General features: G+C 30.7%; 6 protein-coding genes across 6 annotated transcripts; 4 read left to right on the top strand and 2 right to left on the bottom strand.

The window, feature by feature from the left end:
- The first annotated feature begins 10,745 nt into the window (after positions 1 to 10,745).
- Positions 10,746 to 11,800, top strand: LOC122608369 (flavonol sulfotransferase-like). The gene has a single exon (XM_043781464.1). The coding sequence runs from the start codon at positions 10,755 to 10,757 to the stop codon at positions 11,682 to 11,684; it is 930 nt and encodes a 309-aa protein (XP_043637399.1). The 5' UTR covers positions 10,746 to 10,754; the 3' UTR covers positions 11,685 to 11,800.
- Positions 11,801 to 12,137: 337 nt separating this feature from the next.
- Positions 12,138 to 18,144, bottom strand: LOC122606911 (protein DETOXIFICATION 42-like). The gene is made up of 14 exons (XM_043779799.1): positions 18,115 to 18,144; positions 17,492 to 17,558; positions 16,778 to 16,899; positions 16,498 to 16,698; positions 15,979 to 16,145; positions 15,505 to 15,640; positions 15,133 to 15,229; positions 14,949 to 15,049; positions 14,387 to 14,550; positions 14,068 to 14,139; positions 13,865 to 13,981; positions 12,960 to 13,055; positions 12,770 to 12,891; positions 12,138 to 12,623 (listed from the first exon to the last, which is right to left on the bottom strand). Exons 1-14 carry the CDS (start codon positions 18,119 to 18,121, stop codon positions 12,578 to 12,580), a joined length of 1,515 nt encoding a protein of 504 aa, XP_043635734.1. The 5' UTR covers positions 18,122 to 18,144; the 3' UTR covers positions 12,138 to 12,577.
- LOC122606910 (putative pentatricopeptide repeat-containing protein At5g52630) lies at positions 17,540 to 19,915 on the bottom strand. Its single transcript, XM_043779798.1, has 2 exons — positions 18,115 to 19,915; positions 17,540 to 17,558 (listed from the first exon to the last, which is right to left on the bottom strand). Exon 1 carries the CDS (start codon positions 19,906 to 19,908, stop codon positions 18,127 to 18,129), a length of 1,782 nt encoding a protein of 593 aa, XP_043635733.1. The 5' UTR covers positions 19,909 to 19,915; the 3' UTR covers positions 17,540 to 17,558; positions 18,115 to 18,126.
- A 3,242-nt stretch (positions 19,916 to 23,157) lies between these two features.
- On the top strand, positions 23,158 to 33,379 carry LOC122606913 (WAT1-related protein At5g40240-like). Its single transcript, XM_043779801.1, has 7 exons — positions 23,158 to 23,522; positions 27,906 to 27,971; positions 29,669 to 29,782; positions 29,867 to 30,065; positions 30,145 to 30,303; positions 30,613 to 30,764; positions 33,078 to 33,379. The coding sequence occupies exons 1-7, from the start codon at positions 23,320 to 23,322 to the stop codon at positions 33,223 to 33,225; spliced, it is 1,041 nt and encodes a 346-aa protein (XP_043635736.1). The 5' UTR covers positions 23,158 to 23,319; the 3' UTR covers positions 33,226 to 33,379.
- A 1,885-nt stretch (positions 33,380 to 35,264) lies between these two features.
- On the top strand, positions 35,265 to 36,560 carry LOC122609204. The gene is made up of 2 exons (XM_043782260.1): positions 35,265 to 35,757; positions 35,911 to 36,560. Exons 1-2 carry the CDS (start codon positions 35,265 to 35,267, stop codon positions 36,558 to 36,560), a joined length of 1,143 nt encoding a protein of 380 aa, XP_043638195.1.
- Positions 36,561 to 44,844: 8,284 nt separating this feature from the next.
- Positions 44,845 to 54,129, top strand: LOC122606912 (WAT1-related protein At5g40240-like). The gene is made up of 7 exons (XM_043779800.1): positions 44,845 to 45,101; positions 47,056 to 47,121; positions 49,272 to 49,385; positions 49,472 to 49,670; positions 49,760 to 49,918; positions 50,158 to 50,309; positions 53,800 to 54,129. The coding sequence occupies exons 1-7, from the start codon at positions 44,899 to 44,901 to the stop codon at positions 53,945 to 53,947; spliced, it is 1,041 nt and encodes a 346-aa protein (XP_043635735.1). The 5' UTR covers positions 44,845 to 44,898; the 3' UTR covers positions 53,948 to 54,129.
- Positions 54,130 to 61,015: the final 6,886 nt, after the last annotated feature.

The raw sequence follows: 61,015 nt of genomic DNA on the forward strand, positions 1-61,015 counted from the left end.
TCTGACCATTTTTAACCATTTATTTATATTTTTTTATGCCACATCAGCATCATCTTCTCATCACTATCACCTTCTCTTTTTCCTTAACCTTTCACCTTCAAGTTTAATACGAGTATCTCACTATACCCCAATATATCTTACAATACAACCAATAAAACTAGAACAAATAATAAAACAAAAGAAACCAAGGCCACCAATTTTCTTTTCACCTAGGTGAACCATTTCACCTAAATATTTCACCAATCTACCTTAATAGTTCACCTACCTATCTAGTCATTTCACCTTCTACTTCACCTAAGCTTTACGAATGGTCTAATAACATAATGGAATTGCAATGTATGATATATAGTTATGAGATTGGTACCCATAAAATGCAACGCTGGTGGTAGTGATGGGCGGTAGTGACAGAGGAGGTGATAGCAGTGTGGTTATTAATGTAAAAGAAATTGATATAAAAGAATTATTGTAGTTATTTTATAAATTAAGGGATGTATGTTAGTCGTATAAATAACTTCATTAACAGTATTTGATGAAAATATTTAAATTAGTGGATAAAGGAGAGCATATAGTTTGAATAGATAAGGTTGAAAAGAAATTTAAAGATATTTTGGGTATATGTGGTGTGTGAATTGAGAAAGTCTTGAAAACTATGGGTATTTTAGGTTTTTTAAAGATAGAACGTTGAAAAGGGAGAGGTGATTTATTTTAGGGTTAAGTGTGCCAAAATGTAATTAACTATGATCAAATGTCTATAGTGGGAACCAACTATCAGATTGCATATTGTGTGTTAAGAACTTAGTAAAAATGTTTTAATCATGAGTCGACCAATCAAAAATTTGCACGTGACGGCTCAAATGAGTTTCCACGTATGTCATATTACATAATTTGGACAATTTTATCAAGTTGTTAACATACAATGTTCAAAACCTTAATTCGTTCCTACTATAGACATTTGGTTATAATTAGTTACATTTCAAGCTACTTAACCCTTTATTTTATAAAGGGGTAGAGATATATAGTAGACCTGCGATTAGACCTATGATATGACTATCTGTAGAGCTAAACTTACAGGAGAGGAATATGATAGGGTAGGATTTCGGGTGTCTTAGATCTATATCTTTTCCCATATTGTCTTGCCCAAAGATGTTAGTGATGGTTAGACCATGAGAAAAACTAGGCCAGACTAAGGTGACTCGATGCTGGAGAGGTTTTTGACCTGCCAGAAGAAGAGGTAGGTCGACTGAGGTGGGAGGACAGAATACCAAATGCTCCAAAGAAGTTTACTGGAGGAAGACGTGGACAAGGAGTGAAAGACATAACTAACGGATATGTAGACTTTTACTTAGACTTTGGTTTGTTTAACCTTTGTAGTTGGTTTGGCCATGAGAAAAAATATGTCAAACCGAAGGGGATGTTACTCTAGCGTTTGTTTTTGACCCCAAAATGTTTTGCCTGTCGGAAGATATGACCAATAAGAGGATACTTATAGGACTAGGAATGGTTTAGAGGATTATAGTAGATTAGTGGGAGGATACCTAGAGGGCTTTAGGGGTAGTGCTCTTGCGAGCTAAGCGGCCTAAGCTACTTCGTTTCATAGGTTGATTAGCACCTATTATTTTTCTTGGGCCTATCGGGACTCAGGACTTTCTAGTTAATTCCTACTTATACGTATGTATATGTCTGGTTGCTTTCACCCCCACACGCTTGGTTTTATGTAGGCGTTTCTATTTGTTATGTTTTTATGTTGTTGTTTAATATGTTCACGAGTTTCTACTTACTATGTATTGTTGGATATGGGCAAAAGTATGTTAGGTTGCATGTTTGCTATTCTTTCATACTCTTAATGTATCAGCTCATATTCAACAAACAATTATGATTACTAAACATTTTACACTCCCCTGCTATATTCTTGTTTGGCCGGAGATTCTTATGGAATCAGTCTTGTCTCCATGAGTAGAGACAAGAATGTCTATGTCTCATCCTTCACATATCTCGATATATAAAGATTTGATGATGTTGTTGTTGTTTCTTATACAGTACACCTAGGATAGAACACAATATACGAATGTGTGAAACATGTGATTGTTGTAGATCACAAAGTAGTGTTGTTTACATATCATCTCCAATTCTCCATTTAATTATCCAAGTGTATTACAACTTTTCTTTCCAAATGGCTGAGGATGCACTAATTAATGGTTTGATCTTTACTTAAAATAGCTTGATGTGGTGAGTATTAAAATCGTATACTTAAGTTGGCTAGTGATATCGAGAGCCTAATATTCGTTAAGAAAACTCCATGTTCCGCTTGCAGCTCCAATTCTGCAAATGGCAAAGGTAAAATAATAACCAAAAGGTCATAGCAAGTCTTCAATAACTGATGAAGATAGATAATTGTGACCCAAATTCCCAGAAACCCGTAATGTGATGATAAGAGCAATAAGGACACCACACTTGTTAACGCTACTAAAACCTATTACCTATAAAAGAGACTTTAGACTGATGTACACACTTGGAAGTGAGAAAATCAACTTTGCCATTGATATGCTCCATAGTTAATCATATGATTCAACAAATGCCAAAGAATTTATGGGTTGGGTTGCTGCAACAAACTAATGCACCAAGTATGTAGAATGCATTAGCACCTTAATTAATTTTCCCTCATTGGGGTGAACATGGTTTAGTGTTTGGTTAAAACTAAATCGAAAATTCAGTCTTCGAAAGCCAAAAGCCGTTCAATTCGTTAGGTCAGTTCAATTTTCCGGTATATGATTTGGTTCGGCTTTTTTCAGTGTTTCGTTTGCCTTTTAAACCTATTTTCAGAAACAAATCATCAAGTTTAAAAAATAGAACATCCAAAATTGTTAATTAGATAATATGAAAAAAAAACCCTCAAATTTAAAACATACGATTAGTTTTACTTAGCTAATTCTTTTTTTTATGTGATGGGTTTGGTATTTTTTTTGTATACTGAATTGAATGGTTCAAAATTTTCACCAAAAAATATGCAATTGACGTTGATTTGTACACTCAACAAGCAATTAACAAATTTACTAAACATAAGAATAGATGTAATAATAAAATGATACTGAGATAAATATGAATTAAACTAAACAACATATACTTTCTATACCGGATTCATGGATTTGTTTTCAGTTGAAACTGAAAAGAAAACCGGAACCGAACTTAAAAGTTCAGTTTTTCATAAAACCAAAACCATTGTTATTCGGTTGTCGTTTTTCTAGGTTCGATTTTAATCTTCTTTTGGCTTTAAATCAAAGATGATATTCATCAAAGGGTTCCTATTTGTTTATAAATGAATTTAGGTGTTATATATAGATTGGTAGATGGTAGATTATAATTATAACAAATTATTTAGATATCAAAATAACTTTACAAATATATATTACTTATTTTGATATATATTTACCATCTATTTAATAATAATCTTATATATAAATCCTAATCCTATACGTAGAACAATTCATAGTATATTTAATAAACGATATCTATCTAAAGGTATATATTAATATTATCTTTGGTGGTAACATGGGTGACTCAATAGTAATAAGGGACTAAGCAATCGCTTGAGGCCTCCCAAAATTTAAGGCCTTCATTTTTCGTATAACAGACTTAGTGTTTGGACTTTTTGTTAGATTTTATTAAAAAATTTGCAATGCAGCAATATTCTTATTGGTTTTTGTATCAACCTCTACACATTTTTACCAGTAGTTTAACAACATATGTTAAAACTACTTTTTTTTGTTTACTTAAATAATATACTAACGAAATGGGCCCCTAAATTTGATTTCGTTTAAGGCCCCAAAATACTTTAAACCGGCACTGCCGTGGTAACATATAGCTATAGTCGAATTCTTCAAAAAAATGTATGTCCCAAAGAGATTGAAATTTAATAAAACAAGAATTGATTTTGATTCTATATAAGGTTCCACCAATCAGAAAATTGAGCCTATATATTACGAGTAATAGGTTTTTGTAAGGGCTTATAAAGTGTAAGCACCAAGCACCATGCTTACAAAGGATTATGTTATGAGAAAAGATGTTCTAAAAAGGGTCAAGTTACATCCAATGTCTTTGTTAAGGTTGTATAATAAGGTATTGTCACATGTTGATTTTTTCTTATCTATGTTCATGATTTTTATATGATTCTTATAATCTTCTGATAATTGACTTGATTTTATATCTCAACGGTTTGTACGATAAGAAAATTCTAAATGACTTTTGGGTATGTAATTTTTTATTTAATATCAAAAGTAGAACCATTAGTATACAAATTATCATGTTTTAAAGGTGAGTTTTTTTACATGTGAAGTATATATTCTACTGTCATAAACTTAACATAAAATACTACGTACGTAATTTAGAATGATTCAAGGATTTGCATGGGAAACGCCACACAATGAGCCAAAGATTAAGCTTGTTGAGAGTCATGATAATCTTCACCTAGCTAAGCCACTTGTAGTTGTTGCTAAGGCTCGGCTTCCACATGAAATCTATCATGCATCCTCATAAAGTCAATATTGGTGTTTATGCATTATGTTATCTAGAATAAAGGGTCCTTCTTTTTATTTATGATTAAGAAATGGTTATGCTTTGAATATCCTACTAGGTTCTTGTCGATAATTAAGTATCTAAAGGTAGGTTCTTTATTTCTTTCACGATTGATCTGCTAGCTAGGTTCTTTTCAATAATTAAGTATCTAAAGCTAACTGATCAAATTGAAAAAAGCTGGTCGCAAACAATGCAATTCTCGAGCGAATCTTGACAGGGGTTCAAGCTCTCTTCACTGCCGTAGATGACCAATACAGAGGATATACCATAGATGACCTTAATAATATCCGTAATGAATATTAAGGTCATCTATGGTATATCCTCTGTATTGGTCATCTACGGCAGTGAAGAGAGCTTGAACCCCTGTCAAGATTCGCTCGAGAATTGCATTGTTTGTGACCAGCTTTTTTCAATTTGATCAGTTAGCTTTAGATACTTAATTATTGAAAAGAACCTAGCTAGCAGATCAATCGTGAAAGAAATAAAGAACCTACCTTTAGATACTTAATTATCGACAAGAACCTAGTAGGATATTCAAAGCATAACCATTTCTTAATCATAAATAAAAAGGACCCTTTATTCTAGATAACATAATGCATAAACACCAATATTGACTTTATGAGAATGCAGGATAGATTTCATATGGAAGCCAAGCCTTAACAACTATAAGTGGCTTAGCCAGGTGAAGATTATCATGACTCTCAACAAGCTTAATCTTTGGCTCATTGTGTGGCGTTTCCCATGCAAATCCTTGAATCATTCGATCTAGTAATGTTTTTGTTAGGTCCTTGCTCAATTCTACATGAATAATTGAATACTTTTGTTATCAAAAGCTACATAACAGTCTTTAGATACAGGTGAACCAAATACAGTTTTATAGAGGGGAACCACAGTCTACGGTTTTCATTTTTCAGATAATATTGTCAAAAAGAAACAAACTGGGGAGGAATGGATACCGAAATGCCTAAACTCAACACTTGTAAAACTTTTGACATCTCTTTTGAAAATGGAGGTTCTATACCTGTCTAAATTAGCAGAAAATACTAATATAAGACGTTACCTGTCTAAAAATTAGCAGAAAATACTAATATAAGACGTTACCTGTCTAAACTGGTGGTTTCCCATTATTTTGATTACTGTGAAAAGTGAAAACGATTCCATGATCAATATTTGAGTTTGATTTTCTAAGATAAAGAATCATAGAAAATCAAAAGTCCGGTTGCTTCCAAAAACGTATAACCCAAAGTTTGACTTTATCATGATTCTTTACAGAATGCAAATTCAACTATTGATCCAAAGAACCATTGCCATATTAATCAAATAAAGGGATATGCCTTTTATAAAGAATATACATCGGCTATTAACAATAAAAAATAGGGGCTTGGTAATGAACCACCCAAAAAAAATAAATATGTTTATTTTTCTATTAAATGGATTCAACCTCAATTTACTCTCGCTTTATTGGTCATTAAGATTTGTTCACACCAACAAATATGGAATTGACTTGTCAAATCATGAGCTAAAAGTCCTATAAAGATCACTAGTGGAACCATAGTTTCTTTCTTGTTATTATTTTTAATCAAATCATTTTAGTGAAATCTCTTTAACTTACTGTTAATATCTTTAATATTTTTTTAAATTAGGAGAATTATATGTCAACTTATATTCCTTGTATAGATTGGAAATAATCATCAGATATGAAACTTAAAACATGGGTTAGCAAATTCACTACGGTCACCAAAATTAAGCCTGCCAAACATGTAAGTCACCGTTGAAGAGATGTGATCAATTTACAAGAAAACAAAAAAACTAACACAAAAATATACAGATCTGTCAAACTTATGCTTCAAAACAAAAATATTTCAAGATCAGAATATACAAAATTACAAACAGATTCCAAAAAACAAATATATTTCTAAAACTGAGTTGAGAAAGATGAGTTACCGAATTCTTAAATAAAGCCATAATTAAGACTAAACTAAACTACCTATACTTCAAATATCAAACCAAAACTGATGGACTATTAACGAACAGCATAGCCTCGAAACTTAAAAACACGTCATCATGTAACAAACAAACCGACTCAAATAAAAAAGAGATCGATCCATAGTCGACTACGAAGACATGTTTTTAAGTTTCAGAGGCGATGGTGTTGCGTTAGAAATGTATAAAGTGATGAATCATCAAAGCAAATCAGCAATGAATTGTTAACGAACAGCATGACCTCCAAACTCAAAAACACGTCCTCATGTAACAAACAAATCGACTCAAAAAAAAGGAGAGATCGATCGATAGTCAGACTATGAAGACGTGTTTTCGAAGTTCAGAGGCAAAGATGTTTCGTTATAAATTTTTATGAATTTTTAAGATCGAAAATGGTTTTATGTTTGGTATATATAGAGGAGCGGCTCATTGGTTTAGAAACCCTAATCTCTTTTCAATTGAGTTTTTGGTCTTTCAAACTGTTTGTTGAAGCCTTGCTTCTTTTGACCCAATGGGCCTGTACTCAAAGTTGGTTCTGTTTTTTACGAGTATCTTTTAAATCCGTGAAATCCTTGCAGGCTTGCACCAATGCACCATAGACATTACTTTTTAAAAAACCTTTCTGTTCAAAACATTACTATAACTAAATTTATATTAGTATAAAATTTTATAATGACCCGTAGGCCACCATCATTCCATATATTAAAACCTTGTATGTTTGAGAAATTCTAAGTTCAATATTCATTGAAAGATGACAAGTTTTTGGGTTTTTCTTTTCGAATATTTGTAACGGTTAATTGTCAACATTTTTTTCATCTACCGTACGTGCAAAGTTTCACCGTTATACACTGGTATCCTTGACGTCGTATTTGACTAAATTTTCGTAAAAAAAAAAAGACAGATAGTGAATTTTGTTTCATCTATGTTTATATTTAAGGGGCGTTTGGTATTGTATTCACAAAACAAATTTTGCATTTTCAAAATACGTTATGCGTTCTTAAAACTGTATTTCAAAAAACATGCATGTACATGTTTTTTCAAAACTGCATTTTCATTATAAATAATCATTTTTTCTTACAAACACTTTTTAAAATTATTTACGTCTTACAAACACAAAAATCAAATAATCACTTTCGAGTGCAATCCTAAACACCCTTTTAGAGATTAAGGGGGTGTTAAGAAGGCCGTAGGAGATGGCCTACAACCTTTATGAGCGTATCTTACTAAATATTTTATCATTTATATTTTAAATGTCATAGTTTAATTTGTATGAGTCTTATTTTTTTTTTTTTTAACTTTGATTATAAATTTTTTGTTTATGTTATGTAACACTTGATATAAAATAGAATTAAATTTTTAATATATTTTTTATTTCTATAACTTTCAAAAGTATTATGTAACAAAATATGAATGTACGAAGGTAGTAATCTAGAAACAAACTAACATTTGCAATTTTTATGGCGGATGGAGATTCTCTCAAGTTGAAAACAACTTGAGGGGTCAAGTTAGAGAGATCATGGCCTTTGATTTATTATCAAGGGCTAAGATTCAAAGATGATCATTGAATCATGGCCCTTAATTTTAATCAAATGGTCAATAATTTCCTAACTTAACTCAAGTTAGGGCTTAACTCAAGGGAATCCCACTCCGTTGGTCACACTTCTAGTAAACCGACAAACATTTCACGCAACTAATAATAGAGTATTAAAAAAACCAAGACCCCAACAAAATTTGTTGTCAAACTATCATCACATGGAAATATTCGATTATTCGATGCCACCGTTAATCATCATCATTTAATAAGTATATTTTCTTATCTTAAATTTTAGAGGTTTATCATCCATTATTAGTGTTCCTATTGAATATTACTATACGAATACCCGTGCAATGCGGCGGTGTAGGCGGCGACGTGTCGGTGGTGGTGGTGGTGGCGACTTGTAATAGTAACGGCGGCTAGTGAGATAGATAATTGATGTAAAATAATTCATATGATTTAAGAAGTTAATCAATGTAATTTAGTAGATAAAATATATATTTTATAAATGTTTTAAGAGATTAAGAGATTCCAAAAATAAAATACCAGTTTGTATTATAAAAGAGTATAGACTAGTGGTACACTGAAACTATAGTTATAATACCTATCATATTTAAAATAACACTTAGATGTAACTTAAATTTATATCTAATATTTAAATTAATTTAGACAAAGATTCTAGAAATTTCAATACACCAGCTACACCACCACCAATATAGCTTCTTAATAACTATTAATATGATAAGTTTATTACTAATATAATACAACATAAAGTAAAAACTGTTATATACGAAAATATATAGTTATATACATTAACCATTAGTATTTCTGATTATATCTTAATTTCTTAATGGTTGAGCATCAGTTTTACATGTTAAAGTCTCAAGTTCAAGACACGAGAATGACATCTGAAGGAATTTCACAATAAAGTCTTTCAATGAAGTAGGTTTGAGTCCTGCAGAGGGGACAGAGTTTTATCCAAATTAAATGACGTGCCTTCGGGCGGTTAAGTTTGAAGTTTCTCCTCTTACTAGATATTGAGGGTGAGGGGGCTCTTCACCACGGACCCAATTACGAGAACGTAAGTTAGGACTGTTGTGAACAAATGATCCACACCTTTCAAACAAAAATATACATTCACCATTATACTCTTATATTAAGTCTATTTATAAGGTCTTAACTCTAATCCTTGTAACCTAGATTATTGTTATAGCCTCCAATATCTCTTCTCTTAATCTATCTATCTATCTATTGTATGTCGATGTTGATTATAGCAATGGCTAATGATCCACAATTAAGATTTATAACAAAAACACAATATTTGTATTGAATATTTGAATTTGAAGTTAAAAATATCTCTTAAACAAAAATCCAAACACAAAAATATGTAAAAAGTTTCAAAATTAAAGTTAACAAATTAAATATCTAGAAATATGTTAGTTACATCACTATGAATTGATATTCGTACCTCAATTTTTTTTTTTAACGACTTCTAAAATTTTTATTAAAAAATGCTAAGAATTTAGCAATTACAAGGCACACGCGAGTCTATCCAACAAGCAAACGAAAGTACAATTATCAAAATATACTGTACAAGTCAGTAAAATATGAACTAATTGATTTATCAATAATTTAAAATTGTATTTAAAGAAATATCATCTATAATATTAATGTCCTGTATTTCATATTAACTGAGAATATGAAATCATATTAAATTTTAGACTGTTATGTATCGTATTAAATTTACATTATCTGTATATACGCTAGATTAAATTGGTGTAACTTACATTTTTGATAAGTATATAAGTTGGGAATATCATTTTGTACATATATAAAAGTATTTGAAACATTCGATACGTTGTTCTAACTTAACCGTATATGTATATAGAAGATTAGAATCTAAATGTGAATGATATACTCATATAAATTAGGTTTAATTATGCACAAGTTGGAGATATAGATCTTAATCGAGCACAAGTTGGAAAAGGATATACATATTCAAAATGGCCAACTTGGGATTAGTTTTGTATTGTTATTAACAGAAACAGTTTTCTTATATTTATTTTCGTTTTAAATATAGGGGAAATGTTAGGTAAAACATGCAGTATTTATCTTAGGTAAATCAGGGGGATTATGTAAAATTCAGAGAGAGGTTATGTAAAATTCTAGGGGGGCTATGTATGTTTATCAAATTCAAAGATTTAATTTGTAACATTTTATAAAATGACAGCACCTAAGTTTAGGTAAAGTCTGCAGTACGGTATATGTTATCTATACTCCTTAATAAAATAAAGTGAACCCGTCTCTCTTAAATTTGAGAATTGATATGTCTAATTTACCCTCCATCTTATTACATCTTTATTTCTATTTTATAGACGGTGACTAAAATGCCCTTAAAAAAATTCAAGCTCTATTACTCCCTAACGCAGAAACAAATAAAAAAAAATGCTAATTCACAATTCGTCCCCCTCCTTCCCCCTTTCACATCCCACCGCAAAAGTTAATCACATCGCCGATCACAATGAAATTACTTTTACATTAACAACCACACTGTCATTGCCTCACTGCCACTGCATTGCGTGGCACAAATTTAGTCTATATCTATATATTGAAGGTTTACCAAATTCAAGCTAGCCAAACATTTAAGTTACATATTAACTCATTCACCATGGAAGACATGTTTAAAACATTTCCAAAACACAACTGCAGCTGGCTGAAAGGCAAAATAACATGGTACAAGAATCAGGACTTTTGGTTCCCACATTTGTTCCATTTAGGAGGATTTTCGGTTCACCAAAACTACAAGGCCGAGCCTAGTGATGTATTACTATGCAGTTGCCCCAAAACCGGCACAACTTGGCTAAAGGGCTTGGCATTTTCCATTGTAACCCGAGAAAAGTTTGATCCATCAACTAGTCCTTTGCTCACAACCTTGACTCATGAATGTGTTCCTTTCTTAGAGTTAGATCTTGATAAGATTGAACACAACCACAAAAACTCAACATTTCCACTTGTAGCCACACACCTTCCTTACCCCTCATTGCCAGAGTCCGTCCTAGATGCAAACTGCAAGATAGTTTACATCTATCGGAACACAAAAGATGTTGTAGTTTCTCATTATCATTACCTAAGAGAAGCTTTAAAGGTACCTGTGGAAGATTCGCCATTTGTGGAGGCGTTTGAAGAGTTTTGTGAGGGTATTTCGTATTATGGGCCGTATTGGGATCATATATTGGGATATTGGAAAGCAAGCTTGGAAAGGCCAGATAGAGTTTTATTCTTGAAATATGAAGATTTGAAAACTGACCCTACAACTAATGTGAAAAAGTTAGCAGAGTTCATCGGGTATCCTTTTTCAATCGAAGAAGAGAATGCAGGTGTGGTCGAAAACATTGTAAAGTTGTGTAGTTTTGAGCATCTGAGCAGCTTAGAAGTTAACAAAAGCGCAGGAAAACTACGTAAGATAGTAGAAAATCGACTTTATTACAGGAAGGCTAAGGTTGGAGATTGGGAGAACTACTTCACGGATGAGATGAAAGAAAAGATAGACAGACTCATGGATGAGAAACTGAGTGTCACTGGTTTAGTTCTGAAATGAGAGCCTCAAGTTCAGACCATGTTTTAATTTGTATTCACTACATAATAAGCATTATTTCAGGGTCTCTGAAATGTTACATTGTATTGTAATGGTTATAAATAATTGCGTGTTGGTTCTTCCTTTCCGGTCTATCATTATTGATATTCTCCCTTTAGGCTTTAGATATTAGTTCATTGCTTCAAACAAGCTTTTGTTAATTTTACACATAGCATACACAAGTATACATACAAGTATATATATTTACAGTATATGCATGTGTATATATGTCTCGATGTCTACAACTTAGTATGTAAATATGCTTCATGTGTAAGACACATCCGTGTACAGTCTATTTAGCTTGTTAAGGTGAATTACCCCCAGTTTTCTTAACATTCATAAAATCTAAGCTTAGATCTCTCAAAATAGTTTGACTCCCACATTTTATCCGCTCACATGTTCTACGGAATCTAGTAAAAACAGATAACCAATCAAGTCTGCCATTGATCACAAAATGCAACCAGAATTTACTTGTTAAACTACAAGAACTATACATACAACCTGATATAATAGTTGCCATTCAAAATCTATGTAATAGAAACATGATTTTTGTTCCCAGAAATATAACAATTTAACGATATATTGTTGTATACATCTAACATAGTGCATGTGTGAAACATAAGATTGTTGTATATCACAAAGTAGTGTTGTTTTCACATATCATCTTCCTTTAAATATCCAAGTGTATTACAACTTCTCTTTCCATGTGGCTGAGGATGCACTAATGGTTAGATCTTTACACAGAATAGCTTGAAGTTGTGAACATAAAAATTGTACACTTAAGTAATTAACTTGGCTAGTGATGCAACTTCAGGGTAAATAATGAGCACAAAAGAGGAGACCGTGACATCCAGAGCCTAATATTTGTCGAGAAAACTCCATGGTCCACTTGCGGTTCCAATTCTGCAAATCGGAAAGGTAACATTAGACATGCTTAAACCAGAAGGTTATAGCAAGTCATGAATATAATAAATTTGCAAGTAGAAGATAAAAGAGACTTTTCTTAATTCTTTTTATCTCCTTAGTTTCATTTTAGACCAAAATGTTACCTCCAAACACCTGCCATTGCTCGTAAACTCATGAAGATCGATAACGCAACCCATATGCCCACAAACCCGAAATGTGATGATAAGAGCAATAAACACACCACACTTGCTAACACTATTAAAACCTATAAAAGAGAAACTTTAGATTGATGTGCACACTTGGAAGTGAGAAAAAGAAAGAAAATGGACTTGCCATTGAGAAGGTAGAGTAGCGAAAATCAGATGCTCCATAGTGAATCCCGTCAACAACAAATGCCAAAGAATTTATGGGTTGGGTTGCTGCAACAAACTAATGCACCAAATATGTAGGATGCATTAGCAACTTAAATTATTCCCCCCTTCTCTCCCCTCATAGGGATGAACATGGTTCGGTTTTTGCAGGTCAGTTTTTGAAATCCAAAAACCATTTGGCTCGGCTTTTTTCGGTTTTTCCGTTTTCTTTTTTAACTTAGTTTCAAAAACAAATCATCAAGGTTGAAATAGAACGAAAAAACCTCAAAAGTCAAAACATACAATTAGTTTTACTTAGCTAATTCTATCTTATAGTTTTACTTGGCTAATTTTATCATTTTAGGTGATGAATTTGGTACGCATTTTTTGTATACCAGATTGATATGATTGTAAATTTTTACCTAAAACATGCAATTGATTTTGATTTATACACTCAAAAAGCAAAAAAAGTTCAAATATATTAATATATTTTACGAAGCATAAGTAATAGATGTAAGAATAAAATGATATAATTATGAATTAAACTAAACAACATATACTTTTAGTTCGGGTTTTATGGATCTGTTTTTAGATGAAATCAAATCAAAACCTGAACCGAACATAAAAGTTCAGTTTTTCAGAAAACTAATTGTTGGGTTTTCGGTTGTCGTTTTGGGTTCGATTTTTATCTGTTTTTTGGTTTTTGTTAGGTTTTTACTCACCCCAACATGAATACCTTTGTTATCAAAAGGTACGAAAAGTACTATGCCTATAGTCTTTAGATAGGAGTGAACCAAATGCAGTTTTAGAGAGCTGAACCACAATGTTTGATTTTCATTTTGCAGATCATATATGTCAAAAAGAAAGAAAGTAGGGAAGAATGGATACCGGGATGCCTAAACTCAACACTTGCAGAACTTTGTCGTCTACCGTGAACAATCCTGATGAAAAACTTAATCCAATGCCAACAATGAATGAGAGAATGAGTCCCAAAGCCAAACCTAACTGCAGAAATTGAAAACAGTTTACATTTATTCCAAAACTGGTAAAAACCTCAGATTGGCTGGTGAGTCTTCAAAGGTCAAACTCACTTGAAGTACACGACCAGCTGTTGCTTTGGCTCTTTCGAAATCTTGTCTTGCAAACGCTCCTGCAAGAATTGCCTGAATAAATGACACAAAACCATAAGCTAGAGCTTCTAGAGTCAAATTCCAAAAAAAAAATCAATTTTGACCTTTACTATTTAGTTTCTAAAGAACAATTTAGTCAATATGATAAAGTCCAAACACATAACTTCTATGGACACATTAATCATGTTAAAGTTACCCTAAAACACTTCAACTTGAAAATACAGCCTTTGAGTTTAAAAGTGAAAGTCTTACTTCAACCGAGCTGTAATGTATTCTTTACCTGGCAGGCCACAGCCAAACCATCGGTGAGCAAAGAGGCTGCCAACCAAACTTGCAAGCAGACCTGAAAGGCAGCCATTTCGGTTGCTCCAAGCCTGGCTGACAAAGATGCTGCCAAGGTCACACAAAACGTCGCAGAAATTACTCTCACTAATAAAAGAAAACCTGAATTGAGCAGCACCAAATCATCTGGTTATACAAGTGTTTCATCAATTATAAAGCTAATCAGGTTTGATCTTACAATAAACTTGTGTGGTCATAAAACTACTTTCCCGTGTCATCTTAATATTATCTTAATATTCATGAATTTTAATGTAACCTTTTACCCAATTGATATTAATTAATATGACTAATAAATCTTGATAAAAAAAAACATCAATAATAAAGTGGAAACTTGTCTTGCCATACAGTTAAATTCTGTGTGCATATTTCAAATTACTTGAAGATTGCTTGTTGTCAAAAGTAGAAAAAAGAAAAAAATATACTTTCTTTTTGACCACAGATGTCAAAATGTACTTTCTTTTTGAAAAGCACATGATTTTACTAGAAACAATATTGCTTACCATTTCTCAAGAACCGACCAAGTTGTAAATCCTTAATATTCGGAGGTAAAAGGTTAACTTGTTCTATCAATTTCCATAAGAGTATCACTGCGATCAAGTACCTTCACAAATAGTATGTAAACAAAAGCAGTATGGAACCATAATATCAAGAAATTTGAATATTAACTAAAAGTGTAGAGCTTACTGAGAGAAAACATGAGCAATGGCAGCACCTGTAACCCTCATCTTGAATACAAATATCAATATCGGGTCCAAGATGATATTTACTACGTCTCCTACCACTAAATGCAAAACAGTGTTACTACATTTACAATATATATCATAATTGAGGCCTCATCCATCACATGAATATTGCAACGTTTTTTGTTTCTTGGTAAGTTCAATTACTAACATGCCCCTTGTTGTCCTTAGACACTATTGGGCATTGCATGATTTAACACCAGATTAATTCTCCCTTTTTAGAAGGGTATTTTATAGATAACTGGCCAACAGTATAGATATTTTCATAAACGATGTGTCCTTTTGGTTAAATAGCCCATAAGGTAGCAATACTTACCAATTGCATACAATGGTGTTCTGGTGTCCCTAAAACCTCTATAAATACCCTGCATGGCCAAAGACAGAAGAACAGCCGGTGCACCGAGAGATCTTAGCGTTAAATATTTGTACGCAGGGCTTAGCATCGGAGAATCCTGAACGGTAATAAAAGTTGGCTGCAGGACTTCAGTTTCATCAAACAAACTAAAACAATACACATTTCACATTTGCTTCATAGTAGAAAAATGGACGTCAAAAGTTGATATTTTTCCATCCCATGAGCGTTAATCTTTGATATTTGTCAGATATCATATATAACATTTGAAAAGGCCAAATAAAGGGATACTTTGGACGTAAATGTATTGTGCCGATCTCAATGGGTAAACGTAAATTTACCTTGGAATTTATTTAAGAGTTGCATTTTTCCCACGGCAGGGAAATAATATAAGAATTTTGTAAAAATTTGCATCAAATGACTAACCCTAAGACTTACAGAATTTATACCCATATAAATTAATAATGGTTTTGCAGAGACGATGAGCAAAAAAGCTTGGATGAGACCAAGCGTGGCACCTATCAACAACGCCGATGAAGCTGATGAGATATGCCTTCTCTTATGGTGCACTTGGTCCATATTAGTCAACATCTTGTTCATAGTATCTGGTCAAGTACCGAAACAATGTTAACCTATAAGCCATAATACACACACACACATGTGTGTGTGTGTGTGACCCATGTGAAGAAACGATATCTTGTGATCCATGTGTGAAGATGGTGAGTCACCGGGCATGAGTTCTAAGCGGTGTGCACTCTTTATATATATAATATACACAGAAAAACGTGATATATTTACTGAAATAAAATTGGATTCTGTATTTCACCTTCTGAACAATTTTGGGTCCAAACTATAATTTGAAGAAGCAAATAAAAGGTTATTATAAAGAAAGCAAAATAAGATGGTCAAAAGTCAAATTCTCAAAGAGTCAAGTGTGGGTTGTTAAGTTAATCATACGAGGTTTTGGAAGCAACAAAACTTTCTCAATATTTGAAGATGATCCCTCTTCCAACTCGATGTCATTGAGTGCTGAACTTGTAGAACTATCTTCTTCAGCTACAAAAGAAGTCGTGACACTCACAAGTGGGAATATAGCAATCTTTGAAGCTTGATTGAAAATAGCTATAGCGACCCCAACAGCAGCAAGCTCCACAGACCCTATATTTTAAAACCTTATTTTCATGAGCCAAAACAACATACAAATTATAAGTTATTCATAGTACTTACAATAACTAACCTAAATGCCCAATGAAGGCTGTGTCTATCAAAGAAGCAATGGGGTCTGCCATTAAAGCTAGAGCTGCAGGGACTGCAATCTGCGCTATTTCCATATTCAACTCATCTTTACTAAAAGCACTCCTACAGTATAGAAAAGTCCACCACTTCAATTTCAGTTTTGGGGGCGGGACAACTTATTTCACAATAAAATTTGTGAATTAACTTATAATCGAGTCCACCAAGTAGTTAGATCGAAGCAAGCAATCTCAAACTACTAAGCAAAAATATACCATATCACCCTAACTATAACTAAGTTGATAAGCATAAACACCTTTCTCCATTAACGACCAAAGTTTCTTATTTAATTACTTGCAAAAAACAAGTAGTTTAACAAGCAATGACAAACAACCATAAAACCATCATCATAAACAAACACTTAATGCTTCAGTATGGTTATGCTTTCGATGACAAGTGTTTTCAGTCTCACTGTGGTCCGTTTGACAACACCGAGTACTCTATAATGACCTGATGGCTGATAACCATTTAGTTAGTGGCTTACCTAAATCAGTATGTTGGTAGAAACACACATCACAAAAATTAACAAAATATTGTTTAAGGATTCAATACTTTATCATCAAATCAAGACAATCAAACCTTAACAAAGGCAAAATTAACCCAAAATTCACAAAATCCATATGAAATTTTTTTAACATTTTTATACAAGACTAATTACCTGGTATCCTCAAACACGACCCACAAGGGAATTCTTTGAATTTTCTCCCTTAGATACACAATACCATCTGTCACCATCATTTCAAAATAAACACATACGGAGTAATATTCAACACAAAAAGGTGGCAACAAACAACAATATATAAAGAGTCTTGGAAAAAAAAGTATGTCTTAATTAAATATCAATAACGAAACTGTTAGGTTAATAGATAAACAAATAATAAAATGAAGAATAACTAGCCCAAAATCACATAGAATAGAAAGAAGATATATACATAAAACCCTCCCTTGGTTGATCACACCCCTGAAACCTTCTGGTTTTTATATTTATTTAATATAAAATATAATTTTTTTTGTCCTGGTGACACGTCATCCTTAAAGTGTTTGCTGTTTCTTCTTGTTTTAAGCATTTGCGTTCTTTTTTAGTTGTATCATCTTTTGGTAATCAAGATGATACAACTATGAAAGTTTATAAAATCAAAGTTCAAGCAAGAGCTTGATTCACACATCGTGCGTTTAAAAGGCCGAAGAACGTTAAGCTTCAAAATGAATCATTTGAGTGCTGTGATACACTTTGAATTTTACTAATGTAGCAATAAATTTCCAGTTCTTAAGGGTCCAGACCTAACATTTCAATCACCAATAATCACTGCAGGAGCAGTTGCCATCCTCAAATGTATGAAACCGATTATTATCTCTCACAATGATCACTCTTCCTGTGCATTTCGACATAAACTTTACTGCCGTGTGACAATCACCACAAATACGCAAGTTCTTCATAACTCTTATCGGTCTATTGTCCTCAAAGGTAATTAAAGCAAACGCAATAGCTAATCTTTCACTGTGATATCTAATCGCCATATTTTTCTCTTCCCCACCCACTTTTCTTAAAACATAACTAGTATCAGCAACATAACCAGCTTTCTCCATCTCATCTTCCAAATCCTCCAGTTTTTTATAAATCTCGTTGGATTTAAAATGGCGTCTGTCCCCTGCAGAAAATGTATGAACTCTACTACCCTCCTCAACCCAGCTTAAACCTGTTTCCTTTTTTACCCCTATATCTCGTAACATCTTTCTGGCTCTAGCTGCATCTTCATATCTCCCAGCAGCAGCATACGCGTTTGATAACAAGACATACATACCCGTGCTCACGTGGCCTAACTCAAACACTTTGTCAGCAGCATAAGCCGCTAATTCTGTATCTCCATGAAGCCTACATCCAGTTAGTAACGCTCCCCATACACATTCTGTAGGTTGAATTGGCATTTCTTTTATAATCGAGAATGCTTCTTGTAGTTTATTAGCTCGTCCCAATATGTCCACCATTGACGCATAATGTTGATCACCTGGTTCAATGCCATATCTCTTCATTAGGTCAAAATAACACTTGCCTTTCTCAACTAGTCCTGAATGGCTACACGCATAGAGCATGCATAAAAACGTAATAAAATTTGGTTTCACGCCACTACTTTCCATTTCTTGAAACAAATCAAATGCTTTACTAGTATGCCCATGTTGAGCACAAGCTATAAGCATTGCGTTCCACATACCTAAATTCCTATCACGTATCTCATCAAAAACGCGATAAGCCGCTTCAATCATTCCACATTTTGAATACATTGAAACTAAAGAACTCCCGACAAAGCTCGACGAATCAAAACTCAACTTCCAACATAACCCATGTAATTGTTTCCCTAACCCAAGCAACGTCGTACTCCCACAAACACGAACAACACTAGTAAACGTAAAATCATTAACTTCCACTTCCTCAAATAACGCTCGCTTAAAAAGCATCAACGCCTCTTCATTTTCACAAAACTGAACATACCCACAAATCATCCCACTCCAAGTAACAACAGTTCTAACAGGCATTTCATCAAACACCTTACGTGCATCCAAAATCTCACCACATTTCGCATACATATCCACAACAGAACTAGCAACAAAGACATCAAACCCATACCCAATTTTCAACCCAAAACAATGCACAGCCCGACCCATATTACAATTCGAAAGAAAGCCACAAGCTTTCGTTGCACTAGGGAATATATGATCATCTGGCCGAAACCCGATATTCACCATTTTCTTGAAATATTGAAGGGCAAGTAATGGGAGTTCATTTTGGGCAAAACAAGAGATAATTGAACTCCAAGTTGTTGATGTTTTAATATGGGTTTCTTGGAAAACAAGTTTGGAATGAAATGGGAGTTGGGTTTTGGAATATAAGTTGATTAAGTAGTGTGAAATGATTGGGATTGCTTGATACCCTGATTTTAGGATATGGGTATGAAGTTGTAAACCTGTACGGATGTTTCTTGATTTGGTTGCAGAAAGAAGAAGGTTGCATATGTTTCTTTGGTTTTGTTCTTGTAATTGGGTCGTATCAAACATGTTTGAACATATGTTTGCCGCCATTCAGATCCTTCTTTTGAATACGTACGGGCTGATAAAGACCAAATAGGCAAATAGTTTATGACAGATTTACATAAAAATTTTGTTAATTCTGAGCTTGGTGATTTAAGAATGAAAATGAAACTGAGTATATTTTTTTAAATATTAACCTAAAAATCTTCTATGATGATATGTGTGTATGAACTGATTTTCTTTTTTAATCTTGCCTCCTAATATTTTAACATGTCATCATCTAATAGCTAAATGATTTTTAGGATATTTTGTTAAAAGGATTAAATATTTCCCACAATATATATATATAGTTTTCTTATTTTGAGAATATTTTTTTTAAGAACCATGAGAACTCTTAAAATGTGTATGTGTTCGCATATTTTTTTTTTCATTCACATGTGAAATAATATAAACATGTATGTTGTAGAAGAAATTTCTTTAAGAAACCTTCAAAATAGCCTTTTGTGAACTTGTGAATGAATTTGTATACATTTTTTGTTCACATATGATAACCGGCTATATATAAGGTTTTGAAAAAAAAAAATCTACAACATATGTTTTTATGATTTTTCACATGTGAATGAACAAAAAAAATATGTGATCCAATATGAAATTTAAGAGTTCTTACATAAAAATGGGTTCTCAAAATAAGAGTCTATATATATATATGGAAAAAATGAGTATGGGGTTGTTCCCCATCTAAGCTTAGATGGGGAACCCCTAACATATTGTTTTTTTAATCCATAAAAATCATGGGGCTCATGCATTTATTCATTAAACAAGAAATAATAAAATATTAGTATGTGAGGGGTTCCACACCTAAGCTTAGGTGTCGGACAACCTTATATTCCCTTTTCCCATTTATATTATATATATAGGGGTTAGTTATTGTAAAACAAATATTAAAGTAAAACAAATAAGATAAGATCTGGACCCTTAGATCATGATAAAACTGATGCACGGAGATTCACATATACATTGGTGCATGATGATTTTCATGATGCACAGTGATTTCTGGTGAAGAAAAACCTATTGTTTTATATGTTTTACTTTAATACTTGTTTTATTTTACCTAAAACCTATATATATATATAGATATAGATATAGATATAGATATATAGTGTAACACTCCGGTGAGAACACTTTTAAAATAAGAATGGTGAGAACACTTAAAAACATCATTTTGATGCATTAAAAGTCCATAAAACTAACATAGTATTATTTAAGTGTTTAACAACACATTGATCCGTCAAAATCGAAAAAATCACGTTTTTTGTTTTGTGCATCCATCTTGAATGCATATTCATCAAAATGATGCATCCAACAAAAAACGTGATTTTTTTGATTTTGACGGATCAATGTGTTGTTAAACACTTAAATAATGATAATTAGTATGCACTATGTCAGTTTTATGGACCTTTAATGCATCAAAATGTAGCTTTTAAGTGTTCTCACTTACTGTCCCCATATATATATATATATATAATATAGCGCCTTACCAATGACCTGTTCGGAAGAGCTTTGACACTATTCGGTCCACTTTTTTAGTTAGCCCTCAACACTTGTTTTCTTCGCATAAAACTATAAGTGTCTCATTTGTCATTCGTCAATAATAATTCGAAGTGTCTCATTTATCATTCATCAATAACTAATCTATGTTAAGCAGGGAAAGTGAGTTGTAGACAAGTTTGAGGAGGAACGCAATCATCTTTTGGATGATCCGTCACAAGTAAAGACTCACAACCTACATTGCATTGTGATTATCCAATTGAAGTAAAGGTGGCAAAATGTTATACTCGAAATATGTATGAGATCTTTAAAAAGGAATGGAAGGCTTGTGTTGAGTGTGGTCGTGTAAACGTAAGCAAAGATGCCGAGGTGGTCAAGTATCGAGTTGGTTATTTGGCATGTAATAAAGATGGTTAGAAAACGGTAGAATATAGAATTGGTTCCCTTTTTCTTGCTTCTTGTTTGTGTGCAAAATTTGAGACTTTTGAAATTTTATGCAAACATGTCCTTTATATGTGAAGAAAAAGTTGTTAACTTCCATTCCTGATCACTACATATCACCGAGATGGACTATGAAAGCATCATACAGTAAACTTGGAAGTATTGAAACGAGAAGGAAGGTGTTAACTGTGATATTAGTAATGATGTTAGTTTGATTACTTTATGGTCTATTAGAGCAAAGTTTAACAAAGTAATTGAAAATGGTCGAGATTCCATGTCCGAAATTGAAAAGCGTAATGCAATCTTTGATGATTTTCTTGAAGAGCAATATAGAAGAAAGAACAATCAAGCTACCGGAGATGCATTCTGAAACAGTACCAATTGCCAAAGATATGAACATGTCACAACCCCTTGTTTCAGATCCAATAAATCGCGTCAAGACAAAAGGGCGTCCGAAGGTAGCAACAAGACAAAAGTCTAGCATAGGAATGTCTATGAATGAGAAGAAAAAAAAAAGATGTGGCTATTGTAAAGGAAAATGTCATAACAACACGGGATGTCAACAAAGAAAGGTACACATCGCTTATATCAAATGGTTAAATCATATGTACTATTTTGTTACAATTGCTCCTTTTTTTTCCTTCATATGGATGAATTACATGGTGGTAACAACGCTTTTAACGGTCAAGTTTGGAGACCAATAGAGAGTTTTAGAAGCATGTCTTTACAATGGAGTATATGGTGATGAAAGTACTTGTATGCTGCATCTTTTTGTTGTTTTTGGGTTAGCATTTGGTTACTTTATTTTGGGGGTTAGCATTTTTTTTAACGACATTTTATTCTACTTCTACTCAGTATGCCTGGAAACCAGGATTTTCTCGAAAAACCCTTATTAATCTACCCTCACAAATGTGAGAAGTGTGACTCAAACCCAAGTAGATCCTTTTAAAGTCAAAGACCTTAACAACCTCATTGTCTTGGAGGTTAGCATTTTGTCACTGTATTTTGTATAACTATGTATTTATGGATTTATGGTGATGAATTGAAGTATTTAAGTCTTTACGAGTAGATACAAAAAAAAGCAATAGTTAACTTTTGGAGATTTTGTTTTGTTGTCTTCGGATGAAAAAAGTGTCTTGTTTTGTTGGAAAATTTGTTTTGTCGTGTAGAATACAGATGAAGGAAACAAACGGGCTCAAAGTAAAAATTGGGCTTAATAAAGGGTTAGCAGCATAAATACATTTTTTTTGTATTCCCAATTTTAAATGTCAAGTTGAGGGATTCTTTTGTGACTTCAGCAATAATTAGTGGCGGAGCCACCTTGAAAGCTGGATGGGCCAAGTGGCCAACGACAGTGAAGTTGGTAAGCCATTAGTATAAAATTCATTTCAAACACCCTCATTACTAATAAATAAAAACAAACAAAGAAACATAGGTAAAGTTTAGATAATAGAGATATAACATAAATCATAAATGGGTGTTGAAGAGAGAGTTGATTTCTTGTACAAAGATGTATTGCCATTTGGTGCAATGGTGATGGTGGAGATTATGCTTGTTGGTGGTAACACACTCTTCAAATCAGCAAGTGCCCTACAAATTAACTCATTTGTTTTCACTTTCTATGCCTTCCTTGTTGGTTTCATTTTCTTCTTGCCTTACTTTTTCATCCACTACAGGTAACATATATGTATCTCATTTACACTATATATATTGAACTTTTTATATGTTTGTGAGTTTGCATGTCATATAAATTTGTTTATTGTTTATGAGTTATAGCTAGGCATATATGAATTGGGATTTTAGTTATATATGCTTGTTTATGAGATTCAAGATTTCAAAGCCATCAAACCCACCTTTTTAACATAAATACTTGTATGCCTTCTTGGATGCAAATGAAATCCCCCAGACTTTTGACTATCAGAGTGATAGATATTTTATACCATTTTCATTTGACCCCCTTAACTATTATTTATTCTTTTTCTAAACCTTATACTTGTAAAGTATATTTCATTTTAACTTGTATAAATTAAGTTTATTATAACTATAAAACTTTTAAGTAATATGTTTTTAGTTAAAAAAAGCCACCTATTAATATTATAATTTGAGACAGATATAAATTAAAAAGGAAATACTCCCTCCGTCCCATTAGAAGTGTCCTAATTTGAATATTCAAAGTTTTAATCTTTAAAATATTCAAAGTTTTAATCTTTAAACTTTGACCTTGAATATATTTTTTGTGTTATATACAACTTGATAAAAACTACATAATTAAAAACACTTCTAAAACACAATCAATTCATATAACATTCATCAAGTATTATCAAACACAAAGAAAGTTATTTAAGGTCAAAGTTGCAAAAATTAGACTTTAAAAAATTCAAAACATGACACTTCTAATAGACGGAGGGGAGTATTAATTAGTTACTTACCAATAATTCAATGAAATCGAGATTCTAACATAACGAATTAATGTTTAAGCATAACCTACTACTCAATATATATGTGATCGTAAATAAATACACGTGCGCTATATTCGCTTTTGGAAACTCGAGCCCCTCGCATTGTTAAATCCTGACTCTGCCTCTGATTAGAGATAATGTTAATTTTCCAATTAAGCTGTGGAGACAAGACTCTTTATATATCAACTATCCATACCCCGTGTACAGAGATTGGGTCGCGTAGTTGTTGTGTTAATTTTCCAATCAAACTTTTACTTTTACATCTAGATTTTTATGTTTAACAAGCAATTATAAGTTTTTACAGTTTATTCAGGCATAATAACTTGAGTGTACTGTTTAACTTGTATGTAAGGGTACGTTTTCTGGTATTTTGTTGGCTTTAGTAATATGATAACGGATGTAGGTTTGAACGAAAAACATACGTATTATCTAAAGAACTTTTTTTGTTTGACACGATAGGTTTGACTTCTGGATAACTATAAATATGTAGCGACATTGCTGTATATATCAATAACAGGAAGATTTATATACACTCAACATATTCTGTATTTCTTCTATCTTATTTTAGTTGTCTTATTTCGATTTTTAAGATATTATTTTTTAAACTTTAATCTTAATTTTTTTTTATATTATATGGTAGTTAATGAAAACTATATTAGTGAGAAATAGATTTAAAGCCGAGTCCATTCATATATTATTATCAAGTGTTATACACACAAACTAAAATATTTATGGTCAAAGTCGGAAAAATGACTTAAAAATTCAAAATGAGATGTAGAACATATCTATATCATTTTTTATAACAGATATTTATTGGAAAATCTTTATATATAATAAAGAAGAATTGTTTTTTACAATTATTTTTAGAAACATTATGAGGTGTCAAGATCATATATTTTTTAAAAATTTTATCTTTCATTTATGATGTCATATTTAAAATAACTCACTTAATGCTTATTTAAAATTATTAATCTTTTAATTTTTTCTATAAAATATTTTGAAATTTTGTTAATGTAATAGGTACTCTTCATATCAAGTTATAATATGTCGATAACAAAAATTAGATACATTCTTTTTTGTTTTAAAATTTTAATTACAACACCTGGGTTGAACCCGGGTCGATTAGCTTGTGTGTATAAAATTGTATTTTTATTTCAAAAATTCATCCCGTAAAGTTTATAACAAAAATATAACTACTTTATTTACGCTAATGATAAAACTATTATTGGCAGAACAGATATATTTCTTATATTCTTATTATTTTAATTGTCGATTATTTTAGATGCAACTATGTATTAAATGATAAATACTCGTATTAAACTAATTATGCAACGAAGAATAATAAAACAAAAATTGAAAATAGTGAGGAGGACAAGGACTTGTGATCGAGAAAGAAATTTGTAAAAAATCCCAGTAATCTTTCGTCCCCATCTTCCTGATACACCCCTATCACTAATCAATTTGTGTTAGTCAATTAGGCCTTTCCAATAGCCTCTTCGTGAGATCTCATCGACGTTTACCTAACGCCAGCAAATTCATCAAGGTTTTCGCAAATCGTGACCCATCGACCAGGCGAAAAGAGACGAGGAAAGAGGAGAGATATGTTCTAAACATTACATACTTAATAAATTAAAACATTATCCTAAAACATAAATCATTACATACTTAATAAATTAAAACATTATCGTAAAACTAAAGTTACAAATTAGGCCCAACCAAACAGTGAATCGTTAGACTTTATGTTACTGTCAACGTCATTGCGGTGGATGTATTCATAGTGTTCAGGGGAGTTCGTCTTCTCGCCAAGGGGAGTCGCGTTATAACCGCTATCACCGTCGTTGCTGTCACCCGTCACTGTATTATGCGGTTACCCGCCTAATATACTAATTAAGTAGGTAGGAATTTGCATAAGATGGAGATTAATGATAACAATAATAAAATGTTACTCATTGTGTGATAGAAAAATGATTGTAATGAGGATCTATCAATTTAACTAAAACATGATTAAGATGTTCTTTAAATAACATCTGGCGTAATCCTTGATCGACAAGCGTCATTTTAAAATATTTTATTTTATTAAATTAACTTTATTAGTTGTATATAGATTCAATATCCTTATTGGACTTAGAATTAAACTTTAACTACTATCATACAAATACAAAACACATTATAACCTTATTTGAATGTCTCTTTTTAAAATGTCTTATTAATAAAAATGTCTCTTTTTCTTAATCAGTTTTTCAACTCTTATTATTTATATTACTTATAACAATTTATTAACATGAAGATTTCAAAATTTTGAGTTTATGATCCTAAATCACAAGGCTATTTACTTTCATCCGCTATGTTTACAAGTTCCGAATTTCATGTGATTGTAAAAACTTAAGGTATATCTAAAATTATAACTAAACATATATATATATATATTAGAACAGCAAGGGCCGGATCACGAGTATCCGGACTGGATACCGTGGACCTACCCGATCCCCTCCCCCCCCCCCCTCTCCACCCAGCCACCCCCCGGCCCGCCTCACCCGGTAAAAGCTCCACGAAAGCCAGGACAAAATCCTGGCGGGCAATCGCAGGCCGAGAGTATCGAACCTGTGACCTCTTGGACAAAAGTCCGAGTTATATTTATCATTACTGTTTACTTTAATTTGGCTTCGATCATGGGTTTACTTTAACCACAATTTATTTCATACTCATAAATTATGTATATGACATATTAGAATTTCTTTGTGATACAATCTATATAGTTACCGTATATCGGGTACATAGTCACAGGAAACGGGTACGAAGCCGAGTTTTTCGTATGGTACACCTCGTACCGAAACGCGGTACGAAATCGTCCCAGACGAAGGCGAAACGCGATCCAGAACGTAAATATAAGCGAACCTGATTTGACGTATCAAAGGCTGAAATTTGCGTTCCAGGAGCTTCGGTTCGCCGTACCGAGTTGTTAGAAATCGCGATCCAGAAAATATTTGTTCTTTTTTCCGGTCAAAACAAAGAGGAGAGAGAGAAAAAGAATATGTTGCGGCTGTAGTGTTGTACGCGTTTGTCAACTGTCAACTAGTGTTTTAGGTTTGAAGTTATAGGGCCATAAAATTTATATATGGGCTCTTTTAATTTTAGGTTTTTAAAGTTACTTATGTATATATATTCACGTAACCCTCTTATATGGCTGCATAAAATATAATTCCTTTACAAATCCCTATTAACGCATTCCGTGAATTATTCAATAATTAACAATGGCTTTTGGTCAACATGGAGGGTCGTCGAGCAACTCTGTTCATAATATATGTTAGTTATTTATATGTTTTGTACCAAATTTACGTACCGAAAATGGTACGTCGTTTCGCGTACCGAATTGGCGTACCGAATGAACCTACCCCCTTCGTACCGGATTTTGGAGGCCTACGAACCCCGTACCCGTTTTCGTTCTGCGTACTATATCGTACCACGTTCCATGTGACTATAATCGGGTATTAAGACTAGTATAAGTATATAACATCTATAATTGTTTCCAGATGTGTTGATGACAAGCTATTGTTTCTCTTATCTACCCAATACATTATATTTGGTCCAATTTTATTGCAGGGGCATAAGTATTCCTCCTATCAAATTCGACATTGTCTGCAAGATATTTATACTCAGCGTGCTCATGTAAGTTACTTCTACTTTCTTTCAGGCCTTCAACCACTGTAAAATATTAAAATTAATTAATAATTAATTTATGTGGAATTTTTAATTATGTGGAAAACACTTACAAAATGAAATAAATATGACTAATATTCAACCACTTAATACTTACAAAATGAAATAAATATGACTAATATTCAACCACTTAATACATTCAGCACTTGATGACTAAAAAAAATAAAATGGGCCCTAATTGGTTAAAAGGTTCTGAATTCATCTTCAACTAACGTCATGGTCTATTTTATTTTTAGTTAGCGGGGTTCTTAATATATAAATAATAAAAGAATCTTTGTAGTATTACGAACGTAGTTTTTTATCTTTATTTATATGAATTATGGTTTTCCACTTAAAACAATCAAAGAAGTTAGCTTATGAAAATTTTTAGTCCTTTTACTTAGTTATATTGTTAAAGTTTGTTAATTTTTTTTATTTTTATTTAAAATGGCGTGTTAGTTGTTTAGTGGTTTGATCGGTAGCAGTCACTTAGGATGTGATAACACGGTCCGAACGCGTCTGAAGAGGTAAATGTCCGAAATCATGGAGAATTGAGATTGGATACCTGGTCTCCAAGCCAACATCCCCTCCCAGATCCCCAAAGAGTGTCGTAGGTGGCCACTTGATCTAAGACCAAATGGTTAAAAATTATTTTTAGATATTTGTAAAACTTTACCTATACTACCCTCCGTCATATTTTAAGCGTCTTCGTTTGATTTCCAAAGTCTTATTTTTTGATCTTTGACCATAAATTTTTTTCGTTCTGTTATATAATACTTGATATAATTTATATGAATGGAATGAGCTTTTAATCTACTTTCAATGATAAAAAACATATACCAAAATATTTACGATCAAACTTAAAAGAAAAATATTTTAAAAATTAAATTAAAACATTTAAAATAGAACCGAAGAAGTATTAATTAGCATGGATTACTTTCATAACGTTGTTATCATGTAAATGTGGGTAAATATCAAGTTTTAATCCAAAATTGGTTGACATGAATCAATATTGGAAAATGATTGATATGTCTAAAACATATGCTTAAAAATATGTTTATTGGATTAGATGTTTGACACATGTATCATGTGTTTTCTCTCTTAATCTTTACCTTAATCTTTACCACAATCATGTAATGTGTCATGATCTTATCCTTAGACATACTTTTAGACATACCAATTAGATCTATATATTATTATCCATCAATATTTATATGTGAATTTCCAATTCACTATGAAAAAATCTGTTTTATTATTATGGGTTAACCTTTTTGATAAAAGTTGTTGCCTTATTGAGTATAAGTCTAAGGGGGTGTTTGGTATTGCGATTACAAAACAAAATCTGCGTTTTTAAAATATGTTATTCGTTTTCAAAACTGCGTTTTGAAAAAGCATGTAGGTCTCCAAAACTGCGTTTTCATAGCCAAAAATCACTTTTTCATACAAACACTTATTTAGATTATTTGCGTTTTACAACCGTAATAATCAGGTAATCGCTTTATAACGCAATCCCAAACACCCTCTAATTATCAATTCCTAACACAGATGTATTTAGATGTATTTAGCAGTTATTAGTGATGTAAGTGTCGTAAGAGATTTGCCGTTAAGAAAACAACGATTAGTTTTAATGATGGTGTTATTCATATATCTCATCATATCTTGAACAGATATCTAGCACAAGTATTTGGATACATCGGTCTCAAGTATAGTTCTCCAACCCTATCATCGATTATGGGCAACCTTTCCCCTGCTTTTACTTTCATGCTTGCCTTTTTCTTTAGGTAATCTTCCTACACATTGTTTTTTCACTATAATAAGTTGTTATAAGAATGTTATGATAAGTCATTTCATTTGCCTTTTTGTAGGATGGAAAAAGTACATTTGCGAAGTTATACTAGTCAAGCCAAAATAGCAGGAACAATAGTCTCAATATCAGGAGCGGTTATTGCGACCGTTTATAGTGGTCCATTGGTGTTATCGGAATCAGTGAGCTTGGACTGGATTCTTGGAGGACTTTTGCTTGCATCTCAATATTTTATACTTGCCTTCTCTCTAGTTGCTCAGGTACCAAATGTTCAAATCATTCATCATTCACAAGTTAATTGAGTCTTTAGAAATGTGAGTATCTTTAAAGTATTTGTAGGCGAAAATATTGATGGTTTATTCAGTGGACCTCATGGTAATATTCGTGTTCAGTGTAAGTGGATTATTTGTAGCTGGAATTGGAGGGTTAGTCTTGGCAAGAGATATGGACGCTTGGAAGTTGGAACCTAATCTTATATTGGTCACTATATTATACGTGGTAACAAGATCTCATTTCCATAAGGCATTAGATGTTTAAGTATTCAAAAAATTTCATTATATTTATTATGTCTTTATTTGAGTTGAGTTATATCCGGATTAAGATCATGTAAAGTTGAAAGCAACTTTATAGGTGAAGTTGATGATCTTGACCCTTGAATTTAATCTAAAGGTCAATAATCTCTCAACTTTACCTATAAGTTACTTTCAACTTTAGAGGATCTAAATCCGTTATATTCATAATATATAATTCAAATATAGATTAAGAACAGTGTTATTCTTAATCTTACATTGGGATCTAAATGCACAGGGGTTTACTTCTGGATTTTTCAATGGATTGATACAAATTTGGATCTTGCGCGTCAAAGGGCCTGTTTATGTAGCTATGTTTAAGCCGTTAACAATTGTGATAGCACTCATTATGGGTGTCATGTTTCTCGGTGACACACTGCATATTGGAAGGTAATCGCTGTCTGTCAATCTCACGCTTTCATTATCTTCTACCTATACAAGTAAAAAAATATATATATATATAGGGGAAGGAAATATGAGGCTGTTAGGCATCCAAGTTGGGTGAAAAACCCCTCACATATCTATTTTTAAAAGGTAAAAATCATTGGGGGCCATGTATTTATTTAAAATATTAAAATATTAGTATGTGAGGGGTTTTTCACCCAAGTTGGATGCATAACAGCCTCATATTCACTTTTTCCATATATATATATATATATATAGGGTTATTTTAGGACCACCTCTTATTTTAGGACCAATTAAGATTACATCATAATTATCATCACCGACCACCACTACCATGATCATCTCTGACCAAAAACATGGTCCTCCAGCTCCGGAGACCACCGCCGTCGCCGGAAAATCATGTTTCAATTAACTTATTACACATGTGTAACTTAACTTAAAAATGATTTTCCGGTGGTCCCCATCGCCGGAAAATCATGGTGGGACCACCGGAAAATCATGGTGGTGGTCGGAGATGATGATGCTGGTATGTAAGTTACAAAAAACACATGTCCTAATTGGTCCTAAAATAAAGAGTAGTCCTAAAATAACTTTCACCTATATATATATATATATCTAATCTATATATCTAATAAAACAATAGTTATCCTAGCATTCTAAAGCCATCTAACTCAACTTAAAACTATCTTTATACTTTGCCACATAAGATTTTTTCTATGTGTCATCTCCATAAATTTTTCCATTTAATATATACTACATTCCTTTTTCGTTACAATATCAATAAAATAAAATAACAATATATTAAATAAAATAGTCTAACTTTTTATTTGTTTCCAAATAAATAATTGCTAGCACCTTTTTTCAATATATAAGTTTGTTAATTACTAACCTATAAATACGTTTATATCAATATGTGTTTTGTACGAAGTGTCTAAGTCAGTATATCAAGTTTATTTCACAAAATTGTTATTGCTAAATGTATGTATGTATTCTAATATTTTGTTTTTCCACTCATTAATGTAGTGGATCTAATATTAAGAAAATTTTGAATATTAGATTTTTAAATACTTTCAATTAATTTTATATAATGTTTTATTTAAATATTGTTTATTAAAAATTTTATTGATTAAATACTAAAAGTTTTGAAAATATAATTCAAGAACCATGCATCGTACGGGGCAAAAATCCTAGTATTATATATATAGGGAGGTGGTAAACTCACAATTATTTTTATCTATTCACAAAAATAACATACATCATATAATTGTGTTGTATAATTATAAGTATTGTCATGGATGGATGAAAAGAGCCCATATAATATATGCATGTATTACATTATATACTATGTAGTGCTAAGTTTCTTTGATATTTAGAAATACTCGTAGTGTTTTCATTAATTTAAAATGTAATGGGACATATAATTTAAAAGATGGGTTAAATATGATAGTATCGTATATCAACTTCCTAAACTCAGTAAGTTTCATATATACTTGTATATGTTTCAATACAGCATGCTCAATGAGTCAATGGCTTGAAACATGTTTCATGTATATATGCTATTTAGAGTGTTATAAAAAGGGGATGGTTATATAAAGCTGGTAACTACGTAAGCTTAGGTGTGGAACACTCATACACTAATTTTTTAAATCATAAAATTCATGGGGGCCCAAACATTTATTCATTAATCAAGAAATACTAAAATATTAGTATGTGAGGGGTTGCACAACGAAGGTTAAATGTCGGACAGTCTTATATTCATTTTTCCCTCATAAAAATGTATATACGAAATTCACTTTAAAATGAAATATCTAAACTTTCTTCCAAGTTCTGACTATAACATTTTATTAATCATATAAAATGTATTAAAGAAAACCCAAATATATTTACCTCATTACCTATCTAATAGTATACAGATTATAATGTTTAGTGAAGTAGATTATATTATACAATTACCTCATTACCTATCTAATAGTATGTTATGATATATAAATAAAGAAATTGCTCAGTGCCGTTTTTCGTGGATATTGAGTCCCAGTACCTCGACGGTGTATGAGGGAGGTTAAGATGTAGGCAGACCTTACCCCTACCTAAGTAGAGAAACTGCTTTCAGTTTTTACCTAAATGGTAAAAAATGCCCTACAACTTTTACATGAGATGAGGATCGAACCATGACCTCTGTTTTCAAATGGCAGAGTGTGATAAACCCCTTATCCAACCATGTTTGCTTTTATGTTATGATCTATATGCCCACTAATTAAAGATCTTTTCTATTAATTGTTTAAATTGTATATGGTGTAGTGTATTAGGAGGAAGCATAATAACAATAGGATTTTATGGGGTGGTATGGGGTAAAGCCAGAGAGTCAAAAGATGCACAACCAAATCAGATCACTGCTCCTTTGCTCGAGACACATGATGTTCTAGAACAAGGTTCATTAATTTCCTAACCCACTGAGAGTCGCAAGCAATGTATTTATATATATTAGCGGGTATTATCGGTATTACTGGTATTTGAGAGTTCTTCGATATTTTAATCTCGATATTATTTCGGTATTTTCACTATTTCATATCGGCCGGTATTACCATTCCGGTATTTTTTTTTTATGGGCTTATGGATCTTTTAATATTATTTTATTTTTGTTGCTAGCAAATATCTGAGGTTCAATCCGGATTACTTTAGTAGAAACTTTGAAACCAAAAAATATGTATGTAAATTTTGTTTGATATATTATAAAGTTATAGCTTGAAATGGAAAATAAGAGTTTTTATTACATTGACTTAATAAAAAGGCTTTTCATATAGTAAGAAGGAATTTTTTTTATTTTTTTTTTTTTCAATAAAAGATTAGGGATTTCATATTAACATTTGTGGCCTATTTTTTCTTTGAAAAAATTAAGAATGTATATGACTTCATTATTAGATATAAGTTATTTTTATAAAATGATGATTTTATAACAATTGTTTTATTATTTAATATACACGGGCTCATTGATAATCTTAAGACGAAAAGATATGGTGATACAATTTTTGAAAATTGACATATAGTTGTTTAAAAAAAATTAGATAAGTACATTTTAATTTATATTGGACTTAGGTTAAAAATAAAATAAATCATAAATCAATTAGAAAATGTTTTAAACTTATTATAGGATGATGTCATAAATATAAATATAGAAAATAAAGAAATAATTGATATAAATAAATCAAATAATAACAAGTAAGCATTAATTAAAAATTAATGATTTCATGGGAATCTTGTTTTATTTATATACTAGTTAATCAACCTGAGCATTTTTAAAGAAATTTTAAAAGCAATAAAAATCTAAAAAAATGTATATAACTTTTGTTATTGATATATTATAACTCAGCTTGAAGATATTAAATTGATTAACACAATAATTATATATATTAGTACCTATTGCATTAATAAAACATAAAAAGACATTTATGATATTATATAAAAAAGTATTTATTTTGTTTTCTAATAAAAGAATAATTTTTGTAAACATCATAAATAAAATAAACCATTTTGAAAATATTTAATGGGATATTTATCTTTAAAATTTTATTAATTAGATATGACATCATAAATAACTTTAAAATATTTTTAAAAAAATTGTAGACATGTCACGTCATAATTGTTTTTAAAAATAGTTTAAAAAACAATTATTCTTTATTATATATAGAGATAGAGATAAAGATTTATTATAAAGCTAAAGATTAATTTTTTGTGGAACTACATGTTCTAAATTACACTGAACTCTTTATATAAAGCCATAAATTAAGATCAATCCTCATCCATGACTTAAAGGTCGTTGATGTCCATAACATCCGTGAGTTAATTCAAAAGGTGAAGGTTAAATGGAGAATAGAAGGCGATGAGAATACAAAATACTTTCATTCCATAGTCAATCAAAGTAGAAGAACATCGTCGATTCAGGGCGTCAAAGTGGAGGGTAGGTGGGTAGAGGAACCTGACGATGTTAAAGCTGCATTCTTTAACTTCTTTTCAAATAAATTTAAGCCTTTCTAACCTGCTCTATTAGGGTGGACGAAGTCGAGTAGGCAGGAGACCGGTACCGGTCTGGTACCGGTGTGCACACCGCCCCGACCTACTGGTGGGGAGGGGAGCACTTTGGGCACCACGGTGCCGGTTTGGATGCCGATGAATTCGAACGTTACAGCCAATAAAAAAACAAGCAAAGGGACCCACTAGGCAACGACTCTTTTCCTCTTCTCTTTTTCTTTCTTCTTTTTCTTCTCTTCTTCTTTGTAACTCACTGTTTTTTTTTTCTTTCAAACACACAAAGCGCACACACACAAATAACACACACATATATCATATATCCACATAATCATCTAAACAATCATGAACCATTTCTTCAACAATCCTTTATTTCTTGACAATCATGGCCCAACACCCCCAAATTTTCAATCGGATTCGAGTTCATTCGACGAGACAGAACGGTATATTAATCTATTCACAATGGCGCATTATGCGATTCAACAAGATGTCCGTGATACTGCCTCCTCTTCAAGAACGTATACAAGACGGGACGATCGTGGTGAGTCTCACGACCGTCTTTTTCGAGATTACTTTGCCGAGGAACCGAAATTTAATGAGACTTTTTTTAGACAATGGTTTCGTATGAGTAGACGGTTGTTTGTGAAGATAGCTTCAGATTTGGAAAACAATTTTAGTTTTTTTCAGAGGAAGATCGACGCGCGTGGTAAATGGGGGTTTTCGGCTTTACAGAGATGCACATCTGCAGTTCGCCAGTTAGGATACGGTAGTAATCCTGACAGTTTAGATGATTACCTAAATATGTCGGAAAGATCGTCACGTGACACCCTTAATGCTTTTTGTGATGGAGTCATTAAGTTATATCGGCATGAATACTTGCGTAGGCCAACGCGTACTGATACGCAACGCATTCTTGATCATCATGCATCTTATCATGGTTTCCCCGGCATGTTAGGTATATCTTTACTTAATATATATATATATATAGTTTAGTTAATAATGTATATATGTATATATATATTACGTAGTTTAGTTAATAATGTATATATGTATATATATATATTACGTAGTTTAGCTAATATTTTCGGTTTAATAAATGTGTTTATAGGGAGTCTTGATTGTACACACTGGACTTGGGATAATTGTCCAGTAGCTTGGCGTGGCCAGTACACGCGAGGTGACCATCACGGGCCGACGATATCGCTTGAAGCAGTTGCATCACAGGATTGTTGGATTTGGCACGCATACTTTGGTGTTGCCGGTTCAAACAACGACATTAATGTGTTGAACCAATCTCCTTTGTTCAATCCTTTTGAAGACGGCACAACACCGTTGGTTCCTTTCACTTTAGATGGAACCGAATATCGGTACCCGTATTATCTCATGGATGGGATCTACCCAAGATATGCGATATTTGTGAAAACGATTTCCCATCCAACCGGTGAGAAAAGGATTCGATATGCTAAGGCACGGGAAGCTGCAAGGAAGGATGTGGAGCGAGCTTTTGGTATTATTAAAAAAAATGGAAAATACTTAGAGAACCGGCACGACAAATGGAAGAAACCCCCATCCGTAAGATCATGTATGCGTGATGAGGATCACGCTATAAGTCCTGATTACATTCTGGAACACTCGGTTGCGCCACAGCCATCTGATGAACGACTGTTTGAGATATATGACTCAAACGTTCACGAAGATCTTAAGATGGATCTCATTGACCATATTCATCGCACATTCATCCCGGGAATCGATCGCTAGTTTAATCATGTATTGTGTTGTCGTTGCGTTTAATATTGTAGTTTGATGTTTTATTTGGTTGTTTTATTTTGTTGTTTGTTTTATTTTTAATACTATATTAGTTTTAATTTATGAAATAAAAAGTTTTTATTTGAATAAAAATTAAATGGAAATGAAATTAAATAGAAAAGAGTGGGGAGGGGTGGCGAGGTGCTCTTAGCAAAAGGGGAGGGGAGGGGAGGAGAAGAAAAATCGGGGAGGGGGAGGGAAGGAGTGGGCAAGCTCTCCCCCCACCCTTATAGTTTTCAAATGGCCAGTTCAAACAACTCATTGAAATAAATATAAGGGTAAAACGAAATTCATACATGAGGTTTGTTCGAAACTACACTGGTTATGCCTACAATTTAAAAATTACGCGATTCATACCCACTGTTGTCAAAAACTTACACTAACCATACCTATCGCTGACAGTCGTCTATTTGACCGTTAAGTCAAGTCACATGTCATGCATGTGAGATATCAAAACTGTAATTTCATACATACTTCAGGTTCTATCCTTGTAATTCACTATAAAAATAAGTATTAAGAATTTTAGAGTTTTATTTATACTTCATTTATTAAGTTGGGTAGATATGATATTTATTATGAAACAATAATTTTTATAATGACAAGTATATCGAGAAAAATAGTTGATACAAGAATGCATTTATTATTAAACATGTCATTATTATTTTGTTATATGTGTATATTGAATATATCAAGGATGAGAACTATCAAAACCACTAAAATTTCCACTTTTATATATTATTATTAATTTATTCTTTTTAATAAAACCTATTTAAAAAAATATATAATTTTAAAAAGCAATATAATTTTTTCGTATGGTTTGTTAACATCCCCCTTAGATTAGAGGAGTAAAGCAATATCGAATACTCGTTACGGTTTTAGAATATATCTCAAAGTTAGCAATTTGTAATATTTTGTGTTTAAAGTTCCAGGGTTAATCGTTAGTCTAATCTTAGATTTTCTAAGCCTAAACTTGTATCATATAATGACATCCTTTTATAGATTTTTTAATTTTTATTTTGAAATTGATTATATATATATATATGTGTGTGTGTGTGTGTGTGTGAATTTTAATATAGAATATTTACCCACTTTAATAAATGAAATATAAATATAAATATCTTAATAATTTTTATTAGGGTGAATTACACAAATGATACTTGAAGTATACACAAAATTACGGTTTTGATACCTCACATGCACAACACGTGACTTGACTTAACGATCAAATTGATGGCCGTCAGTGATAGGTATGGTCAGTGTAAGTTTTTGACAACGATGGGTATGACTCGCGTAATTTTTAAATTGTAGGTATGACCAATGTAGTTTTGAACAAACGTCAGGTGTAATTTTTGTAATTTACCCTAAATATAATGACCTGGTTAGTGTATTTTCGTTGAAAGAAGACGGTATGGCATTGTGGTGGTGAAAAATCACCAGACCCAGACGGATTTACTTTTGCTTTCTTAAATACTTTCTGGGATATTATGAAACAAAATGTGGTTCTCTTTGTCAATGATTTTTGGGCTATGGGCAATATTTCCAAAAGGGTGCAACGCCTCTCTTATTAACCTTATCCCAAAGGTTTTTGCCAAAGCGTATGACTCGCTCTCTTGGAATTTTTGTCTTCCATCGTGTCACACATGGGATTGAATGGCTTCGATGGATGAGATCTTGCATGGCCTCCTCTCGATCATCAGTTTTGATAAATGGGAGTCTAACTCCAGAATTTGAAATTGGTCATGGACTAAAGCAGGGAGATGCTATGGCCCCTTTTCTGTTTATAATTGCAATGGAAGGCCTTCCCATTAATTTAGACAATTTGGAAGTGATTCGGATAGCTCTAAATTCTTCTTTCTTGCATCAAGCTTGAAAATTAACATTCAGAAATCATCTATACTAAGGTGTGAATTAGTCATGAAGTAACCAGAGTAGCTTCTATATTTGGTTGCAAACCGGAATCTTTACCTTTCAAATACCTTGGGATCCCGATTGGAGCAAATATGTCGCGTACCAAGAATTGGAACTATTATTGAGAAATTCTCCAAGAGATGGTCAAGATGGAACGCTAATTTACTTTCCATAGGGGGCGAATGACCCTTACCATTTCGGTCCAAGGTGCGCTTGGAACTTACAATTTTTCTTTATATCGAGCTCCTGTTTCTGTTTTGAATAAAACTGAATCTATGAGGTCCAAATTTTTCTGGGGAGGAGATGAGGAGAAAAAGAAAATGGTATGGATTAAATGACCACCTGTGTTAGCATCGAAAGGTGTTGGCAAATTGGGTGTTGGTAGCCTTAAAGCCTTGAATCTTGCATTATTATATAAATGGCGTTGGTGTGTTCTTACTGATTCTTCATCAATTTGGGCTAAAGTTATTAGTACGGTACATGGAACTGATAGCCTCTTGTCATTTCAAACTAAAGGATCAGGTACATGGTCTTGCATTTGTAGTTGTTTTGCCTTGATACACTCGGCCCATCTTCTACCAGACACAATTATATCTAGACATATCTACAACAGAACTACCACAAACACATCAAACCCATAGCCAATTTTCAACCCAAAACAATGCACAGCCCGACCCATATCAAAATTTGAAAGACTAGGGAATATATGATCATCGGGTCGAAACCCGATATTGATCATTTTCTTGAAATATTGAAGGGCAAGAAATGGGAGCTCATTTTGGGCAAAACAATAGATAATTGAGCTCCAAGTTGTTGATATTTTGATATGGGTTTCCTGGAAAACAAGTTGGGAATGAAATGGGAGTTGGGTTTTGGAATACAAGTTGATTAAGTAGTGTGAGATGATTGGGATTGCTTGGTACCCAGAATTTTAGGATATGCGTGTGAAGTTGTAAACCTGTACGGATGTTTCTTGATTTAGTTGCAGAGAGAAGAAGGTTGCTTATATTTCTTTGGTTTTGTTCTTGTAATTGGGTCGTATCAAACATGTTTGAACATATGTTTGCCGCCATTCAGATCCTTCTTTTTCGTGTTTTTGAGTTATTTTCTAAACGAAAAGAAAGACGCTCTGAGGATTGAGATTAAACTGAAATATTATTTTAAATTATCTAAAGATAATTTTTAGATTAAAAATAATTAAACAATTCTTTCAAATTATATTAATTCATTTACTTTCTATTGTTAAAGAAAATCAAAAACACAGATTTATTTAAAAAAATTTCTTTTCTCTTAATAAAACTCTAGAACACGATAACCATATCCAACTTGAGGAAATCCTCATCCTAATTTATGAGCTTGTTGATTTAGCATAGACCTAATGGCCTATCAAAATAGGGGATGATATTTGTACCATTTTTTAATATACTTACCACAATGTACAACTATTATTACGGACTATACAAGTATTAAACGTATAAATGTGATAAAATAATAAATTATTATGGTACTAATATCAATTCTCATTCCGAATAACCCCTCACTTTGTGACACTATTCACGTTACCTTTTTAGTTTTACTTTTATACTTACACACTTGTTTTACCTTAGACAATTACTCGTATTAATTAATGAGATTTTTTTCCGAATAAATCAAAGGCTATGAATCACAATGTTTATATTTATTTCATGTATATTCTTTAACGAGCTCTTTGTATATAAAAGATTAAAGTTGTAGTTAACAGTGAAGAAAAAAAAGTTTAAATAAGTTACGCAAAAGTTAAAATTTGCACTGATAGAAAACATTTTTTTAAAAAATTTGTAGCACTGCGTATCAAAATATAGAAGTTAAACGAGGAAACTTCCGAGGTAGGAAGATTCTCTTTATGTTGAATTGTCACACCTCACAAATGTAGAGTACAAATGCATTAATCGGTTATAGCATTAGAGGTAAGAGTGCAATCGGCAAAAGACATCGGCAACTTCTATTGCCAAGCATTGGCTCTGTAGCTTCCTTGTACACTATCAATTGGCAAGCATCGACACTTCTATTGGCTCTATCTATCGGCTATATTTGATTAATTGTGGCAACATTTGACAACAACAATTAACAAGCAAGATTCCCTCCTTGTTTTTTCTTGTTTTGTCTCTTTTTATGGCACTACACCATACATTTTTGCTAGAAGTAGGCAAGATTTGGTTAGAAATTGATATATCCATGTGACAAGCTTTGGTTTAAAAAGAGCCAAAATAAGGGGGCTTATTTGAGTACACCCCCTTAAGACATGATATAGGCTTTGGACCACGGGTATTTTAGTTGTCAGCATGAGACCATTATAAAGTATGCAGTTTTATATGAGACTACTAACCTATCACGGGTATTTTAGTTGTCACCATCATTTCATCTATCATCATCATCCATATATCTATGGGACTGTATACATTTATATTACACTTACAGTTGATTTCACCAAAACCCATTTTTGGCTTCTTTATTCTCTTTCACCCTACCAAGATCTCTGACTTCTATGCCACCCCCGCCATGCATGACCTTTTTCCGATTAAGAAGTTTTCCCATCTTAAAGTTTCTAAATCTTGAAGAAACCCATGATGTAGGTTATTAATTTTGTTAAGAAAAAAAGGTATTAGTAAAAGGTTATTAATCTTGAAGGTATTAATTTTGTTAAGAAAAAAAGTGCACCAACTCCGATCACCATCACTGCCAAGGCCGACTCTAAGGAAACTTGGGTCTAAGACAAGTTTGAAGAAAGGTCCCTAAGTTAAGAACAACAAATTTGACCTAGGGACCTAAAAACCAAAATATGTTTGTACCTAACGTCTTAACCATCAATCCAAATGCTAATAATTTATTTATAAATGTATAGACAATACATAGAATATAATTTTTACAAGTATATGTATATATGAAAATTGAAAATATGGGCCCCTGAAAAATCGGACCTCGGACGGTCGTCCATTTTGTCCTATGCCTAAGCCCCCCATGATCACTGCCGTTGGCCACCACTCAACCGCCTCTCTTCGCACCACCCTAAAGCACCACAGTGCCACCACCACTCCATATCTCTATTAGTAAAAGTGGATCATCAGCATTGTTTGTATCTACATCTTTGGTCGACAAATTTCGAGATATGGAATTTTTGTGTGTATATGGGGTATATATGTGTATCTTTATTTCCTTTTTGAAGATTTCAATTATCAGCTTATATTATTTCTTTGTTTGTAATTTGTAATTTTAAGTTTCAAATTCAAGTTTTAGATTTATTGTTGGTTTCAAAATGGAAACATATATATACAGTGTATACGAGGATGTGGGTATAAAAGAAACAAAACTACAAAAGAGAAAAGGACCACACTACTTTCAACTTAAAGGGATGTGCGCAAATATCACGCCCAAAATAAAGGCAAAGAGCCAATGATTAACTCTGTACCCCTTGTCCCTTATATCAAAACAAGGTAAAATAACCATCCAATAGTTATAAAATCGAGTAATAACAAAGACATGAAGACATAAGTAAATATGTACGTAATAATATATGAATATCAAGTCTTTCTTAGAATGATATTCTCCGTTCCATCAATGATAAATGAGAAAATGGAGTATGTAGTTGTTATACAACTCAAACTTGAGTGTGGAACCTCTCACATACTAATTTTTTAATATATATGTAAATGCTTGGCCTCATGAATTTTATGAAATAAAAAAAAGATGTGAGGGTTCTACACCCAAACTTGGATATATAACAACAACATAAACCTTACCCTCATGACAAATATATCAATTTTGCCTTTAGTAAGTAAACTCAACTACGAATATTATAATATATATATATTAAAAACAAAGTATCGAAAAGCGTGTAAAGAATAATATATTTTTTTATTTTTTTTATTTTCACCACATAAGTTTCAATATTTACATTTTTAGAATACTATAATACTTTTTAGTAAACTTTTTGTTCTATTTATTTTCATCACAAAACTTTCAATCTTTACACTTTTAGCACTAAACTATAATATCTTTTAGTAATAGTATACTTTTTATTCTTTTACTTTCACCACAGAAGTTTCAATCTTTACACTTTTAGCATTAAACTATAATACCTTTTAGTAAACTTTTTAACGTGTAAAGAATAGTATATTTTTTATTTTTATTTTTATTTTCACCATATAAGTTTCAATCTTTACATTTTTAGCATTAAATTATAATACTTTTTAGTAAACTTTTTGTTTTATTTATTTTCACCACAAAACTTTCAATCTTTACACTTTTAACACTAAACTATAATATTTTGTAGTAATAGTATACTTTTTATTCTTTTTACTTTAACCACATAAGTTTCAATCTTTACACTTTTAGCACTAAACTATAATACTTTTTAGTAAACTTTTTATTCTTTTTATTTTCAACACAAAGCTTTCAATCTTTACACTTTTAGCACTAAACTATAATATATTTTAGTAAACTTTGTATTCTTTTTATTTTCACCACAATATTTTGAATTTTTACACTTTTAGCACTAAACTTTCATTGTTTTTAATTTTCTTTTATTTTAAGGTACGGAAAAGCGTGTATAGAATAGTATACTTTTATTTTATTTTCTATTTTCAACACAATAGTTTCACTCTTTACACTTTTAGAACAAAACTTTTATAATTCTTAGTAAACTTTTTAATCTTTTTATGTTCACCATAATATCTTAACTCCTTACACTTTTAACACTAAATTTTTCTACTTTTTGATAATCTTTTATTTTAACTACAACATTTTAACCTCTTACAACATTTTATTTTTACTTTAGCAGCAAACTATTTAACACACATATTAAAAAGAAATGTACGGAAAAACTTGTAAAGAATAATAAACTTCCTATTCATTTTTTTTTCACCACAACATTTTAACCCCTTATACTTTTAGTACTAAATTTTTATATTTTTTGATTTTCTTTTATTTTCACCTCAACATTTAAGTCTCTTACACTTTTAACACTAAACTTTTATGCAAACGACTATCACTTTCACACAAAACTTTTACAATTCAATTTTAAATGACAAATGTCAGTTTTTCATAATTTGAATAATACATGTTTTCTTCAAAAAGTTTATGACACATTATCTCTTGAATAATATTTTTTATTAAATCGTTAACAAATGTAATGTCTTCCGGGGCACTGCCCAGGTGACATATCCATATAACAATTTAAGTCAGCTTAGCTACAGTAACCTGCTGACGTCAGCTATTTTGTCCCTTTATTTATTTTTATTTTTTTTACGATTGTGTACGTTTAGAGTTCCTTATTTTTAACACTTAACTTTTGGATTTTTAACTTTAGTCTAACTTTTTCTAACCTACTTAACTTTTGGATTCGTAAGTCTAACTTTTTGTATACACACTTAAGTATAATTTACTTTTAACGATTTAATTTGTATCATTCAACTTTGGGTTTTAACTTTAATCATCAAGTTTTATTTTATTTTCCTTTTGATCTTTTACCTTAAGATATCTAACTTTTACCATTTTTGAGTTTTTTATTTTTACCACTTAACTTTTGAGTTTTTTAACTTTAGTCTAACTATAGTAAACTTTAAGGGTTCAAACTTTTAAGTAATGTGGTATGTATATTTGCATAATGCAACAATGATCTCGGGGCAACGCCTGGATTCAAAAAACTAGTTTTACTACAAAAACAAACACTCGTGTCTTTCAATTTATTTATTGTTCATTGACCAACTATTTTCAATGGGTTTGGTAAATTATGCCCTCTTAATTAACTAAATCATCTCTTTGTTTGCATCAAGTCTATGGATCTTCATGATTCTAAATATTATATAAAAAAAAAAAATTAATTTGGTCGTCGATTGTGAGCAGCCTACTCTTTTAGACACAAACTATTATAAGTAAACAAACGAGATGAAATTAATGTTTTTACTCAGCTACTTAAGTAAAAAACAGTTATACACGAACATCATATCATTGGAAATATTCCAAACAATGTCACAAATTTAAACTATCTGTAAGAATATCATTAGTTTACAACTTACTCATAACACAATCACATATGTCCACAACCTTAAATCATGCATATTGGGAAGTGGAACTTTGGATAATATTAATATATTAATTTAATTATAAAACTAAAATCTATAATGCCAAGTTGAGGGATTCCTTTATAACTTCACCAACAATAACAAAAGTACGTTGGTGAGTGGTGAGTCATTATACAATCCAATATGCGACTTAAACACTTAAACGTGTACAATTTTAAAGTTGGTGAGCCATTATATAAAATTCATTTCAAAGACGTACCCTCATTATTCAAGAAAAAATAAAAAAACAAAGTTAAAGTTTAGAGAGAGACATAACATAAAAAATGGGTGTTGAAGAGAGAGTTAATTTCTTGTACAAAGATGTATTGCCATTTGGTGCAATGGTGATGGTGGAGATTATGCTTGTTGGTGGTAACACACTCTTTAAATCAGCAAGTGCCCAACAAATTAATTCTTATGTTTTCACTTTCTATGTCTTCCTTATTGGCTTCATCATCTTCTTGCCTTACTTTTTCATCCACTACAGGTAACATATATAATTATAAGATTTTACTGTTTGTTCAAAGCAGTAATTGATGTAAAACAATAGTTATATAATTATAGTTTATTTATGTGTGCAAGGCCGCAAGGGCGTGTTTGGTTTGTAGTTGAGTTTAGTTGAGGTATGAAAGAAAAATATATGAAAAAAAAGGTATGATTTAATTTGTTTCTTTGATCGATACGATAGGTTTAAATCTTAGATGAAACTGTTAAATGAAGAATAAAAAGCAAAAGCAAAAAGATAGAATAATACTGTGTAATAAACAGAGAAATAGACGATATAAACTAGATATAAGGTGAGAAAGTGGTCAAGAAAGTTAAGTTGTTGGAAACCAAGACTCCTAGCCTTAGCCTAACAAACGACCCCTAAATTAATATAAACCACAGGTTAGAAAATATAAAATTTTGAAAGCTATCTCTTGAACCTGCTTAATCAATCATAATGTTATATTTTAAAAGCTTTTTTAAGATATACATTCTAAGTGTTATATTTTGCAAGTTGTAACTGAGACATATTAATAGAATTGTTTATCGTAGTCATTCCACAAATAATTTCTCTATTATAAAATATTTTGAAATCAGTTGTACTCATAATGTGATATTATTATGAAAGATAATTAATAATTAAAATATAAACATACTTGTAATCTTGTATTTAACATTCAAGTATATGAATTTTATTATGATGCATGCCCAAATTGTAATTAATTACAAGATTGTAAATTTTTAAAAGTTCTCTTAAGTTGATGGCTAAAAATAAATAAAAATTAAGTATTCATGGTTAAAAAGTGTAAATTATTGATGGAAAACAAAAAAGTATAAATTAATGAGACTTTTCGACAAATTTATATAAATACTAATATAATAATATATTTGGATAATGATTATTAGTATTTTTAATTTGTAATTAATCTAAATAATGACATAAGCAAGAATTAATTGGATGCAATTGAGCGATTTGATTGGTTAATAAGTCATTAGTTCAACTGTTTTAAAGTATATATTAAGATTAAGGTTAAGATTTATCAAATAAACATATTGGGTTATTTAATTTGTTACGTATAAAAAAAAGTCAATATTGTCAATTCTGAATCTTTGAAAAATTCTTCTAACGATAACATTTATAAAATCGTATTTGTGTAACCGAACCAAATATGAAAGTGACCAATAATATGCCAAAAGTTCTTTTTAACTAAGAACTTTAACAATTTATTAAAACTTTTGACATCATAACAAATAATGTCAAACAATAACAAATAATGTCATTATTTGTTATTGTTTTTAAAATATTTCTTTTTCAAATAAATATTTCATTTACATATTTTAATGCCATTATATTTGTTATTCTTTTTGAAATATTTCTTTTTTATTTATGTTATTTTATGTTATTGTTTTTGAAATATTTTATTTTTATTTATTTTATTTTTGGACTTTTATAAAAGACAAGTTTTTTTTTTATTAATAATATCACTAACACAACTATATATAAAAAGATTAACATATCTATAAACTATTAAGAAAAATAAATTTATAATAAGATATATTGTGTTAATGAAATAAATTACAAAAAAATATTTTATGTAATGATTAGAGAGAGAAAAAGTTAATAGATGATTGTTTTTAAAGAGATATTTAATGATTAAGAAGAATATAAAGGTATTTAATGACATTATTAATGATTATATAGGTATTTAAATAGTATATTGAGGTACATATAGCACGTCCCTATGGTAATTAGAAAGTTTTATGTAGATATATGTTATTAAATTTTTTGTTATGGTAATTAATTAGAAGGTTGTTTAATAACTTTTATTATGGTAATTAGCACAAACTTTTATGTATGTAATTAGAAAGTTTGTGTTACATGTAACTTTCAACTAATGGTTATTATGGCATCTTTAAGGTTTAAAGTTATTATAGCTGGTCCGATTGTATTGCAGGAGCATAAGCATTCCTCCTATCAAATTGGATATTGTTGGCAAGATATTTATACTAAGCGTGCTTATGTAAGTATTTTCACTTAATTTGTAGTTTCACCTACCATGGAATATTACTATACGAGTATTAAAATTAACAATTAATTTATGCATAATTTTGTTTTCTTTGAAAGGATTAGTGACATAAATTTGACTAACATATACGAGTATAACCTAAAAAATAAAAAGACACATCTACCCTTAAGTTTAAATTAATTTCTAATCTTCCTAAGTTGTCACACAACAAAGATTTTCGTAAATGTCCCTCTAGTGTTTACAGATCTTCCCACCAATTTTTTCCTTTATAGTATACTAAATTAATGGACAATAAAAGTTAATGGACAATAAAAATTTTCGTTGATTTTTCCCTCTAATTTTTACACACTTTCCCACCATTTTTTTTATTAACATTTTATATCATTCCAACATATCAAGTATTTTTTTTTTAAATTAGAGAGCACGAAACATCGTTTACTATTTATTGTTTCTTGATTATGTCAATGGGTGAACAAGATTCATATAGAAGTTTTGCTACTAGTAGTTCATTTACGTGAGCTCTATTAAGCAACAATGAATATCTACAGTTAACCATATTTCTTTTACTTCTATAATTATTTGTTATACGAAGTTATATATTTAATTTGATGATATTAGCCTAGAGTTTTATGTGATTTATTTTAATTTCATCATGTTTTTAAATGTAACATTCTGGTCATTGGTCATTGATTTTTTTAGTCAACGTAATATTTTTTGTTAGTTAGGTTAAATATAATTCATCAAATTTGAAAAATTGAAAAAATGGGAATGTAGTAATTAGGAGGAGAATTTTTCTTTAAACATCCGTTTAATATGGAAGAGTTTGGTAAAATAAACATTATTTATTTTTGAGATACTTATAGTAGATAGTAAAACTTAAGGGTAGATGTGTCTTTTACCTAATTTGTTGGAGTTAATTGGCTACATTGTCATGTACCTAATATATATATCCCCCCTCCTAAAAAAAAATACAAGTATCACATATGTCTCTTCTCTTATATAAATAAAATAAGATTTTTATGATATCATTATTTTTTAAATAATACTTACTTATCATTATTACACTTATTTAAATCAAGTTTATCTTTTTTACCTTTTTGATTTATGACATCACTATATTTAAAGTTTAAATTATTTTCTAATTGATTTATTATTTATGTCTTTTTCTAACGTAAGCCCAATGTAAATTAAAATGTAATTATTTAATTTATTTTTTTCAGATTTTTTTTGTTTAATTTACTTATGATACTAAACTTTCCTTCTTTAAGTTTATTTCATTTTTATTTTTGTTATTTATGATGTCATTTTCTATATAAAAAAAATTAAGTTCTTATGTTCTTTTGAAAACTCTAACAATTTATACATGGTTTTTTAAATTTTCATCATTTAAATAATTTAATCATGATAGATTTTTAAATTATATACATATTATGCAGGTTAATAAGTTAATTATATATATACTTATTTATAAATATTATCACACCCTCCATTTTTAGAGATAGTTACACAATAGTTACATACGGAATTACTAAAGTACCCTTAATAAACCTACTAAGGAAAAAGTTTTTATAAAATACCAAATTTGCTCTTAATGAATTAATTTATGCTATAAATCTTTATTTTAATAATTAACACTGTAAGTCTTTATCTTTTAAAAAATTTTCACTATCACAATTACATCAACCTACACCACTTGACACCGCCATCAATAGTACCATCACCGACACCACTAGACCGTCTTCCCCACCACCGCCGCCGCATTGCTCAGGTACCATACTCGTATATTCGAAATTTAAGGTATACTATTTCGAGATTATGAGTATGGTTGAATTATCTCATAGTTCTTAGACATCAACGTAATTTAATATTACAAAACTTTTATTAATAAGTTTGGGTTGAACCCGGGTTATTAGCTAGTAACATATAACATAAAAATTGGATTTCATGTTGGGTTAGGGAATTTTCATTCACTTATGGTGGGTTTCCTCCTATAAATAGTGGAGATGATCGCATACGTTAGTGACCTATCAGTAATTTGAATTGTCATAAAAAGAAAATTATATGTGATTTATACTCCCAATCTCTAATGACACGAATTCTTTTTAATGGTGTAATTTATATCTCATCGATCATATCATGGACAGGTACTTGTCACAAGTATTTGGATACATCGGTCTTAAGTATAGTTCTCCGACTCTATCATCGATTATGGGCAACCTTTCCCCTGCTTTTACTTTCATGCTTGCATTTCTCTTTAGGTAATCTTCCTACACATTTTTTTTTTCACTATAGTAAGTTGAAAATGGTTATAATACTAGCTTCATTGATCATTTGCCGTTTTAAGGATGGAAAAAGTACATTTGAGAAGTTATACTAGTCAAGCCAAAGTAATAGGAACAATAGTCTCAATATCAGGAGCGATTATTGCGACACTTTATAGTGGTCCATCGGTGTTATCCGGGTCGGTGGGCTTGGACTGGATTCTTGGAGGACTTTTGCTTGCACTTCAATATTTTCTACTTGCCTTGTCTCTAGTTGCTCAGGTACCAAATGTTCAAATCATTCATCATTCACAATTTAAATATTAATTGAGTAGTCTTTAGAAATGTGAGTATCTTTAAAGTGTTTGTAGGCGAAAATATTGATGGTTTATTCAGTGGACCTCATGGTAATATTCGTGTTCAGTGTAAGTGGATTACTTGTAGCTGGAATTGGAGGGTTAGTCTTGGCAAGAGATATGGATGCTTGGAAGTTGGAACCTAATCTTATATTGGTCACTATATTATACATGGTAACAAGGATCTCATTTCCATAGTAATTCTATAAGTATGATACATAAAGGCATTAGATGTTAAAGTATTCAAAGAATTTCATATTGATTTTTCAAACCATATTTATCATGTCTTTATGTGAGTTACATTATATTCACTTGGGCTAGTCCTTCGGTCAAAGCCCATTTGACTATATAATTCTAATAAAGACTAAGAACAATGTATGTTCTCAGTCTTACATTGGGGTCTGCATGTGCAGGGGTTTTCTTCGGGATTTTTCAACGTGTTGATACAAATTTGGATCTTACGCATTAAAGGGCCTGTCTATGTAGCCATGTTTAAGCCATTAACGATTGTGATAGCGCTCATTATGGGTGTCATGTTTCTCGGTGACACATTGCATATTGGAAGGTAATCGTTGTCTATCGATCTCTTACTTTCATTATCTTTATTCCATACAAGTATATAATATAGAAGGTACTAAAGTTACAATCAATTTTATCCATTCACAAAAAATCTTACCTCATATAATTATACAAATACAACTGTATAATGTAAGTATTGTTGTACATAGATATAGATAGAAAGTTGTGAGTTGATCACTACTCAGTATGTGCATGTTTTACATTTTGTAGTGTTAAGGTTCTCCTTTGATTCCTAGAAATAGTGTTCTCATTAATTTAAATGTAATAGGAAAGATGTAAAATGGTTCAAATATGATAGTATCATATATTCACTTCTTAAACTGAGTAACTATCATATATACAAAAGTTAAAGTTTCGATACATCATGCAAAATAGTTGAAACATGTTATATATATATATATATATGGGAAAAGTGAATATAAGGTGGTCCGACACGTAAGCTTAGATGTGGAACCCCTCACATAAAAATCTTTAATATTTTTTGATTAATGAATAAATGTTTGTGCCCCCATGAATTTTATGTATAAAAAAAACAATATGTAAGTGTTCCACACCTAACCTTAGGTACCTAACAACCTTATATTCTCATCCTCCTATATATATATATGTGTGTGTGTGTGTGTGAAGGTTGGGTTGTCCCACACCCAAATTGGGTGAAAAAACCTCTTACATCTTGATTTTTTATTCCATATAAATCTTTAATATTTATTGATTAATGAATAAATGTTTGGGCCCCATGAATTTTATGTATTAAAAAAAACGATATGTGAGTGTTCCACACCTAAGCTTAGGTACCTAACAGTCTTATATTCTCATCCCCTATATATATATATGAAGCTGGGGTTGTCACACACTTAAGTTGGGAAAAAACCTTTCACATATTAATATTTTAATATTGATGAATAAATGATGGACCCCTGATTTTTATGGAATAAAAAATCAAGATGTGAGGGGTTTTTCACCCAAGTTGGGTGGTGTTGTCCCACAGATTCACTTCCCCCATATATAGGGAAAAGTGAATTAATACATGACTATCATGTACCCAAGCTTAGGTGTAGATGATCATAGTTTTGATCCGCTTGGACATGCATTAATTATAAACTTTTAATATTTGTTATAAAACTAGCTAATCAATCCGGATATTATGCGGACATTTGAATAGATTTTGATTTTATAATGATATACCACAATGAACGTGTTTAACTTTTTATTACGTTGAACATTATTATATTGTATATTTTGAGTAAGTTGATATTATAATAATCAATTTCGATCTATATATTTGTTTCTCATCTCAATAGAAACGACTTTCCATGATTATCTACTAAAAATATTTTAAAGTCATAATATCTTAGAATAAATTTTCATTATTCTCTTTTTTTTTCCTACTTTTAATTATTATTGGGTGATGTCATAAAAAAACAAGATTATATATTAAGAAGTCTTCTTTAATACGTGTTTAACTTTTTATTACGTTGAACATTATTATATTGTATATTTTGAGTAAGTTGATATTATAATAATCAATTTCGATCTATATATATATTTCCTATCTCAATAGAAACTTTCTATGATTAACTAATAAAAATATTTTAAAGTCATAATATTTTAGAATAAGTTTCTATTATTCTTTTTTTTTGCCTACTTTTAATTGTTATTGGACGGTGTAATAAAAATCAAAATTATATATTAAGAAGTCTTCTCTAGTATAAAATGACATCATCACGGGCATACTAATATGTTCATCATTGAAATTACAAGAATATTAATCGGGCCTATTCCTAAATACCTATGTGATAACTTACGAAAACGTACATTTTTTAGGTTTTAATAATCTAAATGCATATAGCTATCTTCAAGTTTTTTTTGTATCAAACATACTTATTATGCGGAAACAACAAACATAAATATATTACTCATAACCTTTGAATAATATACCTTATGTTTCAAATTAATATATTTACCTTATTAACCCGTATAATATGTAGACAACTTAAAAGTCTGTTATGATAAAATCTATTTAGATAATAAAAATTTAAAAGATTATAAATAATAATAATAAGAAGAAGAATAAAATAAAATTTAAGAAGGAAAGTGTTTTATGACATGACAAATAAGTTTTTAAAAAAAAAGAACAAATCTCTAAAAAAAAATATAGTGATGACAAATAAACTATTTTTTAAAAATGTTTATGTCATAACAATCTTGTTTTATTTAATATAGAGATTAATAAATCACATGGCCCTCATAATTTTAATGGTATAAAAAAATGGCATGTGAGGGGTTCTATACCCAAGTTTAACTACATGATAGCCACATATTTTCTTCCCTCATGTATATATATATATATAGGGTAACACTCCAGTGAGAACAGTTTTAAAATAAAAACGGTGAGAACACCTTAAAAACATCATTTTGATGCATTAAAAGTCCATAAAACTAACATAGTGCAGAACTAATTATCTTTATTTAAGTGTTTAACAACACATTCATCCGTCAAAATCGAAATAATCATGTTTTTTGTTTTGTGCATCCATCTTGGATGCATAATCATCAAAATGATGCATCTAACAAAAAACGTGATTTTTTCGATTTTGATGAATCAAATTGTTGTTAAACACTTAAATAAAGATAATTAGTTCTGCACTATGTTAGTTTTATGGACTTTTAACGCATCAAAATGATGTTTTTAAGGTGTTCTCATCGTTCTTATTTTAAAACTGTTCTTATTTGATTGTCCCCCTATATAGGGTAACACTCCAGTGAGAACAGTTTTAAAATAAGAACGGTGAGAACACCTTAAAAACATCATTTTGATGCATTAAAAGTCCATAAAACTAACATAGTGCAGAACTAATTATCTTTATTTAAGTGTTTAACAACACATTCATTCGTCAAAATCGAAATAATCATGTTTTTTGTTTTGTGCATCCATCTTGGATGCATAATCATCAAAATGATGCATCCAACAAAAAACGTGATTTTTTCGATTTTGATGAATCAAATTGTTGTTAAACACTTAAATAAAGATAATTAGTTCTGCACTATGTTAGTTTTATGGACTTTTAACGCATCAAAATGATGTTTTTAAGGTGTTCTCATCGTTCTTATTTTAAAACTGTTCTTATTTAATTGTCCCCTATATAGGGTAACACTCCAGTATATATATATATATGATATTTAGAGGTTTATGAAAAGTATATATATGAAATTCCCTCTAAAATGAAATATCTAAACTTTCTTCAAAGTGTTCTAACTATAACATTTTTATTAATCATATAAAATGTACTATAGAAAACCCAAATATATTTACCTCATTATCTATCCAATAGTATACAAATTATAATGTTTAGTGAAGTACATTATGTTAAAAATTTACCTCCAACAATCTTGAATGTATGTACAACACTTCAAATTGAAGTGTTCTTTATGCCCACTAATGAATTTTTATCAATCGGTTAAATTGTGTGGTGTAGTGTATTAGGAGGAAGCATAATAACAATAGGATTTTATGGGGTGGTGTGGGGTAAAGCCAAAGAGTCAGAAGATGCACCACCAAATCAGATCACTGCTCCTTTGCTCGAGACACGTGATTTTCTGGAACAAGGCTCATTAATTTCCTGACCCTCACTGATGGTCGCACGTCACAGGTTATATACTCGTATAAATTAAAATTGGCTACATTTTCTTCATATGAAAATGTTATGTTCAAGTCCCTATATTTATGGGCTTATGGCAGCGAATTCAATTAAGATGTTATAATCTTATATTCTTATTTTATGTTTGTTATTAACTTTTTTCTAACATAACCACTCCTACTGATCTCTATATATAATAAAACAAGATTGTTTCCTATAAGTATTTTTAGAAAATTTTTGATGTGGCAAAATCATATTTCACCTTAAAAGTTATTTTATTTAATTATGATGTCATATATAAATAAAATAAAAAAAGCCTTTTACATCTTTAATAAAAGTATTAATCATTTAATTAAAGAAAAAAAATTCTTTATTATATAATATTACAAATAAAATGTCTTTTTTTTTATTTACTTAATGTAATAGTCTTTTTTATTTTTAAAATTATTATTGTGTTAGTTGATTTATTAACTATATAATTATTGTGTTAATTAGTTGAATTATTAGATTTGTATTAAGTTATAATATTTTAATAACAAACCTTATATATATATTATTTAATATATTTTAAAATTTTAAAATTTTAATTAACATATTCGGGTTGAACCCGGGTTAATTAATTAGTTATGATACAAAGTACAATGGACATGCATTTATAACCTCTTAAACGTACTATATCATCATAGTTTTGATCCGCTTGGATAATAATTCAGTAAAGGTTGTTAAGCCTATAAGGCTATAAGTGCCGATAATAAAAAACGTGTAAATATAAACTCTTCTAATTGATCAACCTAATAATCTTTCTAAGCATCAGAGCAAACTACATAGAAAAATCAAGGGTTGAGATGGAGAAACCTAATAAGTGGATTTCATTATATCAAAATTTTATGGTATCAAAAAAAAAAAAAAAAAAAAAAAAAATATATTATTAGGCTAAAAACATATTAGAAGGATCAATATATTTACAAACGAAAATGTGGAACTTGGTTTTCAGGAAAACACATCGATATATGTATAAATCTAAAGGCCCAAATTCATTTCTTATTTCCCAAAATTTGGTAGTTTATGGATTACAAACAATTATGTAGCTATATCAAAGCATTACCTTATCATTTTTAAAAACATATGTTGTATAATTTGCAATATTTGTATTGTTTTTCTATATTATTTTAAACATTCATATATAACTCGAAAACAACCTTAATCAAATCTTCTTCGACCAAACAAACAGAAAAAAAAAAAGGAAAAGATGTTGCAATTATTCATCGCCGCGGTTTTCTCTACGTTGCCATTAATGTTATACGTGCCACCGATAAGGAACCTTAATCTTTTCCTCGAGTCTTTCGAGTCTATGTCCCATTACATAACCGCCTACACCCTCCACGTACGCCCTCGTTTACGTCTTGCGATATCTCGGACATTATTCTCTATGCTTCGCTCCTATCTTCGCCATCCTAGATTACCTAATCAAAATTAATGTACTAGTTTGGAAAGGTATTTTGGTCCTGTTTCATTTTTATTTATTTTTTTAAAGTGAGTTTCGATTCAGACGTGTTAGAAGCAATTTTAACCAGAGATTTTGGTCTGGTTTCATGCATGTTTTAAAAATGTAACATTTTTGTGTACTTAGACATTTTATTTTATTTTTGATATTGACAATTCGCTGAAAAGAAGATTGATGTAGACCTTTTTTTTTTCTTTGTTTATTTGTGTTGGTATAATGTGACTATCATAATAATGAAAAAAAATATGTATATATGATTGATTTGGACCGGAACTTTGATTACATTATTTCGATGACTGGTGATTCTTTCTTAGATTCGAAGATTACATAAAGGTTTCTCATCTAAGATGTATAATCATGCATAATTATCTAGGAAATGGATAAATTATCCTTCAAAAAACAAAACAAAAAATGATAATCTTCCTAACCACAAAATGATTAAAAAAAAAATGACAAATGGAATAACCGAGGGATAAAAATAGAAAAAGAATTTAGTAGTTACGACATGTCATCTTGTGATTTTACGATGATTTTTAGTCTACTTTTTATATACACGGAAAACCGAAATCATTTATAAAACATGCATGTTGTCTATTGTACAAATTATATCTTATGATAAGTTAAATAAAATTTTAGGTTGTTTATTTGTAAGTTCAATAACTATATGAATACAGAGATGGCCACCTAAGCCCTTTTTGGAGGTTTTAGGGAGTGAATGTTGGCTTGAAAACTAGAGATCGAATCTCAATTTTTCATGATTTTGGACATTTAATTTTTTTGACATGTGTGAGCCGTGTTATTGCACCCTTGGTCCCTAGAGGTGCATTCGGATTCCAGCCTCTAACATATTGTCCGCTTGGATGTTACTGCTAGGATTCGAATAACCAACTAATTAACACGTTGTTATAAAAAAAATGAATACGAACTTTCAAGTTTGATACAAACATGTGCAAAATTGATACAAACATTTTGCAAGTTTGATACAAACATTCGGATTCCAGCCTCTAGCATATTGTCCCTGTGTTATCACACATTTTGCAAGTTTGATACAAACATGTGCAAAGTCGCAAAACGCATCCCTGTCATATCACATCTGTTGCAATTTTGGTCCAAATTTAACTTTCCGTCTATTTTTACCGTTAAAGGCATCATGTACCCCTCACTTAAGGGGTAATACTGTCTATTTAAATCCCATAGGACCATATATGCAAAAATTCAATCCCAGAATCCAACCTATCCCTTTTTTCCAAAAAAAATAAAAATAAAAATCGATCACCATTATCCGTAAATCTATCATTCATATAACAATAACAAAAAAAAGTTTGGGTGAAAATTTTTACTAAAAAAAATCATCACCATTAGCTACAACAACAACAAAATTGTTTTGGGTATATCATCACCATTATCTACAACAATAACAACAGAAAAAATTTGGGTATCAAAAATTTACAAAAAAAACATCACCATTATCTACAATCAGCATTCTCGACAACAATACTCAACAAAAATTTAGTCCACTGCAGCAAAATCCGATGACAAAGATCCGGCCAAGAAGCTTCGGCGACGAATATCCGGCAAAAAGGGTTCTTTGGGTATCAAAGATAAAGAGCGACTATGGTGAATCAAAGGAGCGACTGCGGCGCTGGTGAATCGATCAGATTTGTTTCTTCATCTTCTTCTTCGTCACCATCATCATCCATCACTGCCGCTTGTTTCCATCATCACCCACCACCGTCGTTTGTATATATATACAGATCTATACTATATATATATATATATACACACACATTGAATTACTAGTTTACATGAAGTTTGATGGCAAAGGGAGATGGCGGATTGTATATTTGGATACAATTTTACAAGTATATATATATATATATATATATTATATACTAGATTTAATCCCGCGTTAAACGCGGATTTGTTAAACAATCAGAGGTATGTTGCACACAAAAGTGTTTGTCTTCAATATCTCTTTTGTAGTTTGCTAAACTCAGATTTGTCTAACACAAGTAATAGACTAATGGGTAGACATTAAAATTTTGACAACATTTTCCATGGAACATTAGTCTTGCCACGCTCAAGTGTGTTTTCCAACATTATAATTGACATAAGTAGTCATTGTATACCAAGAATTCAACATCCGGTATATCTTTAGGAAGCTTGTTTATGTAATTGTAAAAGCATTTCTTGTCCCCCAACATCACAGTTTTTTGGTCGACCACATTTCTTGTACACAGGGGAACCCATAAATCCTTTGAGTTCACTCTCTTCAAGCTTCCACGACAATAGGGACAGGATATCGACCTTATGTTCCTGTATAAGTCTTGATAGTTAGCTTAAAAATCAATAAATGCAAATAACAAATATAAAGATCTTAAAGATTGTAAAAACGTCCAATTATGATTCTGAGCAATATAAAAATTGTAAAGATGCTCTGAAAAGAACGTAAACATGTAAAGATAACAACTTTTGGTGGACCAGTCAATTTGAAATCTATAGCATACTATAACTTTTATTTCTACACATTTTTTAGTGTGGAGAAATTTTCACACACTTTTAATTCAATATATATTTCTACACACTAAAAAGCGTGATAAAATTTTTAGTTTGTTCACATTCACCTAAAAGTGTGAACAAATGAAATATGATTTGTAGTGAGTGTTGTGTCCAGTCTACCAAAATACAAATATGTACACTTAAATAGTGGATAAGTAATTCATGTTTTCATGCCTACATACCGCCTTTAATCAGCCTAGGCCAGAGCCAGATATGCACAAAAGCAAAATTATGAAGAAGACTCGTCTATTATTACTTTCATTTCTTACAGGGGTTGGGCCGTTGGGAAAGCGACTATGTGGTCGCAAACCTTGGTTTTAAACTATAGAAGATTGAATGGCATGTTAAAGATATTTCATTTATACCTATGGAGAAAAACTGAGTACAATATATTTCGTGCCTATCCTTCAGAGAATCATGCACAGTTAACAAACATTATAAAGTTTATACCTTGAGAGTGTCATCTAACACTACATTTGCCTCTTGACCTTCCAATGCCTTAATAAAACCTATACAAAAACATGAGTAGAAAGATTCAGACATGTTTAATTAAGATTAACAATTCAGCATGGTTGCATTAAAGAAGGTTGGCATGTAACAGGCAAGCCACATACACACCTCAAATGTCATGCCAATGAATACATAACCTTAACTATTTCATTAATGTAAACACATCATCATAGCCAACCAAGAAGGGACAACCATCATATTGTATAAAACACATCATCATAGTCAATCCAAACATACCAATTGTATAAATCCCCAGTCACCCACCAATAAAAGCTCTAGGCCATCTACCTTATAATCTTATATAAACACGTATCTTGTGCAGCTTTATGCATTTTAAAACAACTCTACCCAATCCCAAAACAATGTTCTTAAAATTAAGCAACCAAAAGGGCAACAGTTATATCACCTCACGATCTGATCTCAAATCTCACACTTCCATTTCTAACCTCTATAGCCAAAAGCCCAAAACAACAGAATTCATGTTCCATTTCAGGGTTTACTGAACACTGGACTTGTATTAACTACTATTTTTAGCAGCTTCCATAAAAACTACCATACAAAACACGGGTGGAATAAAAATAAAAACTAAATTTGTTTTTTTACACATTTGTATTGAATAAATAACCATATTTGATTTGTATTGAATAAATAAAAATTGAATTTTGGTTAATGAAAGTAAATTTGAATGAAAAGTTGTTTGTAAAATAAAATATAGCCTCAAATGTATTAATTATTAGACCAAACAATGCTATATACATTAAGTTATTTATTTTATTTGTATTGTAATTTTAAAATAAATTTTGAAAAAAAAGTGGTTTTATTAATAAATCTAGATTCTTATTTTTATGATTGGAAATATGATATTAATAATAATTTGTTTTAATGCAATTTATGATGGGCCGAAATATTTGTAGGGCAATAAATGATAAATCAAGTTAGTTACTTATAATCTTAACCCATATTTGTTTTAATTAAATATTTTTAAGGTAAAAAAAAAATAGTTACGCTTACACCAAACCCTCGTTAAACGCGGAATTTATAAATTATTAACTTTAAAATGTTTATAATAATTTATTTACGACTTTAATAGATTTTAGTTGTATTTTATAACAATAATTTATCAACATTTAATTAAAACGTATTTATTTTCGTAATCAAATTATATATATATATTAAAAGCAAAATCTCGTAATCCGTGCAAAAAATAGTAACTTTTTTTTATTTTATTTTATTTTGATGGGGTCCACATATTTATTATTTTTTATACTATTATTTTTTACATTTTTCTATTAAAACGGTTAAATTTTTATCACCACAAATTTATGTAACTTTTTCAAACCTTTTATTTTATTTTATTTCTTTTAAAATTATTTTACACCAAAAGCTTTGATCTCTTACAATTTTACACTAAGGATTTCATTTAAACTGTATAGGTTTCATTTTCACACAAAAGTATTTTTTACCCTTTTTTAAAAAAAATGGTTAACTTCTTTTCACTGTAAATTTATTTAAATTTTTTTAACGTTTTTTATTTTTATTTTCTTTTAAAATCATTTTATACGAAAAGATTTAATCCATTACAGTTTTATAGTAAGGATTTCATTTTAAACTGTACAAGTTTCACTTTCACACAAAAGTTTTAATATTTCTTTTTTCACATGGGCATGCCACCTTCATTTATTTTTACCATTTTTTTTAACCACCAGATGAATACTACATGTTCCTCTTAAAAAATTTGTGTCTTTTAACTCCCGGCTCATGAACACATAATTATTTGTAAAACATAAACTCATCATATAATATTAAATATATTTTTATTTCTTTTTTTTTTCTATTATTGTTTTTAATATTATATCAATCTTCTAAGAATGTCGTTATCGGTATTAATATAGTTATCGTTAATGGGCTTTGCTATTCCATATTCAAACTTTTAGGCTACTTATTTATATTTAATTTTGGACCTTATGTTGACATTTTAGTATGTCAGGTTAATTCAAAACTTTGGATTTATATGTTAAAAATGTCATATTTTTCTATTATTGTTTGTATTATATTCGTAACACATTTTGCCATTCTTTTAAGAGCGTCGTCTCGGTATTAATATATTTATTTATAGACGTATTTCGTTATTTCCCTTAATACAATTATCTTAATAAATTTAAGTATTATTTTTTTAAAACATCCACATACGTAATGTCTCCAGGGCCAACGCCCGGGAGTATTGAGATTTGTGCAAAGATTAGTAACTTTTTTTTATTTTTTTTGTAGGTCCCACATGTCAATTATTTTCTAATTATTACTTTTAACTTACATTTTTTACATGCTTAACTTTTTTTTCCTCATTATACATTTATTATCTTTGTAAATTTTTTTAATTTTATTTCTTTAAAATACATTTACACCAAAAACTTTGATCTCTTACATTTTGTACTAAGGATTTTATTTTAAATTGTAGGTATCCATTAAACCCTTTTTATTTTC

This window comes from Erigeron canadensis, chromosome 7 (genome assembly GCF_010389155.1).
Source record: "Erigeron canadensis isolate Cc75 chromosome 7, C_canadensis_v1, whole genome shotgun sequence".
In the NCBI taxonomy this organism is placed as follows: Eukaryota; Viridiplantae; Streptophyta; class Magnoliopsida; order Asterales; family Asteraceae; genus Erigeron; species Erigeron canadensis.

Bases quoted from the DNA above. Each gene is read 5' to 3' on its own strand.
- LOC122606913 (XM_043779801.1), top strand. From the start codon at position 23,320: ATGGGTGTTGAAGAGAGAGTTGATTTCTTGTACAAAGATGTATTGCCA. The intron at 27,972-29,668 runs GTAAGTTACTTC...TATCTTGAACAG, and splicing joins TTTATACTCAGCGTGCTCAT to ATATCTAGCACAAGTATTTG. The intron at 30,765-33,077 runs GTAATCGCTGTC...TATATGGTGTAG, and splicing joins GACACACTGCATATTGGAAG to TGTATTAGGAGGAAGCATAA.
- LOC122606912 (XM_043779800.1), top strand. From the start codon at position 44,899: ATGGGTGTTGAAGAGAGAGTTAATTTCTTGTACAAAGATGTATTGCCA. The intron at 49,919-50,157 runs GTAACAAGGATC...CTGCATGTGCAG, and splicing joins TGGTCACTATATTATACATG to GGGTTTTCTTCGGGATTTTT. The intron at 50,310-53,799 runs GTAATCGTTGTC...TGTGTGGTGTAG, and splicing joins GACACATTGCATATTGGAAG to TGTATTAGGAGGAAGCATAA.
- LOC122606911 (XM_043779799.1), bottom strand. The intron at 15,641-15,978 runs GTAAGTCTTAGG...ATTACCGTTCAG, and splicing joins TTTATATGGGTATAAATTCT to GATTCTCCGATGCTAAGCCC. The intron at 15,230-15,504 runs GTAAGTATTGCT...TTTTGCATTTAG, and splicing joins AACACCATTGTATGCAATTG to TGGTAGGAGACGTAGTAAAT.
- LOC122609204 (XM_043782260.1), top strand. From the start codon at position 35,265: ATGGCGCATTATGCGATTCAACAAGATGTCCGTGATACTGCCTCCTCT. The intron at 35,758-35,910 runs GTATATCTTTAC...ATGTGTTTATAG, and splicing joins TGGTTTCCCCGGCATGTTAG to GGAGTCTTGATTGTACACAC.
- LOC122608369 (XM_043781464.1), top strand. From the start codon at position 10,755: ATGGAAGACATGTTTAAAACATTTCCAAAACACAACTGCAGCTGGCTG.
- LOC122606910 (XM_043779798.1), bottom strand. From the start codon at position 19,908: ATGGCGGCAAACATATGTTCAAACATGTTTGATACGACCCAATTACAA.